Raw genomic sequence first — 71,509 nt, 5'->3', positions numbered from 1 at the left:
AAAAAGCCCTCCACACTAAGCAACTAAACTATATACTACAGAATGTGTGCCCATAAATTATGTGAGGTAATTTTTGTCTTGCGTGCATTTTAAGCAGAAGACCGCGCATACTATGCGTGGCGCTTTGCGTTGGTGCAGTATTGGTGCAATAAATTTAAAGCGCAAAGACGAAGCTCCCATTACGATGTATTTAGTGGATAAACAAAAAAAAAACACGCATTTGCGAGCATGGAATGTGCATTTATGGCACGCGATATCGAAGCACACATGAAAATACTGACAGTAGATGACAGGTGTACTTTTGGCTTGTGGCTCCTGGTTGACCAATCTTCTGGCTGACTACATAGGTATGTTCACTTGCATATTGGGATGCTTATCAACAGGGACTCCAGAAATGGGGGGGGGGGGGGGGGGGGCTCAAGCCCCCTCTGTTGTTAAAACGAAGGGACTCAGCCTCCCCCCAGGTCTTGGCACAATTATGCAAGTCTTGGTTCCAACCCTCCCCCCCCCCCCTCCCCAAAGAAAGACTCGCTGGAGTCATAGAGTTTCCTACTAATATATACTAGAGGGAAATCTGGCAACTCTGTCTAGGCAAGCCACACTTCTCTGAGCGTTCCGTTATGGTCCCTAGAATATGAGTATATTTCTAGGGACCATAGTTCCGTCATGTACCGGCATGGAGGAAGATTTGTACCGGTCAGGCCATGTTCCACTTGTCCTTGGCATGGCTCTTGAACCGGCTGAAAAGTTGGATTTGGCTTTGAAAAAGCAACAATGTTATTGTAAAATATTATTTAAATGTGGCGAATTAATATCAAAATAAAGTTCTGACTAGATTTATTTGTCAAGGAATATTTGAAAACTTTATGCAGTACAAAAAAGAAAAAAGAAATGTTAAAATAATTGTTCCTTTTGGCTTCAGGAGCAAAAAAAGTCGTGTCAAGTGGGTAAGGGATATCGCTCGTCGCTACTAGTGTTACAGTGAACTAGAATACTAGTGCCGCCACTGACTGTACTAGTGTGTACTACAAGACCGCTACGGCGGCGCTCATGGCGAAATGCGACCGCAGCGACAGTTTTACGTGTAGTGTAGAATAAAATTCTATGGCTGGAGTGGTCCAAAGCACGAGGCTCAACGACTGAGTCATTTTCCCCTTTTGCCTGAGCACACGTCCAATCTTCTAAGGCAAACCGTTATTTTATTCTCCATTCACTTTGGTTATTTTCTTATTATAACTTGCTCTGCCACATCAGTTGTCATTAGAGTTTTGAGTAAATGATTTCCTTCCAATAACTTTATTTACGATGTCAACTGCATCACTCATGAAGGCTCTTAAGTGCATTTTGTGTGGAACGCGAGGAGTGCTTACGGTCTTCACTAATGATACAAATAATAGCCTCAATTATTACATTATGTAGGATTTTTGGAGTCGATAAAAGGCTGTTACTTAAAATAAATGGGGTTTGATTGAAGATTCAGTTGTAAAAGCAGACTTCTTCAAACTTTCTGTTGGAAGTGACCGATCTTTGTGAATGACAACTCAGACGTTGAAAGAAAACGCAGCCTGGTTTCCAGAACGCAGCCTAGCTGGTTTCCTTAAAGGTGCCATGAAGACAAAATGAAAGTTTGGCTCATTAAAAACACTGTTTTGTCCCAATCACAATGACACTAATTTTATCATGCACTTCTCACAAATAATAGAGATTTTAAATAAACCATATGAAGCTGCGGTGACTCCCCAACCACTTTCCGGCTATTTTTCTGTGACGTCACAAATTCTTGAATCGCAATGATACTAGAATTTCATCATGAACTTCTCAAAAATACTCGAGATTGTAAAGTAACCATATGAAGCTGCGGTGACTCCCCAACCACTTTCCGGCTGTTTTTCTGTGACGTCACAGAATCTTGAATCGCAATGATACTAGAATTTCATCATGAACTTCTCAAAAATACTCGAGATTGTAAAGAAACCATATGAAGCTGCGGTGACTCCCCAACCACTTTCCGGCTATTTTTCTGTGACGTCACAGAATCTTGAATCGCAATGATACTAGAATTTCATCATGAACTTCTCAAAAATACTCGAGATTGTAAAGAAACCATATGAAGCTGCGGTGACTCCTCAACCACTTTCCGGCTATTTTTCTGTGACGTCACAGAATCTTGAATCGCAATGATACTAGAATTTCATCATGGAACTTCTCAAAAATACTCGAGATTGTAAAGAAACCATATGAAGCTGCGGTGACTCCCCAACCACTTTCCGGCTATTTTTCTGTGACGTCACAGAATCTTGAATCGCAATGATACTAAAATTTCATCATGAACTTCTCAAAAATACTCGAGATTGTAAAGAAACCATATGAAGCTGCGGTGACTCCCCAACCACTTTCCGGCTATTTTTCTGTGACGTCACAGAATCTTGAATCGCAATGATACTAGAATTTCATCATGAACTTCTCAAAAATACTCGAGATTGTAAAGAAACCATATGAAGCTGCGGTGACTCCTCAACCACTTTCCGGCTATTTTTCTGTGACGTCACAGAATCTTGAATCGCAATGATACTAGAATTTCATCATGGAACTTCTCAAAAATACTCGAGATTGTAAAGAAACCATATGAAGCTGCGGTGACTCCCCAACCACTTTCCGGCTATTTTTCTGTGACGTCACAAAATCTTGAATCGCAATGATACTAGAATTTCATCATGAACTTCTCAAAAATACTCGAGATTGTAAAGAAACCATATGAAGCTGCGGTGACTCCCCAACCACTTTCCGGCTATTTTTCTGTGACGTCACAGAATCTTGAATCGCAATGATACTAGAATTTCATCATGAACTTCTCAAAAATACTCGAGATTGTAAAGAAACCATATGAACCTGCGGTGACTTCCCACCCACTTTCTGCCGATTTTTCTATGACGTCACAGAATCTTATTTGTGCGAATGGTAGACGCTAGTGTCACTATATACCTTATTTAGTGACTCTAGTAGACGCCAACCAAAGCCACTACCAAGAAACGTGACTTGGCAGTTGTAGCGGGGCCACCAGTTATGTTTGATCACATCAGTTAAATGCGTATGTTCAGTTAAAACACTGATAACTATATTTATAGTGCTTGTCCACATTACATCCCTCCTGCTCATAATATGTGGTGCGAAACTTTAAGCTTTTTAAGATTTCGTACAGTTTTTTGGTTAAAAACATGTCTTCTGTGGCTGGAATGGAGCTGAGTGAGTTACCAAATTTCAGTTTGTCTCTTCATGGCCCCTTAAAGGGGCCGTGAAGAGACAAAATACAACTTTATTAGAGTCATCATCGTTATCATCATCATCGATTGCCCGAGTCCCCCACCTGCAAAACACTTCTGAAGCCGTTGTGTATTAAAACAATGAGTTAAAGGCCCAAATAAACCTGACCCAAAATTATTAGTTGTTACTGCTAAAACATCTTGATTTACAATCATTATTTATCTTATTCAGTCATTAAGCAAGAAATCAAACCCCCTTTCTTAAAGTACTGACATGAAAATTTCATGTTCCAATTTTATTGCCTTTATCGATGCCTAATGGTCTGGCGAACCCGAAACAGCACTTCAGCGTGCGATAATTAATTACATTGAACAGCCTGAAAATCGTGTTTCAAATTCCTGCGCTTTCATCCCGAAGGCGCATATGACAGAATCCCGGCATGACCTCACCGCTTTGTGCGGACGTCAAAACACTGGGGAGGCCGGTGGGGGCGTTGTTTCGACCGCGCCGCCGCCAGAGCTGAACAGCCGAGCTGCCTGAAGGTGCTAGGCCTACCATTGCGGTGGAAATTCGATGACCGCTTTCAATAAAACTCCTGATGGGCGACTTCTATTGCGATTCCAGGCTATGTTAACGCATCCTTTCCCGTGTGTGAAACTTTATTTTTGCCAACACTGCCTTTCTGGGCAGCGGTTATGCCAGTAGCTCAGGCTACGTGCACCCATTTGTGAATGTGCCAGCGCCCGCTCGCCACTCGCGGGGCCGCGCACATGAAGCGACGTCACAAGTTTTTGACGAGTGCTGTCGCGTCACTTCTTTTGGCTTTCACAGAATGATGTCACGCTGATGTCCATTTGCTGAGCGCCGCGCTCCGCGCGCTGCTCCGTCGGCGCGATGAATGAGATCCAATTAAAGTATGTTCTTCGCATCGCAGGCCGCTCATATTTCAGCCAGGGGATTCTGTTGAGTAAGGGAAGCGAACTGTGCAATAATAGTAACGCCAAAAATTGGTGTCAGTACTCCTTTAAGAGATAGACGGTTAAAATTCGAAGCTTTCTTCCATGCAACCTGAGTCAAAGTCAAAGTCCAAAGTGTAAAGTGCTTCAACCATGTCGGAATGGCGCAAACGGATAGATATTGGCTTCATAACGCGAGGGATCCAGGTTCGATTCTGACCACGGGAATCATGTTTTTCTTGAGGCGCTTGATGTGCCTTTGTGGAAACCTATGGTGTAAGTTGGCGTTTCTGCAGTGAGTTTTGGGTGTAACGATTTGGATTTTGGAATTTGACTTTACTTTGAAGACATTGGCTTTTACCCAGAGAAAGCTTCGCATTTCAACAATCTTTCACTTTGACCACGATCATCGTCATCGTCAGAAAAAGTTGGCTTTCCTACAGTGTTTTGGGGCAATGTCATAATTAGTGGGGCATAGCAAGCTTTGCTTTAAAAATGCATAACCACATTAGCTTGTTACCTCCGTGTACTAAATGCTTCCATTTATTCCTTCACTTAAAAGAAAGTGGACTAGACTCCTTCTGCTGCTTATACTCTTGAAAGCAGTGGCATTGAACCAATTTAACAACCCATAAACCAAGTTCAGTTGACATATTATACAGCGATGATTGTAAATATCTGAACAAAATGATCAGAAGGCCACGCAAAAATATATTACGAAAGCGGCGCTCTCTGGGTCTCCAAGCTAAAAACTATTAATTTGTGGCAGCTGTACTCCAGCAGGGAATAGTTTATACACCGCATACACACGGGTATGTCCCCACAACATTTACAACTGAAAATTCCATCGCTTGAGGAAAATTTGAAGATTATGGACACAGTTGATGTACATTTCCTTGGCAATAACTATGATTATTTACAGTTGCCGTCTTTGGCAACCTCTGCTTTGATGACAGCAATAGTTTTGAACTGACTATCCATGTGCCGACACTGATGATTGTTTTGTGACTGATTGACTGTGCGAGCGAGCTACAGCATGAACCTCCCAGCAATGCAGGATAAACAGCTGCACCGTAAAAAATTCAAGCCTGATTTCTCTTTCTAAGGAACTCGTAAGAAAGTAGAGTAAAATGGCAGCTGATGAGTGCATTCATACACATGCAAACAATCACGCTCCTCCTCCCCAATCTACTCTACTCACACGCAAAGACAGTGTCCCCCGTCAGAGCGAAGATGGTGATTCCACTCATTCTGTTAGATGGCACAACACTGCCTTTCGGGGGAGGTGTCAGGAATCTGCTCCTCAGGAGAGAAAGTGGTGGTGTGTCGCTTTGCTCCACTCTTTGCTGATCTGCCACTGTTGTCGCCTTATGCTACTCCTCGTCATTGTTGCTACGGGCACGTGTGCCTGTTTACTGTCTCACATGGGGACAATTATCCCAATGTTTGTTCTAATGCTCATGTTGGCAAGGGGCGGGCCATGCAGATGAGGCGTTGTGACCTACACGTGACCAATTTTTACGTGGGTCCAGGCATGGCAATATTCGGTGCTTAGAAAGAGCAGAGTTGAGCATACTAGTCTCATGGTATTCTTGCAGCATATTTCATAGGAGAAGGCAGCGGCCCAGTGGTACTTCTTGGTGGCACCCTTAACTCCCAGTGGAGCTTGTCACCTATTATCGTTCCCGAAACATGGCCTCTCTCAGATGGTCTCAGCTGCAACAAAGCGCAGTATTATCATGTTTCCATCTATGAATTGCCTAGTAACTTTAGCCAATTTTTCTTTCCCGCATTTCAAGCTCTTCATTAATGGCAACATTATTGTGACTTCCTTTCCACACCTCTTCATATTATCATCAAGAACCTTGTGAACAAAGTACAAACTTAGCAAACACCTCTTATAGAGCAAGTAAAGTGCCCCCCCTTTTACATACACACCAATTACTGTTCATGCCCACACCACTGCAGCTTTGTGCTATCATGTTTTAACATTTGTCTATACACACGCACTCTTAGCCTTGAAAAAATTGTCTGAATCCATGAGATTAAAATAGGACAAAAGGCTGGCTTACCCTTACTTTAGAATTTATTACACACAAACCTCGTTATAACATTACGGGATATAATGAAATAACGGGTATAATGAAGTAAATGAAATTCCCCTTGAAATCTCCATAGAGACCCATGCATTTGAAACCATGTTGTAACGAAGTAAAATTGACCTGTCAATGGATATAACGAACTAAATTAGTCTCCCCCCCCCCCCAAAAAAGCCCTACCACGGTACGTGAAGTATTCCGCTCGCTCACGGCCGAGCGAGCTTGCCTCCTCGCTCAGCCAGTGGGGCCGAGCGAGTGGGCTGGCGGGCTACGTGACGGCAGTGAGAAGCGGCGCCAGGTGGGTTCCATGAACCCCGATGCCGAAGCAGTCACTACAGAAGAGACAACCGACGAGTTGTCGCAGATGTCACTCAACAAACGATGACGCCATGATCTCCCATGCGCACACGTTCGACGTTCCAACGTCAGCACAGGCACTTGATGCGGTTGACCATCTACGTCGTTTCTTCGGCACCCATGGCTATGTCAAAAACAGCATCAACGCGGTGGCCACCGCTGAAGAGGAAGTTTTTCGTTTCCGATGTCCGAAACGAAGGAGCATCATGGACTTTTTTCCAGCTATGTCTAGCAGACAACAAAATAGGCAGTGTGCGTGTTCAGCAAGCAAAATATTTGTCTTCTCTTAAATTTCCGTCACATGCGTGGTCGCATAGCGGTACAGTGGGCCGCGAGGTGGTTTCCTTCTTTACACGCTTATGGTTTTGCACCCAACTGAGCATACATTGCCGTAAACTGTTATAATTGATATAACAAAATAATGGATATAATGAAATAATTACGGCTCCCTTTCAACTTCGCTACAACGAGGTTTGAGTGTATCATCTACACACCGTAACATGGTAATGAAACCAATTTTCAAGCTAGGGTGCGTCTTGCCACTCCTTCCACTTTAACTAGCATGGCACTAAAGTGGAGGTGTGAGGGAGTAGTTCAAGTTTTAATTGCTTCACAGGCCACATCAAATTATGTGTGGACCCAATGCAGCTCATGCATTCGATACCCCTAACGTTAACAAATGTCTTGATTGCAAACAAAGAAGCACCAACATCAGTGAGCCTAGCTAGGCAGGCAGGAGGTCCAGGTGCCAAGTCATGTTTTTGTTAAGAATGCCTCTGGGCTTGCATAGGGGATCCCTGTTTTGTAAATTACACAAGTTGTTGCATCATTCTTAAAAGCAGGCTTTCAGCATTCTAAATAGTACGCTTCTGTCAAATGGAAGATATGTGTGAGGTCGTCTCCAGTGCATGCATACAGAATTGTATGCAATGCTTGAGCCTATGCACAGCTGCTTGAGCTTTGATGGGATGGCCAGCTGGCTGCCAAGTGTGGGGATGCACATAGAGAAAGAGCTTTGACTTTTGTCTTACATTTTGGCCTCTGCACCAACTAGAGCATAATTGTCACTTCACACGTTACGGCTCAAGGAATGCTTGCAATATCATACTGGACCTTGCCAATTTTGAAAACAAAATGCATGGGCATCCTCCTGGCAATCTGACAGCACCGTAGGCCTGCCTATGGACTCTAGAGACTACACCCAGGCAGTTGTTGCTGATGCCACATTTCATGTCACATACAAAAAAAGAGCCAATAATGTGCAGTTCCTGAGTGTTAAACTCTGAAACTCAGAAAAAAAGTTAATGAAATTAGTAACCTGTGAAACTGATATAATGCAATTTCCTTTTCCAGCTTTGAAAATGCTTCACCGTGTTACAAGCAGGATATCGGGGTACCTAACACTGCTTGCTATATGCGGTAGGTACTACTGTTCTTGCCGACAAACTTTCTAATGTCAAATTTGCCTAGCACCTAAATAGGAAAATGGCATGCCTGTTGTGGCTTGCCTCGTTGCGGTTTTAGAAACCTATTGCCATCACTAATATGCTTTCCCAGGCTTTACGATCCTGCACGTGAGAAACAGCAGCAGGAGTGGGCCACAGTGGCTACTTCTGTATCATATAAGCAGCGGAGAGCATTTTCACCTGCAGATTCCCTTATTTTCAAGCCACACAAAGTGTACAGTTTATCTTTCATGATGAAATCACCTAGGTAGCACCATTATTAGATAAGGTATGAACTAAACTTTGTACACAACTCGAGCAAGGAAAGGAAGAGGGAAACTGCGTAACATGCAGATATTGGATAGCTAGATTTATGCTGTTCTGGCCAGAAGCATATTAGACCCTTATCAGCCAAAATTTACGCACAATTCCAAAAAATAAGTGAAAAGAGGTGAAGCAGAACAAAATATGGCTATTCATTTGATTTATGTGCGAATTGAGTGACCGCATAAATAAAAACATAACAGGATGTGATGATTATCGAGATTTATGCCATAATATGGTTGGGTGAAGTCCAGGCTAGAGTGAAATTAATTTTTGTAGGCACACCCCAAAGCAACCAAAAGCTAACTGCTCACTTTTATTAAACATTGATGGGGCTACTGTCCACACATGAATCGTTTCAGCAAAATAGAACCATCGATAGGGAACAGGAGCTAAAAGTAAGCACACTGATGCTGATGTGAAAACATGTATATTCCAGTTTGTAGATGTGTGGTTTATGCCGTGAAGCTTGCTTTAACCATAGACTGCTTGCTTGTGGGGCAGCGTTCTCCTGTGGTGCTAAAGGAAATTGCCATCAGGCACGTCAGAGACACATGCAGCATCTAAGCTGCAGCTACTGACTAACAAATGCAAACCGGGTGCTACGTAGAGCTAGTGGAACACATGTAAAAAGTATTTAGATGATGGCACTTTCCCTTTGTTAGGTTAGGTGGGAAGTTTTTGGGCTGGGATTGATTAATTTATTGTAGGGTTTAACGCGCCGACGCAACACAGGCGATGAGGCGCGCCGTAGTGGAGGGCTCCGGATTAATTTTGACCACCTGGGGATCTTTAACGTGCGCTGAAATCTCATGCACACGGGCGTTTTCGCTTTTCACCTCCATGAGAAAAGCGGCCGCCGCGGCCGGGAATCAAACCCGCGTCCTTAGGCACCTTTTCTAAAAGATTTAGCTTCCCGCATGATGAAAACATTTCAATAATAAACTATTTAGATTATTTGTTGTGCTCAGTAGACAAATACAATTGCATACTGTCACTGTTTGTATGGAAACACTGACTTAGGAGAGCTTAAAAACAAAATATCCACACGACTGGTAACGTGTGAAAAGTTTTTGAAAAATGCCTAACTGTGCACTTCGGCAGTGCTCACACGTAGGCAAACAAAGCGTGCGCTGCCGAATTAGTGAAGCAAATAGAGGGCGACATTTTCCACGAATGTGCTTCCTGATTTTCGACGGAAGATGTAGTCCTTTGAAACAAGGGTAAACTGCGCTAAAGGTTAATACGAATGGAAGAAGTTTCACAAAAGATCATATTATATGGTATATTCATTTTAGCATCAAGATCTGTGGCAGCACTCACCTTGCTATCTAGCAATCTGACAAAAGCCAGCTTTTGTCGAACTGAGCATCTTTCACTGCATTGCTTTTTTTTTTGTTGTTGTTTCTGTGCACAAATTTGTGGAGCTCTCAGGTGGTGGAAAGACGAACTGCACCAGCTCCCCCCACCTGCTTGCACCATGCATTTAGTTCTTACACCAATGCAGGGAGCCGCCGTAAGTTTAAAAAAAAATGTAAAGGCAATGTCTCTGTGGAAGGACTTGGTAAGAATACAGAATTTAATGACAAGTAAGCACACAAGCACACCTTACCAATGGTTGGGGGGGATCCCCCTCGCCAGTGGCCCGTGAAAGTAGCACTATCAAACATACAGTGAGTGCCGCGTCCTCCCCCACACATTCTCCTAGGAGTAGGCGATAGGGATGTTCCTTTCCCGAGGAAAGGCATCATGGTTCCACTCCTCATCCTGCTGAATAGCACATCATTGCTGCTCTGGGGAATGGCGTTGCTCAAGTGACAAAGATGAGTCTTCTTCTCTGCTACCTACTTGTTCACCAGCATCTCTCATATGGAGCATAACTGTGCTTCCACCCATCCTACCACTGCAGCTTCTGAGCAGGATTTTGATACCTCTCATCCTCCATCACATTAGTGAGGCAGAGGTGACTGTGATGATGGCGATGCATTGTGATGCGAAGCTTTTCCTGGGAGCCAGGCATGCATCATGTCCTAGTGTGAAATCTTCCCCCTCAAGAAGGTGCGCACTAGTGGCATGAGAGAGACTCACGACAGACTTGTGCAGAAGCACAACTCAACAGTTTTCTCAACAGTCTTCAGTGCCTTTTGGCCCTAGCCACTTCGTCAAAGGCCAGTATACAGTTAAACCTGGATGTAACGAAGTTGACGAAAGTGCGCAATTTTTCGTTACATGCAGGTTTCGAGTTAAGGCTAGCTGGAATGAAGCAGAAACGAAGCCAAAATGCTGGACATCAGTGAAGGTGAACCCACCCTTCATGGATTTATTTCACAGTGAAAAACTGCGTTAGTTGCGCCTGCTGTTTCACACCAGCTTAGGCACTACACGGCGCTCCAAAGCAGCAAGGTCACTTACCCCCACATTCACAAATGTAACTTAACAATCACTTTTGCGTTTCAACACTTTTCTGTGCCTCAACGCGTTTCAAGAGCCAAAAGTGTGCTGAAAGAGCACCTCTTTGTGAACTTGATGCTCTTTACCGCGCTCAAAATTGTTACTCTATCAAGCGGCGGCATTCTTCTTTCTCGCCGGCGGAGATGCCATTTAAATCTGTGAGCTTGTCTTCAGAAGACACAAATTTTCATTTTCTGGCAGCAGAACTCATCACCAACGAACCTATCTATACCACTGATAGCAGTGGAGACGCACGACAACTCGCTGAAACCGAAACCACACTCACATTTTGATGCCAGGCGAAAAAAAGAAACGTGAAGTGTAGTTACTCTTGCTACCTGATGTGGTGTCACGCTGCGCAAACAAAACCAGAAGTGGCTGCTACGTTAGCCACGGGATGGCACTAGCAGCTATGTCCATCATCATCATGACGAATTGCGTTTTTAGGGTATTCTAGATGCTTCGTTGCTGCCGGCTCCTTACAGTACTGCTAGTATTCACTAAATTAGTTAATTTCTCCGACCAATCTTTCAGTAAAGATGCACAAAACAATAGCTGATCGGCTTGATGACTTCGTTACATCAAGGTTACCCGCCGCAACGTTTCATTACATAGAGGTCACACACACATGAGCATCAGTGGGGGTGGAAATGGGGAATTGAAAAACTTCGTTAAATCCAGGAATTCGTTACGCAGAGGTTCGTTACATCCGGGTTCAACTGTAGTAGCATAGCCTTAGCCAAAGGCTATACTATACCAAGCAGGATAATGTTCTGCTGCAGTGGCTTTACGATGAACATATGGACAAATGTTCTGCTAAAGCAAGGCATACATGACAAACTAATAAAACAATCCACTGCTGTAATCGATTTGCAGGCTGACAAAATGCTGGCTTTATTACAGTGCAAAGACAAAAAAATGAGCACTGCCATTGATCCGGACATTAAAAAATTGGCTATGAAATGGAATTTCTATGTAAAATTTGAGCACTAGTGAGCAAGCACTCTGGACGAAAAAAACAACAAAAAAAAACTGGTTTCTCTGAAAGCATAGCAACGCTGCGTATTTGCACTTGACAGACATTCCATTTTTTGGTGCCTGATTGCACTTTTCCGCATTGCCATTCTCCATACCCATCACAGAAAGCAGAAGTGTTCATAAAAAGTTCCCGAGACTACAAACTCGCCAGTCGTCAATAGGGAGCATGCACGTGTGCACGCTTCTTCATGTGCATGCTTCTTCCTTTCACATGCGCATGCACAACTGAGCATGCATATGTGAAGAAAAAAGGTCAGAAGGCTTTCATTAATCATTGTGCATGTCTAAATACCAGCACCAAATTTCTGTATCCACCAAGTTACCATTTAACCTTACTTAAAATAAGCTAACCTCAAACGCACTCCACAGCCAGCGCACTTGAGTGATACAGTTTGGAATCCACTGCTCACTAACTTAATGCATACACACGTCACGGCATTGTAACCATCAGTGTCACCTAGTCTTCACGTAAGTGCCACACTAAAATTATGGGCAAAATAGGGATTCCGGTAAAAGGCAGTGGTGAGGAACCCCTTGAGGGACAACACTGTATTATCCAGCAGGACGAGATGCAAAATCGTGATGCCTTGTCTCCAGGAAGACAACTGTGTGTCATCCGCCTCCCATGTCAGTGAGAAGTGGATTCAGGAGGAATACATACACAGTTGCAAGTGTACAAAGGTGCAAACTTTTCAGGAAAATGTGTGCACAGAAAACCCAGACAAGAGGGAAGACAAATGCAGCACTGTTTGCCTCCCTCCTTATCTTTCGTTTTCTGTGCGCTGATTTTTTCAAAAATTAATACGCACCACCTTGCCATCGTACGTATACTCAGCATTTTTTTTTACGTATACATTATAGAATTTTTTTGCTTGAAAATAATTTGACACTGCAATAAAAGCAATTCCAAACAGTGCTTTCTTTTTGCAAGTTTGTGCTAGCTATGTGCAAAGAAATAAGCAATTTTCTGCCACCCAGCCTTTTGTCGCTTTTCTTTCAATGCTTCTGCAGGATGAAAGCTTGTCGAGCAGGAGCTCACCAGTTTTTTATAAGTACAGGCAAATTTTCATGCAAGAATTGTTTACAGACCTTTGGATGAGTTCAAAATGAGGTGGGGCTCTGCAAGACGAGCATGCGCAAGCTCAATTCAGATGAAAACGCAGATGTTAGGTGAAGCAGATGTGCTGGCAACAAAGGAAACAAAACATTGAGACTCTTCCTTGCATCCCTCACCTGCAAGGGAATCGTCTCGAAATAGCTCCCTCGGCCGCAGACCCCTTCGGCCGCACTTCACAGGTTTTTCTGCATGCACTTGTAGCTGCCTAGCAGCAGCTGTCTCACCGATGCCAGTTGCTTCCTTTCACGATGAGCATAATCTAGCTGGTGTCCTTAAACCTCGTGTGAAGAGGCTGATTCACAAATAAACACCAAGGCTGCCTCAAGCAAGCAAGACTGGCCACAAGTATATCGGGACTTGTTTGTGTGCACTGGTTTTGCACACACTATCAGTAGCACACAACCTATAAACTAGCCACTGGTCTCTCCAATGCTGGCTCGGGATATTGCGCCTGTTGCGGGATGTTGCGCCAGCAAGACTGCCTCTGCACAAGAGGAGTAGCCCCTGCGAGATTTGCTTTACTGCCATTCAAAAAACTCATAAACGTACCTTTTTACACAGAAGCTGTTAGTGGCATTTCAACCGGAATCGTTCATGACCGTCGTATATGCAGACAGGAAGAAACTTAACTTCTTTTCAACCTGCTCAGTCCTCAAGAGAGGAGAAATGACAGTAGGATGTGAAGCTCTTAATGAATTGTACCTTGACCAGGACCTGTCATGTGTGTCACCCAGGCAGACAGAAAACCACCTCCTCAATCTGCAGCAAAGAAGAAAAATAAAGTCACTTCCATTCAATCCAGCCCTCACTGATGTGCCTCCGGAAGAGAGGGGGAATGGCGGTAGTGAGGAGCAGGATGACGTCACTGCCTTCTATGGTTTGCCCATTGAAATGTTGCGATTCTGTGATCAAATGATGGTCAGCCTCGCAAAACTGTAATTTTATCAAAGTAATTTTCTTTATATTAATAGAAATGTGTCACACCACCCCATTCTTGCTCTATGCGAATGTTACAATGGTATGCAACTCACAAATTCTACCAGCTGCTATTTGGTACTGAACAGGGCTCAATTGCTGTACCGAGAAAGTTTTCTGGGGAACTGGGTTCCACTGAAATATTACCCTCGTTACTCTTTTGCCCTAGTATAGCCCTAACACAGCACAATATTCCAAAGGCTTGTTGCTGCTGCAAACATGCACAGAAAAGTCACAGTGAAAAAGCTTTCTCTGGTAAGCTTTTTGTTTAGGCCCATGAAAAAGTTTATGAGCCTCGTTTTCATCCTGTAATCGTTATCTTCCACAAGCTGCGGTCTACGAATGGGTGTGCTCTGAACTGCTTACTATTAGTAGGGACTGGATTTTTGTCATCTTTTCTTTTTTTTTTTTTTTTCAAAATATTGATATTTGCCAGCGGCTATTTTTTACAGAGCCCTCTATTTCGTTTTCGGAACTTTTATAGCTTGAACAATGAACCTTTTTCCAGTAGCACTCTGCACATGCGCTACTCTCGCTCCCAGCGACCGACCCACTACTATTGGGGGGCAAAATGTAAACAAAACAATGCCATATTGGATTAGCCAGTTGCGAATGCCGAGCCAGCTAAGTGCTGCTCCGATTTCTGAGCTCTGAAAGGGGCCGAGAAGTAGGCACTACGGCTGCCATAAAAAATTTCTCTGCCACCAAAACCATGCATGGCACCTGGGACAGCTTCCTCAACTGTGCAAGGCAGGTGGAAAAAAAGGGGGTGTTTTTTACAAACCCCCCCCCCAAGTGTGGTTCGGGCGGCTGCCACTAGGGCGCTAAACTACTGGAAAAAGGTCCATTGCTCACCCGTGTCTTCATTGGGCAGAAACCAGCCCACATGACCATAACTTTTGTCACAGAAGTAGTCAAGCAAATTATCGACAGTTTGTTTGTATAGTAACTTACGATACATGGACATGCGCATAGAGGTGCTCATTTGAGAGCTGGTGGTGGACCCTTGTATATCTCATTCACATGAGAAGAAAAAGTTGAAATTTAGGGGGTTATGCCTGGACTGTGAGCTGTCATAGTGAAGGACAACTGGGCTCTAAGGCAGTGGTGTATTCACTGCCTCAGAGCCGTTTTATCTTTTCTTTTTTCTCTTTGAGATGACATGTACAAAATGTACGGATTACTTCCTAAAATTATATATATATACACATTATATATATGATTATGTATATAAATGTGTATACATAATCTCTTTAGGGCAAAAATGCAGCTGGTAACAATAAGTGATAGCTTTTGAGCCTCTTGAGCTTGCCACGCATCATTCCAGTGTACATTTTGTATTGTATACATAGTTTTGTTAGACAGTTTCCACTCAGAAGCCCTCTGATGCTTTAAAAGGGCCATGAAGACAATATGCAAGTTTGGTTGATTCCTGAAAGGGATCAACCAAACGTCCTTAAAGGGGCCATGCAGACAAAACACAAGTTCGGTTCATTCGAAAGATTGCCTCCTTAGAATCATACTGAACCACTGTTAATGCATACTTCACTAAAATAGGCTATATAATTAGGAAAAAAGAGAATGGCCATGCGACCCACTAGCTCATTTCCCTCACTAGAACCTATGACGTATTATGGGCATCTGTGCAATTGGCTGAGGCCAGCAAAAGCAAACCCAAGTTAGGCAGGGCTTATAAACTTGCAGAACGAGCTATTTGCATAAGCAACATTGGCTCACGCGAGCATACCCAATGTTTCACGAAACGATTACTATAAACTACAACAATAAGCCAGGTGCAAATCCTGTCAAAAACAAAGCGAGTGCGAACAGTGGGCCTGAGCGGTATTGTGGCGTTATCTAGTGAATGGACAGTAAACAAAGCAACGAAAGACATTCTGTCATCCACTGCAGCCCCAGTCAACGCACTTATCATTTGTTACAAATGATAAGTGCGTTGGATATGTCATCGCTGATGCCACGAGACACGCGATTTAGCAGGAAAATTGAAATTTTGGCTTAAATTGTGTATTTTCTCAGTGAATAAAGCATCATTTGCTGTGAGACAAGCGCTGGGGGCACTATAAAACAAGACATCTTTAGAATAAAACAAACTGGTATTTTGTCCTCATGGCCTCTTTAATAAAGGAGCAAGGGGGGGGGGGGGCAACGTAGCATATTCTTTCCAGTTAAAACAAGCCACAGTCCTACGCAGCTACAGGCTTGATGGTTTTGTTCGTTTGGAAAAAAATTTTAAGAAGCCTTCAATTTACACCTTCCATCTGTGCAATTTGTCTTTTGCAGCAACTCAGCTAACATGTGCCTGTAGCCACAGTAAAAAGAGTAGTGCCATTACTGCTGCCGTTTTCCGAAGTATACAGCTCATGCAAAGCAATTATTAGCTTTTGTAGCACACAGCTGCACAACAATGTTGCGTTAATGTTGTGAAGCTTAATTCACTGGTGTGCAATTCGCACCACATAAAAAAAAGAGGAAGCACTACTTGCCCATATGAAGTGAACTTAACAAAAATAGGCAGTGAAATACGTCAGTCTGCTCACAATTGAGCAGCTCCACATGCAGTATCCACAACAAAGGAGACAAACAAACTATCGGAAGAAAGTGCTTCCGCAATCACTGCTAGTGTTGCTGGATTGTTTGCCATGCATGCTCACTGGTCGCTCCCTACCCGTAGCTCATGAACCACCTTGTTCTATGGCTAACGGTGCCACCATGTACAAGTGTCTGATTCACATGACTGAAAAAGTGCTACTTCACACGAAGATAAATGAAGAGACACAGGATGAAGCGCTTCGACCTGTGTCTCTTCATTCGCCTTCGTGTTTACGTATACCAACAAGCCCAACTGGCAGTGCTTCTAAGTGATTCACATGTACTTGCGAAATTCAACCCTTTTCATATTCTCATGGAAACGCATTAATGGAAATTTGGTGGTTTTATTAATAAAAAAAAAAGCCCTTTTCAAGACTTCATTTTTCTTCCCGCATGTGGCTGATGACATTAGTGGAGTTCACTGAGGAGCTTGGAGATATGGAGTGTGCAAAATGAGCCTACGGTGAACAGCACACCTCTGGTAAGTTTGGAAAGCCTGAAAGTAGAAATGGTGAGGAGACGGGGGATGGTTGCGAAATAAAGCGAAGTAGTTGCCAGCCTGAATCAAGGCTTCTAATGCAACACATCCTCCTTATATGGAACTCACTAGGGATAACAAGAAAATCTGTTATCAGTGGGATTTCAGTAAGAGCAGAGGGGCCTCCACAGAGAAACATTACTATTGGAAGCTCTCTAAAGCACCTGAACGGACATCGAAGGACACTAACTTTCTTAATTAGCAACGTGTCAGCATTTTTTCACTCGGGAGTAAAAAAAAATGTGGGTGGGGTTGTAAACCCATTCTTGTCTGACTGACTGTTTCAGTTGCTTGATTTCATCGTTACTATTAAGCTATTTTCATCATTGCTGCACTCCAGTTTGGAAAAAAGCGTATAATAGCTAAAGTATCGGCTACATGTGCAAATGCTTGCACAGTGATGACCAGTACCATCGGAACCCAATTGTGACGTGACCCAAAGTCGTAGCAAAATAATTTCACTTCACCAGTGCTCTTTTGTCTTGCCTTGTCTATGCTAAACAATATAATGGGAAGGGCCCCTACCTGTGCTTCTCCTTACAGGCCAGCAATATTGTTCCCGTCTGCCGTTTGTGAAGTATACCAGCACTGTATTTGGAACAACCTTGTTTAGACACAAGCAATGTGTCTAGAACTATCACCTTTTGAGTCAGGAAAGTAATTTGAATAATTCTGCTACTAGATAAAGCCCCCAGCAGCAAATATTCTGGCATCAGCGAAGCAATGCCCCAACCTGTGCAATTGTCACGGCATTAGCGCTGGACACAACCATGCGCTAATTCTTTTTCCACCAGTGTGTGCATGTCACCTTGGAGCTAATATGCGGGCTCCAAGGGATGTTGGTTGAGTCACTGCAGAAGAACTGCGCATAGTCATGCATCACCAATTACTTGGGTTTGCAATCACCATAAATATTCCGGAACTTATCATGCATGTTAACCAGTCCAGCACTGTACGTAAGCACTCCATTTAACAAGCTTCCTTTAAATGGAACAAATTTTTAGTCCCCTTGAGTTTGAATCAACGATCCGACCTTGATGAATCAGCAAGTGGAGGTTTGACTGTATCTACCTTAATAAACAGCAGTTTGAAATAAAGCTGGTGGGTTTGTTCCTCCGACATGGCAAGCTTTTGAGCTGAAGGAAGGTTGTACACTGTCTTCACTGTTCCTTTACAGGGTGTGTGTGCCTGGTTTCAATGACACTACAGTCTCCATGCACAAAAGAAAAAAAAAAAATCCCCTTGCCTGGGGAGTGCCAAGATGGCAGAAGGAAGACGTATTCCCCATTGGCACCTTCCTTCCCAGATTAGTTCCCTACATTTGTTGTTACTACACCTTTTAGTAGTTTGGCTTGTGTTAGCCAAGAGGCAAATTAACTGCATGTACATTATGCTCTTGATATGTACAAGATTCTACACAGACTCCCCTTAGACTTGTATTGTTAGCTTTCAAATGTGAGGCACCAGCCATCTTTTACCCAGACATGCTTTGTGACCATGTTTTTGCTTGTCGCACTACAATAATGGTGCTGTGGATACGCCAAAGCAAGTGCATGGTGTGAGCACTCGCCATGGCCATGCAGAGGCTAAAGTGTGCTGCGCTACTAAGCTTAAGGTGGCAGGTTCAGTTCCAACCAAGAAAGCTGTATTTCCAATTAAAGCAAAGCACACAAAAAAAAAATGTCTGTACGATGCTTTGGAACATGTTAAAGAAGCTTCAATGGCCTAACTTAATCCGGAACACTGTAGTCGGCTAACACGCGTCACAGCACAGCACTGGTGTAAAGTCGCAAGAAGCCTCAATATCGGCCACAATGTAAGAAGGATTTCTTGCACAGCAGCTTGTACAAAAGAGCCTTCTTAGCAATACACCAGTGAAGACAAGGTTGAAAATGGGGTTTTATGCCCTTAAGCTACACATGATCTATGAGGCACACCACACGAAGGGCCATGGATTTAGACACCTGGAAATTATGTACCATGTGCTTGAATCTCGACGTACATGCACTTATTTTCTACTTCCATCAGAAAGACAGGTGCTGTGGCCAAGAATCAAACCCGTCGCCCAAAAGAGCGAGCGACACCTCGGCCACCGCAGCAGATACGAAGAACTTTCTACTGCTTTACTCAGTGTCTAATGCATAACATAGTTTGGGAAGAGAAAACTTGTAATTGCAATTAATGCTTTTATTTTTGCCAGGCTTAACAGTTTAATGTATTTTTTTTTTTTTTCAGGTGGGGAGCAACCTTATCAAGAATGATACCTCAACAAATTCTATACTACAAATAAATGTGACAAACAATTTGGTGTTTAAATTGCAACGTCTATATTCACTGTTGTCTAATGGCATTCCAACTTGTCATTCTACAAATGTGACAATATAATTCACACTTCCACAGTGCACCAATGTTTCGTCCTATGCACTAACATTTGAAAATGTGCTTTGCCAGCTTGTTCAACGCGAATAAAAAAAAATGGTGCCTAAGTGGGGCAACTTAAGTGAATTCACACAGCTCTGAACCGATGGGCAGCTAATGCAACCATTGGAAGCAACAGATTAAATTCGCACTTTCCTCCGAATGACAGTAGCTTGTGCCTATGTACACATCCATAGGAATGTCGGCAAATCGGCCGCTACGGATGGAACAATGAATGCGAGGAGGATAAACTACTTATTACACCATGTCCTGCAGATCCTGGCTCAGGCCGTGGCTGCGAAATTGCACCGAGGCATCTCCAGGCTTGTTGCCATACTACACCCGCTGTTCAAACCGCATTGCGCCTCCTAAGATACGCTAACCAATGATGAGGCCGCAGCCGAAACGGCTCTGGTTCTTGGCATGGTTGAGCATGCCGCTCAGGGCGAATGTGAACGGCAGCGGCTGCAGCTTCTTCTCAAGGACGGCGCCGACGGTCCAGTTGCTGTCGACCATGCCGCGAAAGACGAGGTTCGCCTTGGGGAGGTCCACTTGGTAGCCGATGGAGGCGACGCTTTCACCCGCCCGGAAGTTCGTTTCTACCTCGACGCCCACCTGCGTTGTGTCGCTGCCGCGGTGGTAGTAGCAACAGTGGGCCCCAGCCATGCCCAGGGTGCCGCTGACTATGTAGTTCGGCCCCGTGTACCGTCCCGCCATGGAGAGGACGGCGATCTCCCCGCCGGGCACTTGGGGTCCGTACTGGTACGCTAACTCGGCGCCCAAAGCCACGTTAGGAACCACGTTCTGCAAGTAGTGGGCCACGACGACTCCAGAGCTGTTGAGAATGTCGATGTTACCTAGCGTGGCAGAAGCCGTGTACGAAGGACCTTTGTAGTCTGCCGTCAGCTGGGTGGCAACGTACCGGCTCTCTTGCACTTGTGCCGCTATCTTGGCGCGAACGCGAGGGGTGAACTGGTGAATGATGTTGGCGTTGAGGTTGCCGCTCGGGTCGATGTCGCCAAGAAGAACGGGATAAGACTCTGCTGGACTGAACTGCTGCGTGCCGACATACGTAGCTCCGAATCTATATCCCGACGGCGTTACAGAGCTCATGTTGAGGGTATGGCTGATCTGGAAGTGGTTGCTCAGGCCCTTGTTCACCATTAGTCGACCACCCTCAAAGTTGGCAGGAAATATGTCTTTGCATCTTTTATGTAGATCTTCTAACGTACCGGGATTTTGTGCCTCGGTATCATCTTGAAGTGCCTGGTGGCGCTGGTCCGGTGGTTCTGGTACCGACGGCGGAGCAGGGGCCATAGCCGGCGGCGGAGATAACGGGCTAGAAGAAGCTAAGACGTTGCCCATACTTCGCTCTGGTGTTTACAGTTACGGCCGACAGTATCTCTCGTCGCGAACAATAAGCATTAACGTTTTAGTTAACAATCTATGGAAGCACGTGTTTGCGCTGCAGTGAAATGCCTACCCATAGACGGCAACGACTCCGGCTTCGGCTCACCGCATCCAGTACCGTCGGCGGCTGTCCCTATCCGCACGCCTCGCGCGGATAATTTTTAAAACAGTCCGCACGCCTCGCGCGGATAACTTTTAAAACTGTCCGCACGCCTCGCGCCCGAATGCAGCCGATGCAGCCCTGTTCTGTGATGCAGCCGATGTAGCGCCGTGTGCCGAGTTTCTTTTTCCGGGTGTCATTATGGACGCACCAGTTTCTTCCGCTCTCAACTTGGATGCTATCCGCGTGTTACGTTGTCGTGGCTGGTTACTTTAGTGTTCGCTATAGTACGATGATTTCCTTACTTAAACCAAGTGCAGCGTCGGTCCTCAGCCAGCCAGCTCACGGGTGAAGCCGGCGTGCTAAGCCCTCGTCGGAGAAACGGCGACCACGACGACACCGACCCATCTCCTGAAGAATCGAGGACGAAGTTTGCCATCGCTAGTTCTGCACTTCCTATCCTACAAGCCACGATGCAACAATGTGCCAGAGATCACCACACGAACAAATGCCGTGCTGTGATATGACGAATACTGTGAGGTGAAGATGATTGTGTGCATCGGGGCCTAGAGCTCGACGTACTACCACATTCGTCTTGTGATTGCGGTGACAGCATAGCACATGGTAAATGCGCGAATGAGGTGGGGCCGAGTGCAGGGTGTGTTCTCTGCGCTATCGCCCTTCATGTCGGCGCATTCGGCGGCTGAGTGCGATGCTTGCACGGGCAGCGATTGTTGCAGGCAGCCGTTGCAAGCAATGCGCGGTTGCACTAGTCAGCTACGGTCGCCTTGGCGTTTGTTTAGCGCCCGAGGTTCTTTCATTCAACGTAGCTGCTACCCGCGTAACATTGAAGGGAAAAAACGCAATTATCGCACGGAACTGATAACCTGAGCATGCGTGTGGTATATTCTGTGCAGACTTTGAGTGCTTAGTATTGTTCTGCTGGTGCTTGCTTGCTACTGCGCGTATTAGTTTTCAGGCTAGAGGAACAGGCACAGTGCCAAAACGATACTGAATCAAGTGTTCATTTGTTTTGAAAACAACACAAGGGTACGTATAATAACGCTCACAGCACAAAATAAAATCTAACGCTGTTTGCTGTCCTTTAATCTGCCCGTTTTTTTTTTTATTGTGAGCATTATGGTTTACCCACTAGCTGACCCCCTCATGTCCTAGCTGTGCTAGATGTGATGAGGCATCAAAGACCCTTCGAAAACACTGCGTATGAAAAATCAGTCGACTTCTTGCCTATAAAAATTTAGTTCAAAATTACAAGCGCTCCATTTTAAAGCACTCGCTTTCGTGGAAACTGCTGTTGTGTGAAACGAGTCTGATGCATTTAAACAACACACATCATTGCCACATTCTTTCTAGGTAGTGGCACATTGTATGCACTGCTATTATGAGCGCGTTAAATCATTATAAATGTGGTATTCATGCCTAGAGAGAGAGAGAGAGAGAAATCTGTACTATATAGGCAGTCATAGTCTAGATTGCCTGGCCGTCTCCTAATCTTCATCAGAAGACGGCCAGTCTGCAAATCTACCAGAGTTCCTCACTAACCCGAATGCCATGACCACCAGAAGTTCTTGCATAGACTTCACGTCCACACCATGATCCGCGCTCAGCCAGTCTTCCCAGGAAGCGTGTTGCGGCAGGTATAGTGGATGCACCCCCAACAGAGGGGTAGTACTGGTGGGGTGTGAAGGGCAGTTGGTTGTCGGGCAAGTGGGGCAGGAGGATTCCATTTATATAGTGGACACGAGGCTGGGCAAGAAGGGAAGGGGTTTGTGCATTTCGGACCGTAGATGCAGCTTCACGGGACAGGGTGAGGTGGGGGACCGGGAAACACTGCCTACTGGCACTAGCACATGTGCAATATGTGGGCTTGGATATACAAAGCTTCTCAGCAAAACTGTACATGATATACAAAGCTTCTCAGCAAAACTGTACACAACTCAGGGTCTGCTATAATGCCAAAAAGGGCACTGGCAAGCATTTCATCACACGAGTTCTGGGTGTGTCACGTCTTTCCTTTGTCATTGTTCCAGCCATGCTGTTTTTTCCTGTTGTGCAGAACCAACACACGGCCACTGTTCTTTATTTTATCACATGATGCGATATGTGTTGACCCCTAGCCAAAAATTCTGTGTGCGTGCATCATGTGTCGTTCAAAATTTTTCTGTTCAATATACTATATATGGTAATAGAGGAGCTAGAGCCAAAAGCAAACACTTCAACAGCTGATAATTCCAACCTGTGCCACCAGATTGTTTGTATTATGAGTGCATGAGACGGCGCACATATTAAAAGAGTAGTTACTTATAATGTTCAGTTCTTGCTACGAGACTGAACTGGGCAAACCTTTTTAGACCATAGGTAGTGCAGGTGTTTCAAGATATGTACTCGCTCATGTTGTGCTGTTTATCAATTTCTTTTTCTTGGGTTGATGTTCTGCCTTTTTTTGCACCGTTTTGCCTTTTGAATACGTGCGAAGCTTGAAATTGTTTTATGAAACAGTAAAGTTCCAACTTCTGAAAGATTACATACACAAGAAGCTATTTGCATAGTTGCTCAAATTGGAAATTTCATGTCAGTAGTCTTTTAAATCGCCTTTATTCTTCACAGGGGCAACGAAGATGAGAACAGGGCTGCTTTCGACATAGGTGCCTTTGTAACACCACTCTTCACTCAGCACAAAGAAAAAAGTAAACAAAATTGCGTTTCAGGTTGCTATAAAAGGACCATTACCTTGTTCATAATTTTTTAATGAAAAGGGAAATAGGTGACGTCAGTGCCAGAGGAAGGTGCCCGGAAATTTTCATTCAAGTCAAGGGCAGGTAGAATGCAGTAGCTTCTGGTGGTATTATGCAAAGGGAGGGGTAGTAATGTGGAGTCATAAGCGTGATTGTTAAACACATTATTGTTGCATTTTATTGAGTGCCGGAATCACCACAGTTGAAACACCTTACATGATACAATTTTAATGTTGAGGCAGTGCTGTTGCCTAACTCACCGTGCTTGTGATGTCAGCTTGTGAAATGAGAGCAGCCTTAGTAAAACTTTACTGAAAGAAATGCTGAAGATAAACTAATCTGAAATCCACTTTTACTCGCTAGTAACTTTTTTCCGAAAGAAATTGAGCACAATAAAGCTTTTGCCCAAACAGCATCATATTGTTTTCATTTTTTTTTTCTGGATCACGCTCCTCACCCTTTCACCCGCAGACGATAACTCTGGGTGGTTGATGTTAGCCTCAACTGTAGCTTATGGTCTAGTTTTTAGGTGAAACTGTGCAGACATTTAGAGAGTGCGTTTTGGATGGAATCGGTGCAACAGAAACGAAGAGAGGGCAAGAAACATAAGGACGGTCGCTGGTCTAACAACTCATGCTACACTTGTTGGATTTATCACGTAGCCACAGCTTTAGCCATGAAAAACATCATGGCTTCTGAGTGCACGACAAACTATCCCACTGCACTACAACTAACCTGAAGTTGATATTGGAAAGTGTTCGGTATTTTTCAGCAGGCTATTTAACCGAAAATGGTACCCTGGAGCCAATGTGCAGCGAGTTCATACATAGTTTCACTAAGCCTGCCTGTGCAGAAGGAGCTAACATGAGGCCAAATGTGAAGAATATGCAAGATTTTTCAAGTGACAAAGATTAAGTTGACTTAATTCCTCAACCATATACTGGGTCTTTACAGTGACATTTCACCCGTTGTCCACGGGTAGTCACAAGATTCTCCACACCACAGGAATACATGTGAGCAAGAAATGCCAGATTGCCTCTCGGGGAGTTCGTAGAGAGTCCAGGACTGATAATTGAAAACCCCTACCGTTGTTGCATAATGACTTCTGCTGAGCACTATTTGGCTAGCAAGTTTTTTCTAAAAGGAAGACCTAAATGGGATTGAGAAGAAAAGGTAGGAAAGGCGGTAAAGGAAAGGACAGTGAAGAGTAATGGAACGGTGACGGGTCAACAACCAATAGACTATCTCCACTGCACACACTGCCAAGAATGGCCTTGGTCCCACAGTGGATGATCAGCACCCTCCTCGGCAATGGGCCGGCCGGTCAAGACTGCGTTTGTGTGAGAGGAGCTTCCTCCTCCTGGAAACAGCGCAAGGCAGGGAGGGAGCAGGACATCAGAGGGCAGAGATTTTTGAGATAAAGAAAACAACAGAACCTGACGGCGGTAACTTGGCAAGGATTCACATAAGGTGAAGGGAAAATGTGGTCGGCAAAGTGGTTACAAACATTCAGGCTGTGCTCTTGCAACCACTGTATAGAGATCTTGAACAGCGACCATGGATACGCTGACAAACTCAAAGCATCACCAAGCTACTTCAGGTGCTTCACTGTGTTGATTGAACTAGCATACACGTTATCTTGCGTCGTACAATGCTTACAGCATTGACAGCACAACATACGTTTAAGAGTACGAGTACAGGTGACGACGTCTGGGTGGGTGAGGTTGCGGGGGTGGTTCCCCCTCCTCTCAGTGGAATGGCTACTTCTGTGTGCAACACAAAGTGGGCCTGAGAAATAGTAGCAATGGCTGTACACCACCACGAGGGAAGGTGTTACGGTCAGAGGAGGCTCGCTGTGAAAATGAGGATAGAGGACCAAGTCCACTAGCAACCGGAGGAACTTCGCTTTTTTTTTTTTCTCTCATTTACAAAGTTTACGCCGTCACCGCAATCACAAGTCGAATGTGGTAGTACGTCGAGCACTACACCCCGATGCACACAATCATCTTCACCTCACAGTATTCGCCATATCGCAGCACAGCATTTGTTCGTGTAGTGATCTCTGGCACATTGTTGGAACGTGGCTTGTAGGATAGGAAGCGGAGAACTAGCGATGGCAAACTTCGTCCTCGATTCTTCAGGAGATGGGTCGGTGTCGTCGTGGTCGCCGTTTCTCCGACGAGGGCTTAGCACGCCGGCTTCACCCGTGAGCTGGCTGGCTCAGGACAGCACACAACGCGAAGCCGAGCGTTAGCAGACCGACGCTGCACTTGGTTTAAGTAAGGAAATCATCGTACTATTGGCGGTGAGATGTTTGAGTGGCGCCTCCTGGCTCTGACGTCAGCTTAGGGACTCGCGCCGCTGTCGTCTGCTACACTTGGGCCGCTGCTACACTGGCACCGCTGTGGTGCGCTTGTAAGGGATCGCCCGCTTCGATCTTTTAGGGCATGAAAAAGCGTATTTCCAGTACCGTAATTACCCGATTCTAACGCGCCCTTGATTCTAACGCGCACCCGATTTTCCAGGCAAGAAACCGAAAAAACTTGCACCTCCGATTGCAACGCGCAAGAAACTTTGTGAACAAGAAAAACGAATGCGAGAGAAACGGGCGATTTATTTCCCGAAGTAATCTCACTCATCTCACACCTCGCCGCTCTCCGAGAGCTCCTTGTCGCCTTCCGTTGACCGCAACCTCTCGTCATCGGTGCCGTCAAGCGCGTTCGCGATTCCACACTTCTGAACGAACGTACAACCATGTTCGGTGGGATCGTGGCCCACGCCTCGCACGCCCATCCCGCGAGCTCCTCCAGAGGCTTACGCTTCAGCCAACCACTCGTGAATGCGTGGGAGCCGCTCGTAAGCCGTGGAAGCGGCGCATCTTCATTGCCGCTGCAGCTATTGCTGTTATCAAGCGCGCAAGTGGAATAATTTGACGATTTATGTGAACGCCGATAGAAAAGCCTAGGCGCCTAGATCCGAAAAAGTGTTGCTAAAAGATTTGGCGCCATCTTGAGATGGCGATGGCGATTGGTGGAACAAAACTTCAGCTGTTTCGCCAGTTTCGGTTTCGTATCCGTTTCTAACGCGCATGCGATTTTTCGGCCTATTTTTCCAGAAAAAAGGTGCGCGTTAGAATCGGGTAATTACGGTAATTCAGTTACAGTTAAACCTCGATGTAACGAACTTCAATGTAACGAAACCCTCGATGTAACGAACCACGGAATTTTTCGTAACTTCAAGAGTATGCACACCATGTATTTTCACCCTCTGTGTAACGAAGTCCCGTTTGCCGGAATTTCAATGTAACGAAGTTTCATGGAGAACTAGGCAGGAAATTTAAGTTGTAGAAGTAGATTTTGGGAGACGCAAGCGCCGAAATGGGGTCTCAATAAAACGCGAACGGCAACACGGGCCGCCCGATGCCGCGGATGCAGCGAGCCACGGGTCTGTGAGCGAGCCCCTTGCCTACAAACTGCGTGGAGTGCATACACGGCTGGCGCACTGTTTCTGTCGGAGCTTAATCGTCTACGCGGGCATCAGCGTGAACCGCATGGAGCGTTTTCTTCCCGCAAAAACTCAAAACGCTCCCCGCAAGTCACAGGCGCGCTGACGCAGCCGCGGAGACCACCCGCGCTATGTGGGCAGCTCCAGCGACCGCTTCCAACCGCTCGCTGAAACGCCACTCGAGGGGCAAATGGGAGAGGCAAGCGAGAAAAAAAAAGGATAACGTTGGCGAAATTTTCACAGTAAAACGTCATGCGCGCCGCTTACGAAAGCGCCCATCAAACATCCTCCGCGGTGGTAAGCCTAATCGCCTCTTGCGGGGCCGCCGCCGCCGCATGCCGCCGTTTCGCCCTTCGTTTAAGTTCGCTCATGCTTGTTGGGTTTCATCGTTCCAGCAAGCATTTGTGAACCTTTAAGAGCCTTGTGCGCGCGTTTTTTTTTTTTTCACACCCGCGTCCGCGATTGCGCGCCGGCGGCGGCTTCTGCGCCAAAAAGTGACTCGCGCTGCACGCGGCAGTGGGAGGAGCCTGACCAGTTTCGCCAATGGGGAGGCTCGCACCCTATGGCGGGAGCTTCGAAGCGCTCGGGCATGCCGAAGATATTTGATGGGCGCTTTCGTAAGCGGCGCGTATGACGCTTTACAGCGAAAATTTCGCCCACGTTATACGCTTTTTTTTCTCGCATGCCCCTCTCGTTTGGCCCTCGAGTTGCGTTTCAGCGAGCGGAACTGGTCGCAGGAGCTACTCACTTCGCGCGGGTTGCCTCCGCGGCTGCGTCAGAGCGCCTGTGGCTTGCGGGGCGCGCTTTTGCGGAGAGGAAACGCTCCATGCGGTTCACTCTGATGCCCGCGTAGATGATTAAGCTCCAATAGAAACAGAAAGAGTGCGCCAGCCGTGTATGCGCGCCACGTTTTCTTTTGCAGGAAATGCTTCGCGGGATGAACACTTCATTAAAACCGCGAATTTCAATGTAGCGAAATTTCAATGTAACGAAGTAAATTACGAATTTTACCGACTTCGTTACATCGAGGTTTAACTGTATTGACAAATCTTAATAACTGCAAGCTGTATACCGCACAAGTTTGCAACGAACGAGAAGAGAGAGACCAACTTTCTTCAGAGCATCGGTCAGATGATCGTGTGTAACTCATCTTTTCTAGCTTATTTGCGAGGTTCAGGGCTCAGAGCTCCTCGATAGGTATGCAAAATGCGTAGGCCCCCCTAAAGTATTCTCGAAATGTTCTTATGAAGACTCAACAGTGTAATGCTACGCACCAAGCGGCGCGTCCATACATGCGCATCGCAAATCAGGAAACAAAGCGGTTGTCTTCTATTTCTTTCGTTGTTGTTGACTTGTATCAGGTGAATGTTTTTTCTATGCCCAACGAATTAATTTTGCTGCACCGTCACACATATCTTATTAGGAGGTTTGTGGATGTTTGAGAGGCGCACATAGTTTGTGTGGATATTTTCTTCAGGCTGTAAGGCGTACACTAACTTCTTTAGAAATTGGCTTTCGATATGGCTGCATACAACGTGCATATTCGCAGCGTGCGTTTATTCACGTGCAAATGCAATGAGAAGGTTTGTGCTACGTCACCGCGAAACGGCGCAGACGACGTTGTCCAGAGTACTCGAAGGCGACTTTTCCGCCCCGAATTTCCATCGTAACTAATGAACTGAATCTCAACCCGAACAGTTAAGACAAGATTACAGCGTTGATTGCTTGATATACTCTCTAAGAAACGCAAGAAATTGTGTATGTGCTGATTTTCAGTATTATGAAGAATCATAACCGATGAATATCTCCAAGCAGCTATTTATTGTTTTCCAACCCCTTCAGGCGTAAAGAACAAATCCTAGCCTACTGGGGGTGATGTTCCACGAACTGAAGAAAATTACTCTTACTCTCTGTCCTGGACCGAGGATACCGCCCACTAACCAGCTCGATTTTACTGCAAAAGTTTTCTCCTCCTCCCCCTCCTCCTCGTACTCTTGAGTGCAGTGTTACTATAATGCATATCTGAATATTGGGAAGGCATGGCTGTCTGAAATATGTACCGAAATGTCCGTCAAGGTCTGAAGAAACACATTGTTGTTGTATTTTTACTGTAATTGTTACCCGTTCTGATCAAAAAGCATCCATACTGGTTAGAAGCCTGCACCAGCACGTGCCTATACACACCGTAGGTTATTTGGAACTCAACCTACATTTTTGCGCCCCATAGTGCATGTCGGCACACTTTCATGCTATGACAACGTAAAGTGATGTGATACAATACTTTCGAGCGTTCGGCAAGGTTGCAAAAAACAGTTTTACCTTACATACGATCGATTACCAGGAATCGTAGTGCCTTCTGCCAAAGCCGAGAGCCCCGAAGGCCTGAAGTTAGTTTTGGCCTTGCATTTCGCTGTTGTCGGTTTTTAGACTCTGGATGTTTCCTTTGTTCGAAAGATTTGTGAATACAGAAGCTGACGCCTATAGCTCAGGCTCTCCGCACAAGACCGGCTTCGCAGGAATGTGGCCCCGCCATCAATGTTTCTTCCGAAGCAGTGTCGAAAACTGTACTGTAAATCACGCCTTGAGCTAGTGTATGCGATTGTAAGTCTTTCATTGTAATAAAAAGTTGCGCATACGAAAGATCTGGTGCGGACAAACATCAAAAGTCGACCGAGCCCAAAGAAACAGCAGGTAGAGCGAGCCCGAGTGAAGCAGACGACAAATGCGAGAATCCCTAAGCTGACGTCACAAAGACGCCCTTTGCAGCGCCGCCCGTGGTCGCGCTCACCGCCAATAGCGAACACTAAAGTAACCAGCCACGAAAACGTAACACGCGGATAGCATCCAAGTTGAGAGCGGAAGAAACTGGTGCGTCCATAATGACACCCGGAAAAAGAAACTCGGCACACGGCGCTGCATCGGCTGCATTGGCTGCATTCGGGCTCGAGGCGTGCGGACAGTTTTAAAAGTTATCCGCGCGAGGCGTGCGGACAGTTTTAAAAATTATCCGCGCGAGGCGTGCGGACTGTTTTAAAAATTATCCGCGCGAGGCGTGCGGATAGGGGCAGCCACCGTCGGCCGCCGTCGGCTAATTGCAAAAGTGGCGTGCTCTAGCGGAACGCGAAAACGGGAGTTGTGTAAGAAAAATAAACGCAAGAAACAAATAAAACACAAGTTTTGTTATTTTAGCACACTCACATGTCTACAAAAATTTAAAGCCATCTTTTTTAAATGAAACTGTTAGTCGTGATATGGTCGCGAGGGGTTCGCAGACGGTGGAAAGGACAACGTTTGTTTGTGTTCGACTGACCACTGCTGTGCCGCTATCAACGGTGCACTTCCCGCCATCCTCCCTATTCTGTACTTCCCGCCTCTCCGGACGTCTACGCGCAGAGAGACTTGAGCGCCGCTTCGTCCGCTCTCCATCGGTTCACATGTTTCTCGGCGGCGCCAGGAATATGGCGGATAGTGCTAGTGAAAGCGATAGCAGCTCAGTGGACGGGGCAATGGTTGCCCCGTCGCCGCTATCCCGGGAACAGATTCAGAAGCGTGTTGAGTCGCTGCAGCAGGAGAATCGAGTGCTCAAAATGGAGCTGGAGACGTACAGACTTCGGGTGAAGACTCTACAGGAGGAGAACCGTGCGCTGCGGCAAGTCAGCGTCAACATTGTGAGGCCTAACCTTGTGACATTTTACTAATACCTGCAGACAATTCTATTTGCCCAATTAATGTAACAGTTTCGTGGAGCCAGCATCACAGTGAACAGCGTTCGCATTATCCCCGTGGAATTAAACTGATTCGATTAGCCGAAAGCCATTTCATCAAACCTCATGTTTTAAAACCTGGTGTTCGTCGTTCTGAGGCGCCGGTAAGCGCCTGTGCTGTGGCCGCACAGAATATGATGGTTCATGCCATGCCCAGTTTCGGTATTTATTGGCATATTCGAATCTGAATAGTTGTCTTTGCGTTTTGGTTGTATTTGCAGCAAGCGAAAGCTGAGCAAGAGGAAGAATTCATCAGCAACACACTGCTGAAAAAGATTCAAGCGTTGAAGAAAGAAAAGGAGACACTCGCCCTTAACTACGAACAAGAGGAAGAATGCCTGACCAATGACCTTTCGCGCAAGCTCAACCAGGTTTGTACCTTAACGGTATTTTTTTTTAATGTACGCATAAACGGTATTAGAACAAGCGCCTTTGCTCGCCCTGTTGCTGCATTGTAATAATATGCGAGTTTCGTTTTCTTTGGCAATGTATTTGCCAAAGTCCATTTTTATCCTGACAACTAAGTCCACGAAAGCTTTTCAGGGGTTTCTTGTAGCCTGTGCATTCTGAACCAGCTTGCAAGGGCCTGGCTCTGATGCTGCTGTAATGTAGATGCAGCACTTCGAACCTCGTGTGCCTCTGCACATCCAACTTTCGGGTGGCAAGAAACTGTCATGCGATTGCTAGCATTGTGGCAAACTGAAGTGTATGTGTGTGTAGTGAGCTAGGCACATAACGGATGAACGAGAACTGCACTGACAACTGGTTTAGCAGATGCCGTCACATTGTAGAAAACATAGTGACCTAGCCCAGCATGTATGAAGGTTGTGGCATGGACAGTTTAAATGTACAGGATGGTGTGGCGATAATTTGAACACATTAAACTTTTCTTGAACGAACTGCCTCTCTGTTCACGCTCAAACTTCCCACGAGGGTCGCATTTTGTGGTCGATTTTGTTTGACACTGGGAACAACGACGGTACTTACCTGTTTATTCTGGAAATAAGTAAAAACTGTTTTCGCCTATGGGAAAATGGTGGTCGATTTGGACGTGCGAGCCAGCGCTAGTTGATTTTGAAACGACGGCGCCCCTTGGGGTATTCAGAGCGAAATGCACGTTTGGGATTCACGGTAAGCAGAAACAAAATGGTGTAGAAGACGATCACAAAATCTGAAAGCGGGTTTTGTGATCGTCTGCTAGCTCATTTGGCTCCTTCGTAGATGCATTTTCTGATCGTCTGCTGCACCATTTGGCTCCTTCCTACCGTGAATCCCAAACGTGCGTTTCGCTCTGAATACCCCAGGTGGCGCCATCGTTCCAAGATCAGTTTGCGCTGGCTCGTACGTCCAAGTCTGCCGCCATTTTCCCATAGGCGAAACCCGTTTTTATTTATTTTCAGAATAAGCAGGTAAGTACCGTCGTTGTTCCCAGTGTCAAACAAAATAGACCACAAAATGCGACCTTCGTGTGAAGTTTGAGCGCGAACAAAGCGGCGGTTCATCAGAAAAAAATTTTAAAGTGTTCCAATTATCGCCACACCACCCCACCCCGTAGGTGAAAAGCAAAAACACCAATGTTTTCGAAATTTTGATGGTGGGCCTGTGTTGGTCTAAATCAATTGCACTTCACCATGACACCTCACTGGCCAGGTGCAGCTTTGCGTGTGGATGCAATTTGAACAGGGGATGAACACAGTAACACAGCTTCAAACTTTCAAGTCAACTTCATATGTAGGGGTTTCATACAAACTTCACTGTTCAATTTCCAAAGAAAACAAACGTTCTTCTCCGCTGATTCCTTTGCATAGGCGTGGTTGAACCATGATATAATACACCCACAAATGTACATTCTGAGGCCAACCTTCATCAAGATTCTTGAAGAAGGTCTGCTTCCGAAGACATGCTTACTCATGTGTATCAAGACAGGCTGTCCCAACTATCATGCACCAAGATTTTAAAGGAGCCATGAAGAGAAAATACAAGTTCGTTTAATTTGAAAGAACTAGGATTCAGTATCTCACTCAGCTCCATTAGAGCCACAAAAGATGTTTTTTTAACGAAAAAAAAGCAGTATTTAAAAATTTTCAGATTTTGCACCACGGTGACGTGTTATGAGCAAGAATGACGTCATATGGGCCAACAATAAAATATAATTTTCAGTGCGTTAACTGCACGTTAGCATTCAAGTGATGCGGTCAAATGGAACTAGAGGCCCCATTACAGACGTCCAGTCATGTGTCGTCGCGACAGGTCAGTTAGGCGGCCGCCAATCGCACAAACAAGGTTCCGTGACGTCATAGAAAAGTTGCGGGAAATTGTCTAGGGGGTCGCCACGGCTTCACACGTTTTCTTTAATATCTCCATTATTTGTTTGAAGATTGCGATGATATTGGTATCATTGTTATAGGGACTAAGCAGTCTTTCTAATAAACCCAACTTGTATTTTGTCTTCATGGCTCCTTTAACATGGAGCAATGGCGTTACTCAAAGAAAACCTAGTGCGCAGTGGAGTAGTCGGCAGTAATGTGTCAGTGAGGCGCTTGTAGGTACCCACAAGGGACATCTAACTGCGGTATTTTCAGTGACGTACTAATTGCGTACTCATTTATTTCGACTGCCAGAGAAACCCCGAAAAATACCACATGGCGGCGCTCCCACCCATATCATAAACCAGCACCTTCAAATAAGCTGATTGAAAGCAACTGCTTTGCCTGCCACACGCCCGAAGAGACGGCGCATTACCTTGATAATGGCATTGAAGGAGCGGCAAGCGCAAGTTTCGCGGTGCACGTGTGGCAGGTAAGGCGCAAACCCTGTCGCAATTTCTTCTTTGTTCTCCATTTTATTCTGGCTAACTTGGAGGGAGCCTGTTCGAAGGTGCTGCTTTTTTATGTGGGCGGAGCGCTGTCATGTGGTATTTTTCATATTTCGCAGGGCTTCTTTATCAGTCAGAATAAATGAACGCCCAATTAGTACGTTGCTGAAAATACTGCAGTTACGTGTCCCTCATGGGTACCTAGAAGTTCCTAATTGACACTTCAGTGATCGGGATAGTACTTCTCGAGTTGAATAATTAATTGCAATTACCTAACAAAATCTCATTAACGATAAAATCACTGGCTGGGACTCCACAGAACTGAAAACATTATGCACTAGATTTTCTTTGACTAACACCATTGCTCGTTTTTAATTGGTGCATGGTAGGTGGGACACCCTGTATAAACATGTGTATGTATATATTGCACGCTTTTTTAAAGGAAAGGTGATGAAGTTTTAGAATTAAAAGAAAAGTTCACCAGTAGCAAGTACACATTGAATAGTTCCCGTGTACGAAATATTTTCGCAATACCTGCAATAGAAGCGGCGCAATACGCACACAAAACTGGCCCGATGCTCCGCCCCCATCTTGACGCACGATGCCGGGATGGAGAAACTAGCGTCGCTAAATAAGCTACGCTTAAGAGTACCGCCACTTCATGCACCCTGAAGTGTCTGGCCCCCCCCCCCCCCCTTTTTTTTTTTTTTTCCTGGCTTGCAGTGTTGCCATCTCTCCCAACGAAACTGCCGCTGGTTGTGACAGGCAGGGTGCGACCGGCCGCTCTAGCGTCCGCACAGCAGAGAGAGAGAGAGAGAAAAGAGACACCCAGAAACAAAGTGGCTGTGCCAAATGTAAACAAATATCACATGGTGCCGACTGACAAAAGAAAAACCTGGTGGCACGTAACTATGAGAGACGAGTGCCGATACTCTAAAAGCCTTTACTTAGTGATGCTAGGAGAAACCGGCTGGGAAGCGTCATCGCTGGACTTCCAGCAGGAGCGGCCGCCTGTGCCATGCCCCCTTCACCGTGTTTCTTTTAGAGGCTCGCCACAAAAACAGTGTCACTGGATTTTTTTTTTTTTTAACACTTGTTTGTACAATTTTTGTGTTGAGAAAAGTATGCACGAACACAAAACCAGACATCTGTTACCATGCCATGTTACTAAGCAGGATAATACCATAAGCGACAGCGAACCTGTCGCGGTGGCTCAGTGGCTAAGGCGTTGCACTGCTGAGCACGAGGTTGCGGGTTCGATTCCCGGCCGCGGCGGCCGCTTTTCTGATGGAGGCGAAAAGCAAAAACGCCCGTGTGTACGAGATTTCGGCGCACGTTAAAGATCCCCAGGTGGTCAAAATTAATCCGGAGCCCTCCACTACGGCGCGCCTCATCGCCTGCGTTGCGTCGGCGCCTTAAAACCCGCAATCAATCAACCATAAGCGACAGCGAGGCGGCCATGCTTGATGGCAGAGATTATACTGCCCTATGTTAGATGCTTTGTAAAACGCTCAATGCATATATCAGATGCCAGATATAGGAAGGATGGTAAAAACTGCTGTACTCTGTTTCGCTTGGCATGTTTCGTTCTTTATCCAGAAAAGAAAAGTCACATTAGTTCAGGAAATGCCTATTTCTTTAAACGCATCTATTTTCTTTCGCTTGTCGTTGCACATGTTGTGGGAGATCCTTGCGGTTAAGTACCATTATGCTAATTTACAAATTAACAAGTTTGGTTCCGTTATTGCTCTGTGAAATTTGTATTTGGTGCTGCTGATATGCAGTTACCCTACTGTGAACTAATTACCCATGGTGCCTTCATCGCGTTCAACTATTTGTGGGGCCGCTCACAATTTTCCCATATCCGCATCTTATTTATGCAATTAGAGCTTCAGCTACAGGTCGAAAGATAACGCCACCCACTCTTTTGCCGGTGGCTTTTGTTTTCATGCGCAGGTAATAATAGTGGCGTAGTGGTGGTTTTAAGTACAAACTGTCTATTCTGAGCTTTGGTATTGTTTCTGTGGAGAAAAGTTTGGTGGCACAGCAATACAGGAGGCCTTTGTGTTACTGAATCATTTTTGTTTTGTGAACAGCAAAAGTGTGCTCGCTCTTGTTATAACACGTCCCACCATATTTTTGCAACCAGGGTTTGAATTTTGTGTCAGGAGATGACAGTGAATTGCCAGTGTAAGTTCCGACAGCTACAGCATAATAAACTGACAGGGAACGTCTGCAGGCATTTGCCACAAAGCTCAGTTTTCAACTCTTGAGTGGATTTCTTGGCCTTGCATGTTTGTCAAGATATTGTGTGTTGGCTGCTAATGCTAAGTCAGTTATTGTCAAGGTTTCCCATTGCGTAGGGAAGATTTAAAATCTGTAGAGCCAATGAGTCAATTTTAATTGTCTGAGGTTCGTCTAAATTTACTTTTGTAATTGATGTGGATGGGGTTTTTTTATTCATAATAGTTGTCTGTGGTTCATCATTCTGAAACAAAAGCTATAGAATGGCTTTGACATTTAGCTGTGCATGAAAAGACATACGTATACTTCCTATCAGAGGTGGAGCCGAATTGTTTGCCAAGCATAAAGAAGGCTATTTCGTGAACAAATTTTTTGTCTGCTTCAAGAACCTCATTTTGATGCTTCTGTGGGTTGTTTTCATATGCTGAAGGCCATTGTACCGTTCCAAATTGGCTGCTACGAACTCCCATTTTGCTACTGCAAAGTGACTCCAGCCAGTCTCATCAGTGGTAATGTGATCCGTGATCTTCGGGATTTACTTTAACCCAGCAGCCAGCTGAGCATATGAACACGCTCTAAGACGTGAGGCCATTCTGCAAAATCGTTCCTTTCTCGGACACGCTTGCTTGTCTCAGGACGGCGTGTCCTCCTTGAGAGGCGGGCTGCGTACCGTGCGTCTCTGCTTTTCGGGGGCGTTATGCTTGAATGCGGGCCGAAGGTTGTGTATGTTACTAAAAGCTCGTGGAAGGGTTGCAAGCTGGGACTTTCTTGGATGGAACCAGCGCAAACTTAACTCTTTCGCTACTGCGCCTATTCAAAATCGTTCAATTTGATCGATACTTTGGGAGCGTCTTTTCATGGCGTTCCAGGCGTTGTTAGAACAAATAAAGCTGTTTGGAGTTAGATCAGAAAGTGGCCTTTCAAAATCAGTTTTGTTTTCATTTTTGCAACGAAAACGTGATTTTTGACATGCATTTGAATCACCTGGATATGGAAAAGGGGTGTGGTCATCGCGCGTCACTGCTACCAACGAAGAATGCGTGCCACTCGTAATTACTCTGCACCAGTGTTGCGGAGTTGCCATTCCGGTATTGGAATCACCGGATTCATTCCACCTTTTCGAGTTGCCGGAATGGAATGAGTACAATGCTTGTAGGAATAGAATGGGAATGGGATTAAGTGTCTTCCCTGGAATGGGAATGGAATGGTGATTATTAGACGACGGCGTGACCATCGCTGGCGCCTTCCCGCCACTTAGTCTGTGGCAATGATTGCGTCGGTATATCTCAAAGGGAGCACCAGCGACGAAAACGAGAACGCATACCCTGCATTTTGAGTAATCAAATCCGCGCAGCCTGCGGCAGCACAAGTTAAAGTGAACTTCGAGCTGCGCAAGTGCGTCTGGCCTGTGGCGACATTAGGTTGGCTCTTGCTTTGGCAGGCTTTTTGAGGCATAGCTTTCTGTGTACAAACTGTTCGTGGCACCGATGGCTACCGGCGTCTCAGTGGCTGGCGCTGTGTGCCCAGGCCAGTAGGTGGGGAATAGCATCTAGAAGCAGGGGGTGGAGAATATATATATACGAACGGCGCGGTGTTTGTCGCCGCGAGCTGATACTGCGAAATCTTGGAGCTACCAATATTAAGCGTTCGCACATAAAACATGAAACGAGTCTGCTTGGCGTTCTCCTCCCACCCTCCTTGACCGACGCGCAATGAATAGCTTCGTAGCTTGTAAGCCGACCTGGTAGGCATCTCCCAGGAATACGGCGCCAACCTGTGCGCCCTATGTCCGTGTGTTGAGTGGTGCCCCGGGGCCCCAGCAAACCAAAACCAAGGCAGCAAAAAGAAAATTGTGGCTGAGGGCCCTGTGTGCCCGGCACCCGCCATAGGTGTAACAAGCGACCTTCGGATGTGTAACTGAGCTTCCTACCTCCACGCTCTGCTACGGTGGGCAGCTGTGATATACGATTACATTAGATATTAAATACCACAATTCAGTAGACACAGCTGCCACAGGGCATTTTTTTTTTTTTTTTAATGTTAGCGCCCTTGTTTGCGAGTGTTTTGACAGCTCGCAGCAGTGCGACACCGTGCTTTGCTTTGACCTGAAAGTGCGGCCCTCTAATTCAGTTACGCCAACCTGGTTCGTGGTCTGGTTGCTGTGTTTCTTTGCACGTGGCCTTAGCGCCTGGATACATACGTACCTGATTACTGAAGCCGTAGTCATCGGCTTGACAGCTGGAGCATCGCCACTATTCACGTACGAAGGCCTCATTTCAAAATTTTGACCAGGTCCTCGTGCATATTGGTTGCGCGTTCATGAAAACAAACTGCCTGACCCTACTTTATTTTGCCTCGGCTCCCGTCACGACATGCTTCTGTCACCTTAAATGAGAGGGCCATCAATAATGTCCTGCATTGAAGGGATCGGGCTGAGGTAGTGCCAGGGCAATAAACAAGCGAAATGGAGTTTAACGTGGAAGTGGGGCGAATTCCCTACGGTGAATGCAAAACTGTTAACGGTGTTCCGTGACGCTGGCCCGTCTCTCGCGTTGGTACAATAGCATTAGTACTCAATGCTGTAAATTTATTTGAATTCATTTAAAGGGACCCTGCAACACTCTTCGTGCACTGCAAGTAAACCTGCGCGACGTTTAGATTAGACTTCCAGGAACACCCGAGCCAAATATTACACGTGCACGTGAAGCGGTAAGCACGCAAATCGCCGTGAAAGACGCTGAAAAACCAACCGCTCTCTTTTCAATTCTCCTCATTATGCACCCCTGGCATGGCCTCTGCGACGTCAATCGGGCCATGGCTGTCCTGGCTGTCCTATTGGCTGTCGCCGGTCAACTTCGCGGCTAAATTCTGGCATTTTCTATGACGATCAGCCGTCGTCGGCGCTGTGTATGAACCTCTTCTATGTCTGAACCTGTCCGCATGCTTTTGGTGTTTCTTTTGTTTTCAGTGCGCGCGGAGTTTGAGTGACAAACTTAATATTCCACTTTCAACGAGCCCACTCGACAACAAACGTTTATTGCTCCAAAAACGCCCCACCAGCCTGAGCGCTTGCTTACGAGCAGGCCACCATGCCTGCTTTTTTGTGGCACCAGACCGGAAATAGACCCGTCTACGTTGCAGGGAAAAGGACGAAACTCCCCGGCCTGTGACATATCGAAGGCCGCCGAACAGAACGCCGCGCGCCGCCCCCCTCTCCAGGAGAGAGCGCGCAGCTTTTGTCGTGTTGTCCGCGGTTGAGTTGAGAGGGAACATTTATGCTTTTTCATCGCGCGTAGTTTCGGTGACAGTGAACGGATTTTCATAATTCTTGCGGGAGGAGATTGCTGGGGCAATAGACATTACCCCAAAATACATTCCTAGTAGTCGATGGCAAGTGTTGCAGGATCCCTTTAAGTAAGCATTCAGAATGCGTGTACATGTGAGAAAGCTCCGCACGACGTGCCTGTGAGTTATCCACAGCATACTAATTACGCTGGTATGACGGTACGCAAAGCAGATTGCAAGATAGAACGTGACAGACTGTGCAACGAAAAAGGAAAAAAGTCTGCATCAAAATAATTGCTGCTTCATCTCGTGGCAAAACATTAAATCATGCTAACATGCAAATACCATAATAGGTAGTGGGATCCCGCTACTTATTATGCAAAAAGGGGGAGTGGAACACCGCCCCTTTTTAAAGCGAGAGCTTTCTGACCAGCACCGATGGAGACGGGCATGCTTTGATTGATTGTAGGGTTTGATGCGCCGACGCAACGCAGGCGATGAGGCACGCCGTAGTGGAGGGCTCCGGATTAATTTTGACCACCTGGGGATCTTGAACGTGCGCCGAAATCTCGTACACACAGGCATTTTTGCTTTTCGCCTCCATCAGAAAAGCGGCCGCCGCGGCCGGGAATCGAACCCGCGGCCTCATGCTCAGCAGCGCAACGCCTTAGCCACTGAGCCACCGCGGCGGGTAAGATGGGCATGCTTAGCCAGAAGCATACGACCATAGCTGTTTGCTTCTATGGACCCATTGTTAAAAAAGTACCATTGCAATATGCTGCCTACAATCGCCTATTTTAAAGCTGTTTTCTTTCTTTTTTACGTTAGTGGTCAATGTTCGTGCTATGCCATGCTTTTAGGGGAAGCCAGACCACCTAACGTGATGACAGGTGCTGAAATTCCCTTATACTGCTCTGCAGAAAGATTTAGTGGCTACGGGGAAAAAGAAAACACCATGCATAACCGTTTACGGTTATCGTCAGGTCCCGTACCACACTGTTTAAGGATGTCAAGTGCAGTTGATCAGATCACATGCATTCCCCATGTTATCTGTTTTCCCGATGGTATGGTTTTGTGTATAAACACGTGTTTTCTAAGAAACCTTCAGTTTCAAGTTTAGTGCTGTGCGACCTCCCCTCTTCTTTTGTCCCTGTGTTTTTTGTGCTGTTTTTTCATCATGAATCTGAATCTGCACCAACTAGCCCAACTTGCCATCTTACTTCCGTTTACGGCAGTCAGGTCGTGTGAGCACTCACTTTGTTTACAATCCCCAATCCACTTCCCTGGCATTGGGGTTAAGATGGTGTAAAGTATCTGTGTTGTACAGTGGGTTGCTTGTCTTGCAGCTTCGCCAGGAGAAGGTTCAGCTGGAGCAGAGCCTGGAGCAAGAACAGGAGGCTCTTGTGAACAAGCTGATGCGCAAGATCGAGCGTCTCGAAGCGCAGACACTGGCCAAACAGGCCAACCTGGAACAGCTGCGCCGTGAAAAGGTGAGCTCTTGTTTCTCTCCATCTGAGCAATGACTACGAGAACTTGAAAACACGAAGTGCGATGCCTAGCAGCATGCAGTGACGAAATTGCTCTGCCAAAAGTTTAACCCTGCTACATTTCAAGTAGTTAGCGTTGAACCTGCACCAAATCGTGCTTGTTGTTATTCATACAACTGTAACTTGTACACTGAGCTTGTAGTTCTGTGGGGACCAGGGTTCTTACGGCGACCTATCTCGCACTCGAGACGGCCGCAAGGCTAGCGCCACTGAACTCCGCCACGGACCGCCGACCGGCATAGCGGCAGAGAACAGCAAGGAACACACAAGACAACGAAACGGCCAAACTCGCGTTTATTGACGCTCCAATAACATGGTTCGACTCCTCGCTCGTCCTGATCCAGCCGTCCGGCGAAGAGCAGGAGAAAGGCGCAAGAGAGGCAGACAAAGGAAGGCCAATCCGGAGCTCCGGTACTCACGTCTGCGGTGTCCGACTGCGGCAACCCAAAAGCCCCTTCCTTCGTCCCGCACAGACTGGCCCACGGGGCCCCCCCGACAAACTGGTCACGTGAAGTGGTCCGCTGCAACACACCTGCGCCGCGGCTGGGAGAGGGTGCGGCCGCCGGAGAAGAGAGGGAATCCCCCTTTCTCGCCTCGACGGCAGGCGGCGAGGAGTGGGGAAAGCGCCAGGACTCCGGGTTTCCCACATCCCTCCCCCCTTAGACCGAAGCCCCTCGACCTCGAGAGACTCTGGCCAACGATGATCTAACCGTTTGTTGCACTGCCTCACCCAATCCTCGGGGTCCAAACAGTCCAACCCAGCACATGCGCAACTGCGTCACAGTCCACGTTGCACCGCACGTCGCCGCCACATAGTTAGCCACAATCCGCCGGTTGACCCGATTTTGTCAGTCTGCACACAAGGCTGGCTGCGTGCACTGTCGGCCGGCCCATGGTCTGCAGGCCCCGCTGGTGAAGTAGGCTGGGCCGTTTGAGGACAGGGCCCAAGCAGCAGGCTGCTACCAGGCGGTCACTTCCCTGAGCGGTTCGCCTCGTGCCGACGGTGCGTTTGCTTGCCGCACCGCCGGCGACTTCCGCTGCTTACGGGTCAGCAGTGATGACCCCTGGCGAGTGGACCCGGGCTGGAGGCCGCGTTCATACTGCTGCCTCCCAGGTGGCTAGTTGGCCAAGCGTCGACGATGGCTTTCGCTCGGCGGGCACCTCTGCCAGCGTTGGGGCAGGGCGCGATCAGCTGACAGCGAGAGCGCCCCGGTGCACAGCTCGCTCACTGTACGGGTGGCAGGGTGCTGTTTTGGCGTAAACAGCTGGGTTCTCGTTCCCCTTGGGTAGCTGCTGGCCCGGCTTGCTCGCAGCAGGCCTGGCGTGGTGGCGTCGTGGTTGGAGGGTCACTCGATCGGACCCTGGGCGTCCAAGCTTGAACCCTCAGGAGATGGTAACCCACCCCGTCACTTCTCTCGCCGATTGCGGGTGTTTTAGCAGTGCGCCAGGAGACTTCCCTCCGCGCCTCCCTCGAGCTCGTGTTCTCGCGCGCTTGAGGTTGGAGTGTCGGCGGTATCTTTCCTCTGAAAGTACTGCTTCAGCTCGCCTACGTGAACGGGGCCGCTGATTCGACCCGACCTTAGGTCTCTCAGCTTGTAGTTTAGCCGCGAGATCCTCTCGGCGACCACGAACGGTCCAACCCACCTGGGTGCGAGACTGTCCGCGAATCCCCGCGCTGGCGCCGCTCAGCACGTGGTTCCGGTTCAAGACAGTGTCGCCCACCTGGTACGCCACGTCTCGATGAGCTCGGTCATAAGCCGCCTTCTGGTCGGCTCTGGCCTTACCACGACTGCGGTTCACCTCCTTGATGGCTTCCGCCAACCGCTCGCGCAAGCTCCGCGCGTAAGGTGATAATGCGACACTGTGTGGTGCATTTGGCAAAATATCCATCCCCGTCGTACTTTGTCCAGACCCTGCACATCAATGTAGAACTCGGTTGTCAGATAGGAAGCCCGTTTTAAAAACAGCACGAAGTCAAAAACGAACCTACCTGGCAGCACCTCTTGATGAAGGCACGCCCATTTGAATGGGCGTGCCTTCATCAGAACTCAAATATAACGAGCTCCCGGTCTTGCAGGAGCTCTTCTGCCACCTGCTCTTTGCTGCGAGCTTTGAGGACAAGGTTCCTTGGCCACTATGCGGCTACAGATTGGCTCAGCCAGCTTGTCGCCCACCAGCTTGAGAGCATGACAGGAGAAAAAAAAAAAGAATACTTTCTCGCAACGTCGCATGCAGTGCTGCATTTTATTTTTGCTTTAGTATTGTTTTGGTGGAGTCATCACTGCTGCTGGGGTAACAAAAATCAGCAGCAGCGGCTGCCGAAGTCCCGGCTACAGCTGTCTGCTTTTGCGAAGCGCGCCGTGAAGCGGATGCCATTTTCACGCAACTTGCCACTGTCGTGGGTTTAAATTTCGCTCTCAGCTCCGTCTCCGCACGCGAAAAGCCAACAAAACATAATAAAATCAAAACAGTTGTCAATAAACACGCCAGGTGGCATTAGTTGTCTGCCAGGCGCCGTTTTGGCTTTTGCAGAACATTGGAAATCATCGGAACTCCGTGTCCGATCACCTATGGCGCCATAACGAAAGAGTTAGGACCGACATGTTGTGCAAGCAGATGATAATGTATGTAAACAAGGATGAGTTGCAAACCGATGACCAGCTTTCCATGAATAAAATGTTTAATTTTTTAGAACTTGTCAATATTCTTTACTGTCATGGTTACTGACTCATTTCCAAACAAATGACATACCGTATTTACTCGCGTAATCTTCGCACCCCTAATGTGAGCCAGCAAAACTTGGATTTTTTGGTTCCTCGCATAATCCTCGCACCCCCAACTGCTCGCGAAACCCGCATGGTGCACGCGCTCTCCAACACGCGCCCTCCCCCGCCGCCTCTCCGTTCGGTGGAGAGCGCTGTGTATTCAAGGCCATCCAGGCGCCCTAACAACCTGCATGGCTACTCCCTAACAGGCGCCCTAACACGCTACTCACTGTCCTTGAGCCGGTTGCGCGTGCGCGCAACTAGACGGCGTTCGCGCAGCCTACTGTCGTGTCGTCGTGTCGCCGTTGTGGTCCCGTCGTTGAGCAGCAGCAGTGAGTCACTCGCGTCAGTGGTGGATAGCTCGCTGCCATTATGAGAACTTTTTGATTGCTTTGTTTTATGCTTGGTGCCGATCTGTTTGTTTTGTGCTTGGTGCCGTTTCGCCATGGGGAAGAACGCCAGCTACACTGCCGCTTTCAAATTGAAAGCGATAGAGTACGCGATCGAACACGGCAACCGCGCCGCAGGCAGGCACTTCGGCGTGCCTGGCGGCAATTTCATGATCGCTGATCAACGGGAGACTGTTTACGATAAGATAAAAAGAAATAGCTGCTGTTGGCAACACTGAGCTTACATATACAAAAAACGACCGCTACATTTAGCGGGATTGGCAGAAGGCAAATTGGCAACACTGTGCACCGGATTTTTTTTTCCCCGCATAATTCTCGCACCCCTAACTTCACATTGACTTTTCCGAAAAAAAAGTGCGAGGATTATGCGAGTAAATACGTTATTTCGGAGAGCATTTTCTAGATAGCTCTGATGTCCCTCCCCCCCCTCGCCCCCGATTACTAGCTTGAAATAAACACCAATGTTAACACGGTAGATTTAGGAAGCTTGTGATACCATCTAAAATAAACTGAGTTTGTTACTTGGTACGTCTGCAGATTTAACCTGAAACAACCTGAATTTCCACATGGTCTAAACCCCCCTCCCGATTTTTCCCAATTATCAGTTCAAAAAATGACACCCAATTTTTACCCCCCTCCCCGCGATTTAAAAAAAAATGAAAACGAACAACTCTACCCCCTCGAGCTTCATCTTGCCGCATGCAAGAGGAAGCTCGTATACGATGCCGTCCACAGGCGACACAAATAGCTAGTGGTGCTTCTGGCAAATGTTTGTCTGCCTGTCCTTTGCTTTTGTCCACGTGTCTTTTCTTGCGCAGTTGAAACCAAGTTGACAAGCCTGAAGAGCTTGAGCAGAAAATGTGCATCATACATTTTTATAAAAGCAGACTAAAGTGAGAGGCATTGTGGCTCAAGTCAAGAAAACATGGAGTTAGGCAGGTCTGCGTGTAATGTGAAGAATATACAGCCGGATGTCGCATTGCCGTGCGAGGCAGTGTGCTGTGTGGAGTGGTCAAATACCAAGGTAGAGGAGGGCGGATTTGGCTGGGGCAGGATGGAGCTGGGTGGAAGTGCCTGTTGTCGAAGCAGGTGGCTCAGTGGGTGTACCTGAGCGACTCCTGTGGCCTTCAGGTGGAGCTCGAGTGCACCCTGGAGCAGGAGCAGGAGGCCCTGGTAAACCGGCTGTGGAAGCGCATGGACAAGTTGGAGGCGGAGAAGCGTATGCTGCAGGAGCGGCTGGAGCAGCCGCCGTCAGCGCCCCCGTCGCCGCGGGAGCCCGGCCGGGAGACGGCCACCCCCGCAGCCCTCGGGGCACACGTGGCCCGGCTGCGATCGGAGCTGGCGCGCCTGCGGGCGCAACTGCACGATACGCAGCAGGAGCACCACGAGAAGGTGGCCCAGTTTGCGCAGGAGGAGCGGCAGATCCGCGAGGAGAATGTGCGCCTGCAGCGCAAGCTCCAGCTCGAGATGGACCGCCGTGAGGCCCTCTGCCGACACCTCTCCGAGTCGGAGTCGAGTCTCGAAATGGACGAGGAGAGGTAACACTTCCCGCTAACCACTAAGCAAGGCAGGGTCCATGTCTTTTCCTTTGCTACACATCGATTGGCCAACTGGACGAGAAATTGGGAGCAGTTCTGAGCTTGGATGCTGCCTTTTATCGTCTCATTGGGGCCTGCAACGCTTCCATTTATACCAGAGTTAAAAGCCAACTGCACTAAATATTTACACCCTCTCCCTCCCCCCACTCTCTGTATTGCTTTCCCTCCCTATTTATTTAATCAAGAGACTTGAAGGTGCAAGCTATCACACCTCAAATATTTGCTTGCGTGGCGCAAGTCTCAACATAAATCGGTTACTTTGATACTGAACTTGCGAAAATTACGGCCAGTATGACCAAGTGAAACTGATCATTCTGTTGAAACCGAAAACACCCTTGTGTATGATATTTCGGCGCTTGTTAAAGATCCCCAGGTGGTCAAAATTAATCCGCAGCCCTCCACTATGGCGCACCTCATCATTTGAGTAGCGTCGGCGCATTAAACCCCATAATCAATGGTTGTGTTGAGTGCCTGACCGGCTGGCCAGTCGGCCACTCCGGTGTAAGCATGCGCACAATCTCTGCGTGCATGTGTGAAGCTCTGCCAGTTTTCTCGGCTTGTTTTCCCAACCCAGCCTGTCTACAGGGTTTTCACAGGTCCTTGAAAACTCTTCAGTTTAGAAATGTCATTTTCAAGGCCTTGAAAGTCCTGCAATGGACTTTTTTCCAGTAGCACTCTGAGCATGCGCTACTCTCGCTCCCAGCGACCAATCCACCATTATTGGGGGGCAAAATGCAAACAAAACGACGCCATATTGGATTAGCCAGTTGCAAATGCCGAGCCAGCTAAGTTCTCCATCCTCTAAGGCCTGAAAGCGGCCGACAGGTAGGCGTTATGGTCGCCATCGAAAAATTTCTCTGCCACCAAAATCGTGCGTGGCGCCTGGGACGGCTTTCTCAACTGCACAGGGCAGGTGGAAAGAAGGGGTTGTGTTCTCTATATTCCCTCAAGTGTGGTTCGGGCGGCCGCCGCAAGAGGGCTACGCTACTGGAAAAAGGTTCATTTCCTAGCGGTCCTTGAAAACCCTTGATTTTCACACGGATGATCAGTGGCTCTGTCTGTTCACAAGAATTTAGTGTTTGTCATGGATTTTGAGGGGAGATGCGGTTAGAAAAATTGATTTTTCGGAAATTTTCGTTTTTCTGTTTTCACTTGTTTTATCGCGATTAGTTCGTCTACCATCTATAAAATAAAAATCAAAGCCTAATTCAAACTGGAAATTAGATTAAACGGCGTTTAAAGAGCCCATGGTGGCAGTTAAAAGACCGAAAGTACGCTATATTCAAGCGTCGCGCGCCCGAGACATCGCGTCCGCACGCCATCGCAGACAGCGGGAGGAGATAGGCCGAGCCGTGTTCTCCCAATGACCTTGGTTGCCCGGGCTGCTGCGTAGCAGAAAATAATAAAGAAAAGGATGTTTTTGCTGCGATGTTTTGCTGCATGTTTGTCACGTGGTACGAATCGGGGATCGCCATTGGCTGCTCCGCATTGGCATGTGGTGAAGCCTACTTGCTGGCTCCATGTCACTTCGAACTGCCCAGCTAAGAAACAGTTGTTGTGCGTTATAACCTGCGTTATGATGACTGGGAAAGTGGCTAACAGAGCTATTCATCGGCCCTCGAAGTACCACTTTGTGCACAAATTTAAGGGACGCCGGCGCAAATCGACGCCAAAGACTCGCCGAACGGCAAGTGCACCCGTGGTCGCGAGGTCTAGCAACGGCGACGCCGACAACTTGTGCGACTTCGACGCTGCGTTGGAGTACGTGAGTGCCTCCGAAAAGAAGATTGGACTCTTTCAGAATGAAGAAAGAGCGCGCGAAGGGGATTCGTGCGTTTGCTGACATTACAGCACTGAACTTGCTAGTGAGCGGTGCAGTTTGCCCGGCGTGTTGGCGATCGGAAGTTCAAGTTCACAACTGGCTGAGAAGCGTAAAGGACTCGCATCGTATCTAGAGCTCCGATGTGAAAACACTGCTTGCTCAGAAAGTGTTCTTTCCGCATTGTACATGTCACAGCTAGTTGCGTCGGACGAGTCTTTCACGATAAATGTGAAAGCTGTTGTGGCAGCACGCTCTGTGGGAATGGGCTATGACCAGCTGGTCCACTTTTCTGCGATAGCTGGGCTGCCGAAGCCCATGCATCATAAGTCATTTGCTGCTATCAGTCGGAAGGTGCACGCCATGCATGAGTGCAGTCTCAAAAAATGAGTGCAGTCTCAGCAATGAGTGCAGTCTCAAAAAATCTTGAGACGTCTAAGCAGCGCATGAGAAGTGAAGTCGGTAAAGACAACGTTGCCGTGATGTACGATGGTACGTGGCAGAAACGGGGCCACAAGAGCCACAATGGTATCGGCATGGTTGTGGACTTTGCTTGGACTAGTCCTGTCAAACTCTGTCTAGCCTGCAGTCAGCACATGGTCCTTCCGGATGAGGAAGAGGAAGTTTGGCAAGCTTTCCATGCCGCTGTGTGCGAAAAAAACGTTGACTGCTCAGTGCATGCAATGGAAGCAGAAGCAGCATTGCGGATATGGCAGAGGAGCCAGGAACATGCTACGCCATTGCTCTTCGGATTGTTCCTCGGTGATGGCGACTCGAAAGCCTACAATGCAGTTGTAGATGCCGATGTGTACGATGGCGCTGTTCAGAGACAGAAGGAAGATTGCGCCAATCGTGTGGCAGAGCACCTTGGCACCAACATTCGCAAGGTGAAGGACCCGCTGCCTAGAGGTGAAAAACTGAAGGATCCTGTGACCCAGAAGTTGCAAACCTATTACCAAGTTGCCATCACAAGCAACTGGGGCAGCGTTCAAGGCATGCACCAGGCCATCTGGGCTTCCTATTTTCGCTCTTGTTCGTCCGATGGTGCGAGCAGTCACAAGTACTGCCCAGCTGGCGCAACATCCTGGTGCAAGCACAGGCGTGCCGAAGGCTTGGGTGAACCGGCACCTGCCCACACACCACTGCTCACCAAGGCACAGGGGAAGGCAGTCCTGCCTGTTTACAAGAGGCTGACTAACGAGGAGCTGCTCACGCTGTGTTCAGGGCTGTGTTTTTCAAACTGATAATCAAGGAGAATTTTTTTAATCATTTTGGAACTCGTGTTTTTTTTTTTTTTTTTTAGGGTTAATGTAGAGGTGTACGAAGTATTACACTCAGATTATTTTATCCGAAGCTATCAAGAACTTCTTCATTTTAACGCATTTAAATTGGCGTTTGTTTTGAGGGTTTTCTGGCAAATACCCTCAAAAATTTGGCGTTAGTGGCGTTTGTCTTGAACTGGATCGGTAATCATGACTGTAAAGAGCATTGATAACCTCCAAGAAATGAAATATTTTATTCACGAAAGGCGGGTAATGGATTTTTACACATCCATTATCATCTGCATGCGCAGCATGTCTGTCTCCATTCGAGACCTGTCCGATCATTGAACGCATCTGGGAGAAAGTTTTGTCGAGATCATAGCTGCCATTAGCCAGGCGCAACAATGTCAGTGCACCATTTCCTGGCGCTGGTAACGAGCGATAGAGTTGGCCAATACGCAATGAGTCCGACGGCTGAGTTTGTGGAGCTTGCTTCTACCAAGTGTTGGTTGAAAACAGCGGACCGTGAGTGCACGGTTGTGCAGATTGCTACTTCGAAAAGGTCCTTTTGGGGGAGCACCCCCCCCCCCCCCCCCCCTCTCTCTCTCTCTCTCTCTCTCTCTCTCTCTCTCTCTCTCTCTCTCTCTCTCTCTCTCTCTCTCTCTCTCTCTCTCTCTCTCTCTCTCTCTCTCTCTCTCTCTCTCTCTCTCTCTCTCTCTCTCTCTCTCTCTCTCTCTCTCTCTCTCTCTCTCTCTCTCTCTCTCTCTCTCTCTCTCTCTCTCTCTCTCTCTCTCTCTCTCTCTCTCTCTCTCTCTCTCTCGTGTGTTTGTGTAGGCTTCTCTGTGTTGGAAAAATAAAATGTGTGCACCAAGGTTACAGGGTGAGACAGCTGTGCATATTGCGCAGTTTCGATACAAATTTCTTTCCTGCGCCAGGCTGCTCCAAAAGCTTTAAAATTGCTAAAATTGCGCCTAGCTGCTCCAAAACAGTCTGAGAGCCAAGGATTTTAACGCTCTCGTCAGTTCCAGTGGGGGAAAATGCTTACTGACGGCATAAAAGATTTCCCATCGAAAATCAGCGCAAAGTCCTGTAGAAAAAAAGTTAATGAAAAAACGGCAATTTTAGGAGCGCCGTTTCTCGGGATCGACATCACTGGGCGGTGCCACATCTTGGTGTGGTGAAGATTGGAAAACATGGCCGCTGGGCGAAGCAGTTACTTGTGGTTCAGGCAGAGTGCTGTTCGCTGATTTCTACCGTGTTTTTGGTTATGGGGTGGCTGGGTTTACATTTAGTCATTCGATCTGTTCTGGAAGTTGTGCGACTCGAAAGGCGGGAGTTCATCAAAAAACAATGTGGTGCCCGCGAATGCGCCGTGTTTCGGACTTGAGTGTGAGGCGCGGTGCGTGCTTGTAGTGAAATTTCGAACCCACTGTGGTGTTATAAAACGCTGAGTTATTGCTGCCTTTGACAGCGAGCTTGCGAGCGACTGGAATGGGACGATCGACACTGCAGAAGTGGCGGCGCAGGCTACATCGCCACAAAATGTTCAAGCAGTGTCCGATAGCGGGACGGGCTATTATTGCACGCTAGGAATAATGGGTTATCTATCTGACGTGAAATTTAATGCCAAGAGGGAGGTGGCTAAACATACCAACGTTACTCAAATTACGATCATAGTGAACGTGCACCTTGGGGATTGAAATGGGAGGGCTGGTGGGGTGCGACGACTGTCACCTCGCTTTGCGCAACTTTTGCCGTGACAAGTCTACACTTGTGTGTAAAGCCCAGCCTAGGATTACAAAAAATAATAATTTCGGCATTCACATAATAAAAATGCCTTACAATTGCTTAGTTTTTCAATTCAATATTCTCAACGGCTTTCCACGCTATCTATGCATAGAGCTAAGAATTTAAAAATGGTTTGTGAAAGGGTAGTGCAGTTCGTACCTTGTGATACTCTGGTAGGCAAAGCTTTATTGAAAGGCTATTTCAGTGTTATGTTCGTTCAAAACCGATTTGCAAAGTACACTCTTTCCCCTCCCTTCCCCCCCTCCCCTTGCGAGTTGCCAAAATTTTGATTTTTTTAGGCTCCTAAGGTGAATAAATGTCGTTCTGCTCCAAAATTTGATTCAGCTGTCTCGCCCTGAAGTTAGGAAATAAACCAAAAGTCATTTCACTGTTTACAGCTTTCTGCCATTAACGATGGACCAACAACTAAGAATAGTCTGTCCTCTTGTCCACATGAAATAACATCACTTCAAACCCGTGCCCCAAATTTATATTGCTGGCATCATTGTGAAACATTTGTGAAGGCATTTTTTAGCTTCGACATTCGTAGTTTCAACAGCCGCTAAGGTCAACGCTGGCCACTATTACACTAAACTGCAATGCAACCTACTTACTTGCATTTGCACGTGAAAATAAAGAAATACTATATAAAACAACAATCGAACTTAAACGCTGACAGGAGGCGTGCTTATATTTTGGCATGCAATGTTTTCAGCTGCATTCTCCAGTATAATGTTTGGTTTTACTTTGATAGTGCTCTACCAGTCCATGCTGAAGACAAGGCCAATCTAGTCTAGATGGAAGTGGCTTTCATTTGTTTGGTTAATAACCTGCTCTGTGCTATCGTGTATAGTGATGTTACAAGAAATACTCTGTAGAATACAATCTTCCTACGAGGTTTGCACTGGTCTGAGCAGGCTATTTGTAAAACTGCTGAACACGTGTAGACAGGGAGCTACCGACCTGTGCTCGCATGCAAAGGCAACAGCGCATGAAAGTGTTTGGCTGGGAAACATTTGAGATGGATGAAATGTGGGTAATTGGATCTGTCTTCTCTTTTCAGGCACTTTAATGAAATGTCGGCACATGGGATGCGCCCAAGGACTGTGTCCAGCCCAATTCCTTACAACCCATCGCCGAATTCTTCGAGGCCTCTGAGCCCAGGTTCTGTGACTTTTCTTCTTCTTTTTTTTCTTCTTCTTTCTTACTTTCAGGGTCTGGACAATGTGCACCGTGCAGTATCATGTTATCATTTTCAAGATAGCCTGCTGCTCATGTAAAATTAGCGCTGCAGAGCGACGCTTGCTGCTTCTCAAGAGCTTTATATATATATATATATATATATATATATATATATATATATATATATATATTGCAGGAAAATATTTCTTGGACACCGGCAAGTCGTAGCAAAAAAAGAAAGACACACGTCGAAAAAAGAAAAGGTTTAACGTTTCGGCCGAGGGACCGGCCTTCGTCAGAATAACAGCAGCGGCTGTAGTCACACAGCATATAAAGGTGATCGTGATATATATATATATATATATATATATATATATATATAGCTGCAGTAATAAGGATTTTGTGTGACAACACAAACAAATGCACGTGGATGCATATTTTAGAGAGAGACTGACTCTAGAGTGGCTTCGCGGAATAGCACAACCGTCAGGTTGGTGGGCCTGCAAAAATTACTTGGTGTACAGCGTTGATGTATACATTGAATCTTAGGAACGTAGAAACATTTCGTATATCTTAGAATTCCTAAAATAATTTTTAGGCTCAGTAAAATCGCCTATTTGTGTTTTGCGTATACTTTTTTGCGTTTTTATTATTATTATTATTATTATTATTATTATTCACTGACCAATAAACTCTCAATAACTACACCTTTCACAAAACTGGTGTTATGCATTTAAAAGAGAAATATAAAGCTGCAATTTTATGCGTAGCAATGCTAAATGTGTCCAGTAGCTCAAGTGAAAAAAAAGTTTTCTGGAAGTACTCAAAATCGGCCATTTTTCCGTGGTCGCGAAAGAGTTAAGGGCGGAAGTGGGTATCGGAGCAAACCTTTTTGTTTTTTGACGTGGAGTAATGAAGATCGCTAGGCACATTGGAAAACACTCCAAATGGTGAAATTTAAAATTTCATGATGATACCTTGAGTAGTTTTTGTGTTAAAAAGGTTCACGTGCTTCCCGCTCGTGGAAAGTCTAGCAAGGTATTGACACATGGTAGGAAGTCCTGGGTACTTTTCAATTGTAGTCAAAAAAACACTACACTACATTCTTAGAATTTATTTTTACGCCCGTCATTATTTTTAACGAACATTATTTTCATCCATACCCAGTAGTGCCCAACTGATTCGGTCGTAAATATCACATAAAATAACTAGGCCCTAAAATGAAACACTGGTAGTGCCATACCCTGCAGAATTCAAGGATTGAAATAAAACGGACAGGGTCAAAATCCGCCCAGTAGTTGCCATGGTATCCTTTCCACAAGCAACGAAGAACGCATAAAATGCACAGCTCTTAAGTTTACGAAGACTTAAAAAAACTGCACCCTAGACCTAGACCAAGGACAACCTCACAGACCTTTGCCCTGTGAATTGGTGCATCTGGGATGCTTCCTGGCTCATTGGAGGTTTTTATGTGCAGGCCTATAGTTGGCAGAAGCACCAGTTTTACCTAGTGTACCAAGAAGTTTACTTGGGCTACTAGGGTAATGTTACTTGATGTATGCCTAGTGCATAGCTGTCTCCAAAATGAAGAGTGAGTCATATTTTTTTATATATAAATGTGCCAACAGACTTTCAGCTGAATTCTGGGTGTCATAACCTTGCTGAAGCTATAGCTTAATACATGGGGCTGTTCAGTGTCAAAAGGTTATACCGGGGCATCAGAAGCATAACAAGAGCTGTTTGAAAGCAGAATGTATACTTGTTTTACACAATTACAACATTAATTATTATTAGCATACCATGCTCTTCTCCTTCAGGCAAAACAATCATGCTTACAGCTTTACCAAAATAGACAATATAATGTGCACTTAAAAATATCAAATTGTAAAACGCTGCAACCTTAAGGGAGATGCTCTTCGAAACTTTTTAACACGAAAGTGTTTTATTCCGGGATACACCAAGATTTCACTGGCATCATATCCGTCACGGAAATGATGCCAGTACACCTTTGCCGAAACGACCCGCCAGCAGGACGTCGCTCGCCGGGCACACCTTCAAGACAGCCGCCGACCCCCAAATCATGCTCAGCTGCAGATTTCACTGCACATTTCACTTTTGTGTTTTACCGATTCCTATGACAGAGCAACCAACCACCATTTTTATTATTATTTGCACTACAGGTTTGAAAATTAAGACAGTAATAGATTTTTCCTGCTGATTTCAAATATGCCATTAGTAATAGTTAATAATTTAATAATAGGCTGAAATAGTTCTTGAGTTATGTCATACATAACAGCAAATTGTAAAATTTTTGTGGAAACTTTTACATGTAGCAAATGTTCCCGAAAGGCACCTTGCTGTAGCTTATTTAACCCTTTGGATATCACAGAGTGCAGTTATCTATGAAAAACTGCATGCAAGAATTGGATATACGCAAAAAAATAAATTCGGAAGTCTAGTCGCCGCCGCCCCCCCCCCCCCCCCTTTTTTTTTTTTTTTTTTAATTACTCAGGCAGTGGTGGAACTGCTGCGCCAAGAGGGTCATCCTGCTCCATGCTGCTCCAAAAGCATGTTAATTTGAATAATTGCTCTATGTTTGCGCCAATACAGTCGCAGGGTAATGGAAGTTTCTACCGGGAACGAAAACAAAACTGAATGTCGTACTGCCATTTTGCGTGAGATAGCACCTCAACGTTTAATTTTTCTGTTTCCTGTTAGCCCTGACACGCGCACATGTTATGCAGTATATTATCTCTGAGTGCATATGACCACAGATTTGACTGACAGACTGTTGACACCTTTGGTCGTGCCGGCGGAGGGGAGATTGGGAGATACGATTACGCTGGGAGGTCGCGTGCATTGCCACCTCCACTTCTATTTGTGGCCTCCGTCGCCATAATGCCATTTTGGGGAGCATGGCTCCTGTTTAAAGCACTTCGAAAGAACACACCCAATGAAGGCAACAAAGTGCTGTTGTGGCCGGCGGGTTTTCGCTTGCAGTGCGCTACTCCAGATGCCGACATTCATGAGCGCCGTGGCGCCTAATGGCCGCCTTGACCGCGGGAACCTGGCCTCTCCTACGTGTTTGCGTTCTCACGTTTGGGAACAGGATCAAAATGTTTTAATTTCGGTGATGCAGCCTTTGGCTCCACGATTGGATGATTCGAGAGGTCCAGCAGACTAATCGAATTTGCTGCGCGGCATACAATGGGCACGAGGCATTGTACTCCTGCGCAAGGTAGTCAGCAGCAGACTTGGCTGAAATTTTTCAAGACATCGAAAACCAGCGAGCCTTCGTGCAAGGCCAACTGCACTCAAAATTTGAACCTACCTAGCGCCGCGGTGGCTCAGTGGCTAAGGCATTGCGCTGCTGAGCACAAGGTCACGGGTTCGATTCCCAGCCACGGCGGCCACTTTTCTGATGGAGGCTAAAAGCGAAAACACCCGTGTATACGAGATTTCGGCGCACATTAAAGATCCCCAGGTGGTCAAAATTAATCCGGAGCCCTCCCCTACGGTGCGCCTCATCACCTGCGTTGCGTCGGCGCGTTAAATCCTACAATCAATCAATCAAAATTTGAACCTCTTGAAAATGTTATTCCGTATAGTCCGCCTGAAAAGACTGCGAGATACAAGATCCGACAGCTGAAATACGAGTATCCCAGATGCAAACAACCATCAAATATCAGAGATTTTGTAAGGGAAATTGAGAATAGCGCGGCCATTATGGCCAGGCTAAAGGCACATTCCCACTGGCGATTCGCCTCGTCGCGCGACGAAAAGCTACGAGCCGGCCGTCGCTTTGCGACGGCGGAGCAGATCGCTCTCGGTCCGAATTCCCTCGTCGCGCGACGGCCCCGCAAAACCGGTAAGCCAATCATGGCCGCGGAGTAGGCTGACGTAGCCGGAAACGAAACGTTTCTTTACATCCGGTATGCAAACGCTGCGGGCGGGCGGGCGAGGACCGCCGCCACCGCCGCTGGCTCACTCGGCCAGGCGCTTGGCCTGCTATCGCTGTACCCGCCGGGTCGGGCCGGCAAGCAACTTCCCGTGTGCATCGGTTCTTTGGTCAGTGGCTTCAGCGTACGCGTGCACTAATCAACGAATAGCGTGGAACTCATCAGTGTGGAGAAGCGTGTATGGATTGTAAAAGCAAGTAATCATCGTATAGAGCTAGGTGGACAGCGAGATGGTAGGTTGACTTGCAGCCTCTTCGTTCTATCGGCGACTGGTAAACACGCGTAGAGTTCGGAGGCGTCAGAGTTTTGTGCCTGTGAAAAGAAGCGACATTTGTGGGCCGTGATGCGGCTGTTGTGGCGTGAAAGCAAGCGTGTGCATTTCTTCGTGCAATAATATGTTGAAAAGAGCCTTCTTGAGTTTATTTTCTGCTCCTCCCGCAACCCGCAAATGCTTTCGGCATTGCTCCAGGTTAGTAGCATGTGTTTTACTTCGATTTCTACCTGCTTTTGTCGCGTAACATTTTCTTTCACTGCGAATGGTTGACGCACCAACGAGGTCGTACAAGTCGGGAAACAGCTGCGCTGAACGCAGTCTCATCATCGCTCCTCGCAAGTGCGAACACCACCTCAAGGCCTCATCGTGCGATGCGCGCCGTCGCGCGACGAGGCGAATCGCCAGTGGGAATGTGCCTTAAAGGGGCTGGCCCAGCCAGTGAGCAAGCGGCCGGCTGGCCGGAGCAAACCTGTGTGCAGCGCTTAGCCCTCGCCGCATCCCTTGGAGAAACGCGCTGAGCGGAGCTTGACCGGTTCTCCTGGCTGGCCGTAGGAAAAAGCACAGGGCCGGCCACAATGTCACTTGCGCTTCTTGGCTGTTTGCGCAATCTGCCGGTAGGTGCAGCGTCGCGTGCGACGGAGCTATTTTGAATGTCTCTAATTAACAACGCATTTCACAGTCATGTCCCAGTTGGTTTGGTGGTGTGCATTGCAAGTTCACAGCAAATTTGGCCGATGTGAAATTTGAGTGCAGTTGACCTTTAAAGCATGTCAAACTTTACAGTCTTGGGCGTAACTAAGGCTGTATCGCTAAGGTTGGACACCTAGGGCGTAACCCAGTTAGTCGATCATCAAGGCAACAAGCTTTTCTCTCCACCTAGAAATAGTGTGCTGAAGGACCTCAGCTGCTTGAACCCAAGCATTTCAGTGTAGAAGGTTCTGCTGCATCCATTGGGAACTTGGCTAAGGAGCTTCTGCAAGTAATTGAACCTCACCAGGTGCAGTCTTTAATGGATGAATTCAGCCTTGTAACGACAGAAAACATTGACATTAGCCCCTCTTATTGGCTGTACGAGTTCTAGCAGATCTCTGGGCTAAAGCTAAGTGATGGGGCCCTAAAGTACCCATTACTGGGAGCACTTGTAAAAACGCAGTTAAGCGTCTCGCATGGCAACACAGATGTAGAGAGAGGCTTCAGTGAAAATAGGCATATGCTATTGTCGTTCTCAGAAGATTTGGCCTTAATGCAGCAGTAGTGCCCCTGAATGGAGAGTTAATCAGAGCTGTGAAGGGCTCTCAAATAAACGTGTTCAACAACAACAATGGAAACGTCAGATGCAGTGACTTGAAGGCCAAGCATTGTAAGAACCACGAAACAAGAAACCAAAGCCAGGTCATTCCAGTGCTACAAGCAAGGCTGGCAAACAGCAAGAATTGCAGGCCGAAATCGATTCAGCGAAGGGGATGTTGAGCAATTCTGATCTCATCTCAAAAAGCGTGATCAAAAAGTGCTTTGCAGATGTGCAAAGTGCGGAGTCTTCTAAAGGAGGGCCAGAGGAAGCTTTTTCAATCCTGCATTCTTTGCAGAAAAAGAAGTTCCAAACTTATGTAGATAGTTAGGCTTATGTTTTGCTTGTGCAATGTTTGTTTTTCTGCTTGAAATAAATTTTTGGGAAAATCAGCTAAAAGCTTTTTTTTTTTTTTTTTTTTGTGCTTTTATGGTCAGTGTGGTTCTCTCTTCTTTTTTCACACTCTAATTGCATGTTGAGGAATTGCAAGGCTCTGAGTAGTAGTCCTTGCAAGACAATGCAAGTGGTCCAAAACAACCTGCTCCAAAAGCTGGAAAGTGTGTTCCGAATATTCGTTTTCGCTGCTCCAAGCGCTACTCCAAGTTGCCAATTGTCTGCTCCGCCACTGCCGAGGAACATACCCTAATGCTTTCAGATTTTCTTTTTTGAAATATCGCAATTTCAAGTAAATAACTGCACTCTGCATATCTTCAAGTATATGTGTGCCAAATTTCGTTTTCGTTAGTCAATTTTAAGATTCCGAGAATCTTCCCACAAAGCGTGAAAGTTATCATAAATTTGAAAATGAGAAAATCAAGTTTGAAAGTTTGAGACTTTAGTATTCAGCGAAATGCAATTTTCACCACACAAAACTTCGTCACAGTGAAGGGAACCTTTTGTGCAAAGCGTAGCAAGTCGTTGGAACCCTCCAGCGCTGTAGTTAGGCCGATCACTGCACGAATTGCGCATCGGAGTTGATATCACATGCACGATTGCAGTGATCTGCGGTGGTGTTAGGCCTAGCGGCCATGAGAGCATCGAGGACGGTAGCCGTCCAGGTCGTTTTCTGATGCACGTTTTGTTGTCTTCCTCTGTACTTGCATACAATTTTATACTTCGAGTTGTTGAAATCACGCTTTTTTCGGGCTGGACATACCGGGAAAATTCGGAGAAAGCTTCGTTAAATGATCTATCAGTACTACTTGCGGACACGCACGGCCATTGAATCGGACTGCCATCAGGCGCCGTCCAATGGCAGCCGTGCGCTCCTTGGCGGGCAATTCAAAACGCTGAACATAAAAAATTTTTAGATGCGACTGCATCTCATTCACTCGCCTTGTCCCTCCATACGGCGTTGTCCGTCCGCACCCCTCCCCCTACACTGTAAAAAAAATAAATAGCGGCGCCCGGTTTCGATCCCACGACCCTGTGGGCGGAACGCGAGGTACATGGTGCTCTTCCCACTGCGCCACAAAACCGAGACAGAATCATATGCTACGAACGCGCCTTATATCCTTGACTCATTCAACCTACGTCAAGAAGCTACTGATACAACGCATGATGGGGCAATGATTAACACTTGCAATAAAAGAAAAGAAGCTCCCACTTACAGCAACAATGATGGAGTAAAGGTCGTTGCGACAGCGAAGCCCCAAGCATACCACTTAGAGAGATTGACCAAGATTGGCCAATAAAACATAATAATATTCATAAAACATAATAATCATACGCGTTCCCGACACGTTCCACGCGATTTCAGAATCTGTCCAACGGAAACACCAAGTAAACCCCACGATGCGTCGCATCTACACAGGGTTCCCCTCGCGAGGAGGTGGGCGCCAAATTTTTCTTGTTTTCCTTTTATTTTCTGTGAAAAAATGAGACTACGACCAGTGGAAAATGGAGCCAGTGGCGGCATGCTCTCGCATAGGATAGACGCTAGAAGGGCAGACTTTTCGCAACATTTGGCTATTTCTCTCGCCACCTCTGTCCACTTAACATTTTTAATTAATTTCTCATGCGAATTGTGACCTGGTCTTTTCAGAAATAAAATATTATAGTCCAAGAATGGAAAGGCAACACATAACAAAAAAGTGATTTTAAAAAAGCATTGCAATTTTTCGACCGGCGTCTCCCCTTAAGGCGTCCTTTACAATTAATTTAAGACTAAAAATATTATTTTGTTATCCCAGACTTCGTTCTATGAACTAGTTAAGAGCCACGGCAAAAGTTTCTCGAAGCAAGCTGGGCGACGGTTCATTGCGAACCCCCCTTTACAATGCCCTGTGCGTGCATTCACAACAATCGTAGTTTAGGTAACCTTGCTATGTTTAGCCACTTCGCTTTTACCATTAAATTTCACTTCACGTACATCGATTATTACTTGCGTGCAATACCAACCAATCCTGCTATCGGCCGCTGCCCAAACACGTCGCGGCAATGCAGTGCGCGCTGCAACTACTGGAAAGGCTATCATTCCATTCCCAAAGCTCGCGAGCTCGCTGTGAAACACGGCAATAACTCACTGTTTTATAATATCGCAATGAGTGCAAAAGTTAACTTCAAGAACCCCGATTATACACGCACGCACCGCATTTCCTACTCAATGACGAACCACAGCGATGTCGTGGGCACGTTTTAGATGTGTCTTCCGAGCCGCGCACTTCCCTATCTGGCACACGATCTCGAGCATTATTGCCGTGATAGCAATAGTGTCGCTGTTCGGTACCACAACAGATGAAACGAGTAAGCTGTAACCAGCTCAACCGGGAAACCTTGAAAACATCGGCAGAGCACAGTGCAGGTAAAATGCGCTGACACCCGACTGCCGGGGTTTTTTGTTATGGTGTCGCTTAATCAAGAGAGCCGTTTCAGTGAATGCGGCCAGATAGCCAATTGCGTGTTAGAATCTCTTGGTTGCTTCAGTTCACTCTTTCTTTTTCTGCCATTTGTGCGTGTGCGAGTGATTTGATTGTTTGGTATAATGCGCCAACGCAACGCAGGTGATGAGGCACGCCATAGTGGAGGGCACCGGATTAATTTTTATCACGTAGGGATCTTTAACATGCGCCGAAATCTCGTACACACTGGCGTTTTTGCTTTTCGCCTCCATTAGAAAAGCGGCCGCCGCGGGCGAGAATCAAACCCGCATCATAACGCCTTAGCCACTGAGCCACCGCAGCAGGTGCGTCTGAGTGAGTGGCGACAAAAGGAGTGGCCGGAAAACGGAAGTAGTCTGTCTATCTAACCAGACCAAGATGGCGGCACCCAGTGGCACCGTTCCGAAGATACAGCACTCCGAAAAGTCCCGTGTTTTCGTCATTTTGCCGAATATTTTGTCACGTCAGCTGACATAAATATTTTTCTTTGGCACTTCGCAATTTGTTTTGGCGGGGAAACTTTGGAAACACATAGAATATAAAACGTGCAATCTGAAAATGCGACTTTGTGACTTTGGAGAAGACGATTTCTTGGTCACTATTCGCAATTTGATCCCCGCGTCCCTCCTAAACGTGCCACCTTATTGCATTTCATAATTTAAGTGTCACACACCTCTAAAGTATAAATGCTTGACATGTGTTATCCGCAGGAGTGGTTCGATGACTAAGCCGCTGGCAAGGATGCGTGTTCAATCATCGCCCCCAAACAGCCGCTTTTCTGATGTAGACAACAAACTGCATCCATTGATTCGAAGCGCGGGATGGACACCACTTCTTTTGTGGTCAGACCTTTGCTTGGTGTTCTGTGCATACCGTGCAAACTGAAGCTGCTAGGCTGCATCGAAACAGCCTAACCAAACGCTTTCTTGGGGCAAGGGGGGATTTTGTACCCCCTTGCTAGGGCTGCTGCTCAACCCCTGTTGCAGTTCCCCAAGAAGGGGGCCACTAAGCCCGGATCTGTCTCTCGCAGGGATTCCGGCTAGCGGCGGTCCCGGTGTGGGCATCCTGGCCCGTGAGGCACTCAGCCCGTCCCTAAACCGCTGCCAGGCCTGTGGCCAGCCCCTCTTCCATCCCACGGGCCCGTCGGTGCCCCCGGCTACCTTCCTGCTGCCTTCGCCATCCCCGCCCACTGTGAGCATGCTGCCTCCTCACCCGGCTGTAAGTACCCCGCCTGTGGTCCGCCTGTGGCCCAGCACTGATGGTGTGTCTCGCATTGCAGAGCTTCCCTTCGTCGAACCAAGCCCGCGTGCGCACCTCGTCGCAGGAGCGCTTCTCCAAGGTGCCACCCCCCCCTTCGATAGCCCCGGCCGTGTCGCCCATTGCCCCAGCCACTGTGAACCCGGCGCCCCCTACCATGCCCGCGTCCCCCATGATGGACTGACTGGCGGCTTGTCAGGCAGTCAGCCACCCTGGAATGCTGGCATATCTCCCCTTTTCTGGACATTGCGTTGAACGTTCTGTCGAAACGGCTGCTGTTTGGTATGCGGTGCCCCTTAAGGGCACATGACTGGAGCTGGAGGAATAGGTCTGCACTCCCCATGGCTGCGGCCAGGGTGCGGTGGGCCCTCTTGGTGGCCATGGCGTGCTCATTCACTGTCCCTGCCTGGCCAAGTTCGCGCCCCCAACAAATTTGTTGCAAGCAAAGGCCTTGTTTTAGAATGTCCTCGAGCAGGTTGTGGACCCACAATTTTATATAACAGGGCTCTAACTTTTATTGTCCCCTTTCGGCGCTATAGATGGGCAGGAAAGGTGACACGCAGTTTTTTACTTTCACTGTGTCCTTTTGGCACGTTGGTGTTCCGAGCCAGGGTGGGCTCCTCCTCTCTTCAGTCTCACCGCTGCATACCTCATTTTTGTTGTGCTAGCGTAGGGGCGCTGACACTCCTGCCTTTTCCTCCTTTGTTCCTTTGCCGTCCATATGTCTTTAACACTGGCCCTGTCCTTTTCTTTTTTTTTTTTTTTTTTGCATTTTTTTTTTTTTTTTTTTTTTTTTTTTTGCATTTTTCCTGACATCTTGACTGTGAGGTTGCCTGCTGGAACAGCGTCGCCACGCAGCAGCTCACCAGACTTGGTGCTGGGGGTTGGGGGGGATCAGAAAATGTTTGCTTTGTTTATTGAGTGGGAAGACTTCATTGCAGGACCTTTTGATTTGCCCTTTCAACAAACGGGGGGGAGGGAGGGGGGGGGGGGGGGGGGGGGGGGGGGGATGAAGCCCCGTTACTTGTTGTGCTTGTTCGGGCAGCTTGCATTGGCATTATTACTGACAGTCTGTCATGTCAGTGCAGCACAATTGGCAAGGCATTCTGTTTCCAAAACAGGCCAGTTATTTGTGCCTGCAACTAATGCTGTTAGCATGTCTGTGCCATCAAGTGAGCTTATGGTTACTAAAAGGAAGTGGCATGTATGGGTGGATACATGGAATGCAAAGCAAGCACTGACTCCCAAGCAGTTCTAGTCACTTCACATAGGTTTATTTGTCTCTGAAATTAGGTTACAACACTTGTATGAAAGCTGCTCAAAAATAAAGTTTCACTGTTGTCTCGAACTAGGCAATAAAGGAGCCCAGTAATAATTTGGATATTGTCTGTGAAAGTTTAGCATAGCAGCTTGTGCATTGGTAACCTGGCTGCAACACTGCGGGGTGTTGTGACCCTAGCGAGTTTTTGTTGTCCAGACAACTCTCACATTTGCAATCAAATGGTATCTGTTGATTGCATTTCATGGTTTGAAATAAAAACTGCGAGTGCGCGAAGCTAGTTACTTTTCAGTGGAAAAACCCAGGGTTTGCTTGTGGCTGTTGCTGGATCAGCCTTTTGCCATTCTGTGTGTCAGAGCCGATCCAGGGATGGCTTCGCCCACACACAAGAACTAATTCTTGTTGCATTGCCAAGAAATAGGTTTCGTGCAGTCGACTTTTTTTTTTTTAACCACTATGCCCAATTGGTAGGCAAAAGCTCTTAAGAATAAAATATTTAAAACGCAACCTTAGTGTTTCTGCACCCCACAGTCATTAAAACAGCTGTGGTTTTTGCCACAACAGAATTTCAGGCAAGTGTGCGCAATCTTTTGGTGCGACAATCTGTTCTACTAGAAATGCAGTTTGGCAACTGTTTGTACATACTTTGAGTCTAATTTTGTCAGTCTTTCCTGGTTTGTTTAGAGTTTGTATCTTTGTACGAAAGTGTTCTGAATGCTCGAAACATTGAAAAATGTTCAGTTCTTTGCTGCTGCTGCTGCTGTACAACTGCGGTAGTCTGCCTCATACGCAATGAAGGTACGAGAGTGTTATGCAGAAGGATGTGTACACTCGATTCCTTGAAGCAGTGTATAGTTATCTGCTGCTGTTCAACAATTGGAGTAGTCGGCCTGTGCTGTAAATTCTTGTCAGCATAGGCCTCGAAGGTACGAGAGTGTTATGCAAGAGGATGTGTGCACTCGATTCCTTGAAACAGTGTATAGTTCTCTGCTGCTGTTCAACTATTGCAGTGGTAAGTTTGTATTGTTGGCAACTAGGCCCTACTAGTGGCCAACAGTGTTTTTAAGCCAAAGTGTGCAGAGCTTTCCGAGACCGGAGTACTCGATGACATGAGCTAAGAAAACTTGTTTCACGGTCAGTGTAAAAGCCACTTGGCAAGCTTCCACTGATGTTGTATGGTGCGGGCTGACTGATGTTGTGTGTCAACAGACCCCTGTTTCCAGTCTGTCCACACCGTGGTTCTTGCGCTATCTGTTCTGTGAGCATATTTTGGCACTGTTGACTCGTGTAAGTTCTGGGTCTTCTGTGCTTTGAGGCTTCCAATACAGAAGGGCACGGAGCTGCTTTTTAATGTTGTGGCGTCTGTGCGCGAGGGCTTCAGTATCCAAAGTCACCGTGCGAGTGGCAGTATGCCGAAGGTCCCAAGCAAATCTGCACTTTGTTCGTGTTCTCCTCCCTGTGTTCTGCTTTTTGTTGCTGAAAGATATTGCTGTAGCTTTTGACTGTGATATCAGTTGAGTGTGCCCACTTTCTGTGGGCTGGAAGAGTTGTATGGGTGCTCTGAAATGAAAAAAGGTAAAAAAAAAAGCAGCCAAACTGATCAATTATTGGCACTGGTTTAGCACATTTGCGCATGTGCGTCTGTGTGTGTGTATGCAAATTTGTGCGTTTATAGGTTGTAACAGGTGTTCGTTGTCAGTTTTCTAACTATCTTTGCACACAGGACTTAAGGTTTGTTTATTGGTGTGGTTCTGGATGCATTTCATGATAATAAACACGAAATGTTGTGCCTTTCAGTTTCGAAGCACTTCCTGTAGCAGTTCTTGCTGCACATCTTAACTAAGGACATGCCCTGAAAGTTCACAGCCTGTGGTAAAAGAAATTTCGGGCTCCTGCTTGCTTCTATGCATAATGGTTATTCAGTGCTGGAAGATTTGCACAATGTTTTATCCCTTCATTTTTTAAATGCATTCATAAAGGCTCGAGCAGCTGCTGTCAGTTTGCATCATTAGTGATTGCACTACATGGGAAAAATCCCTCTTATGGGCTTCTGGAAACGTTTTTTATGCAAAAACTGTTTGACTCGAAATACAGAAGGCGCATAAAAATAACGCTATGCAAATCTGTTTTTAGTAATACAGTGAAAGCTCGTTAATTCAAGCTGTGCGATTTGGTCTGGCCAAGTCTCCATATAAGTCTACGTATAAAGAAGCCCATGAATTCGAACACAAGCAGGTTCTGCCACGGATAATTTAAACTACACGCCACCGCGTCGTCGCCTGGCGCCTGGCACACAGCCGCACAAACGCACCCTGTGCCTACCGACGAGAACTAGGTCAGTGAGGACGCGAGTACACTGGTCTGTGGTATGCTGAAGGAATCGGAAGTGCAGAACCTGTCATTGCCAATGACAACAAGGGGTACTAGGACGGGGCCTAGTGCGGCTGTCTGCTGAAAAGTCGCGGCTGGACCAAAGGCCGCCCTCTTTCCACTGACTGTGCTGACTCGCCTATAGAAAGAATGAGCAAGCTGCAACCACAGGCTTTTTCGAGCGTCCAATGGCAGTGTGCTGTTAATGTGCACTTTCATTAATACAAACTGTGATGTTGCCTCCTTGCTGTTTGAATTAACGATTTTTTACTGTACAGTTATTAGAGATTAAGGGGTCTGAATGCAAAATAAAAATAGTGAAACTTTTAGACACTTAATCTTTTGAAAAATATGGTAATGTCAAAAAGTTTTGAACATTTTGGCATAAGGTGTATTTGTGTGTGTTAGCAATATCCTTCAGGGAAATTGAAGTCCTAGATTAAGCAGTTTTTCAGCTACAACAAATTATCTGCAGCTGTTCCACGCACAGAATTTTTTTTTTTCATTGAAGTGCAGCTTTTGTATAATACTAGAATGAGTAGTTTTGTGGGCAAAAGCTCTTGGGTGGGAAGACTTTTTTTAACTGAAAAAAGGCATGAATTTAGCACTAAAATTGCGTGATATAGGCAGCAGTTGCAATAGTGATCATTGTTAACTGCACATTAGCGTTGAAGTGGTGAGATCAAACTGATGTAGAGGCCCCACTACAATCGCCCAGTCATTTTTTTGGAGGTGGCTTCGGTCAGTGGCCGCCAATTGTACAAACATTATTATATGATGTCATGGAGGAGTCGTCAGAAAGTGGCTGGGGAATCTCCACTGCTTCATATGCGTTCCTTAATATCTCCACTATTTGTTTGAAGTTACGATAAAATTGGTATCATTGTTATCGGGACAAAGCTGTTTTTAATGAACCAAACATTGCCTGCATGGTCATCCCAATCCAATACCATCCCTTGCATTAGAGCAGTGGGTGTATAGGCTGACCAGCTCCCAGGTCGAGGATCAGGACTCTAGGAGTACCTGATCTGCCGGGCTAGGGCTACTCGATCTTCTTTCTCTTCCCCTCTTCCCTTGAGAAAAAAATCACCCTTTATGGTACTGTTGTGCTAGTCTCACTTATTTTGCTCGGATGCCTGTCTGCTTTTTTCCCTCCAACGTTACAACCCAAGCAACCACCGGACGTCCGTCCGCCGTACGTCCATTCAGGCTCTAGCGGACGTCCGTATGACGTCTGTTTTAAGGCCGATAGAGGTACCATGTACGTCCGCTGAACGTTCAGTTTTAACACTTTCGTATGTCCAGTCGGACGTCCGAAATTGGCTGTATTTTGGATGTTCAGTAAAAATTTCCAGAATCACATAACGACATGCTAATGTTCTTACAACGAATGGTACAGTACACCGCAAAGGCTAACGCACTACCGGGCAGACAGCATACATGAACTCTGTGAACTTGCTTCACATGTTTCGTTAGCGGTTCTCAATTCTTATATATCCTTCCCCAAAGAGGTCATCGTTGGAGTTGAAGTGCTTCAACAAATTTTTAAAAATTAGGCTTAATATTAAAAATATGCAGATGAAACTTGCAACCTACAAGCCAGGGTGTTGATGTACAAAATGTTTTTAACGTTTTTGCTTTTATATCCAATTTACGCCATTATTTGATGCTTCATAGTAACTTTTTACGTCCGTTGGCGGATGTCATTCGGATTTGTACATCCGTTTCTGGATGTCCTCTGTACGTCCAAAAATGTACGTCTAGTGGCCATCCAAACTGGGCCTTAGATGTTCGGCTGTATTTCGGACATCCCACGGGCGTCCATGGTTGCTTGGGAACTGGCTCTTACTAACATTCACTTTGCCATTAAGCTTAAAGTCTAGGGCTTCCTCCACCCTCACTAATGTCCAGTCAAATACCTTTACACTCCTGCGCAGTCATAAGTGTGCACACTGGGGGTGCAGTGGCAAGGCGGCCATTGCCCCCCTCCTCCCCCTGGATTACTAGGGAACAGAGCAAAACTTACTTGACTTTTTTAAAAAATATAAAAATAGTTTGAGTTATGTGACTTACAGCTCCTGTGTTTACATTTTACGATGAGAAGACTACGGTAGGACTTACTATACGCCTCGAGCGCGGCCTGTAGGGGCGCCACTGAAATCCCCCTAGCGGCCCGTTTCGAAAGCAGGCGCGGGAGTCTCTGGCCCGCTCCCCCCTGTCGCCGTTGCTTTTGGGGCTCGTTCAAGACAGCGATTTACCATTTGTTCGCGTTCGAAATACCGAATAACGTGGAGCAGGCACTCTGTTTGCAAGCCTGGTGTGTTCACGAGAGTATAAACGTTTATGACGCGATCTTAGAAAGATCTCCGGGCGTGTGTCACAGGCCGGCGTCCCAAAGCCAGCATTTGCATGCAGCTGATTGCAATTCCGCTGCCCTGAAATTTGGTGGCAGTGTCTCCGTAAGCAGTGTTTCCTCCGATGGTCATGTTGCGGCCATACACACTATGATGTAAATCGATTTTGTGCACTATAAAATCCAGCGGAGCACTCATACCTGACAGCACGCAAGTTACGCCTGCCAATATCACAGTATCACATATTAGATATTGGTCAGAACCCTGAACAAGCCAATGCGGCATAAATTTCGCAAACATTGTACCAAAGTACGATGCATAATGCAAAATTACACTCCGGAGTCAGCACACGGCGACAAATTTAATGCTGGGTCGTCTTGTCCCGAGGTGAGCGCTCGCTATAAGATTCATCTCTTACATTTATCCTCCACGAGAAGCGCGAAGATGGGCTTATAGAGTAATCCGCGTCCGCGACCAAACCCTTCTTCGAAACATCGTCGTATGACACAGGGAGACTGCAGAATCTAGCATAAACCGAAATCAGATACCCTTATCAGATACGACACTCTTCCAACGAGCCCGTGTGTACGAGATTTCGGCGCACCTTAAGGATCTCCAGGTGGTCAAAATTAATCCGGAGCCCTCCACTACGGCGTGCCTCATCGTCTCCGTTGCGTCGGCGCGTTAAACCCTGCAATCAATCAATCAACTCCTTCAACGACACCTCGTATTTCTTGTGAACTGCTTACCCTGTATTCTTCAAAAAAAATGCGTCCGCCGAATGATCAGCCGTTCGTTGAAGGCAAAAAACAAACGAAAAGTGAACACGCAGCTTGTGTGTGTGATTAATAAAACGTTCATTTGTTGATTTCGCTCCGCATTTGTAAACAACGACAGTTGAGCGTCCTCCTCCTCCTCCTCCCCCCCCCCCCCCCCCCCGCCCCATGTCTAGCGAAATATCAGTGCATTTCGCATCTAGTTGGTCTGGTGAATACTACCTCGCTCAAACAAACGTCTTTAGCATTTCAGAAGCTGGACTCGGTTTTTTTTATTCCCGTACGACTATTCTATTTATTCCTGACTTGCAGACCATTCATTTTCCCGTGGTTTCATTAACATATATCTTGGTTCATGCATAAGGCATGAGTGGACACATATCTGACAATGCACAGCCTTTGAGTGTACTTAACATTTTCGCGTGGTTTATATTCCCATAAAAGGCACGAGTTTTTGTACGCTATTGGGTTATCACATCCCCGAAACATATTTTTCTACGACGTACATATTCGAAGCAAAGCCGCGTGTGTTGTCTGCGCTGCAAAACGAACCAACCTAGCTCTTACAGTGCCAATATCAAGTCTAAACGAGGTGACAATAAATAGAATTCACTTGTGCTGACGTGTTCGAAGGTGACAGCGGTGATATGCTGCTGCCGTCGTCGACGCTCGCAAGAGCGGCCAAGAAGCGCGCAGAACCGCCTCACCGGGTACCTCTTACTGGCGTTCGAGCGCTCTACCAAGACGCAGCTGTTTTTTTTAAGCGCCCTAAACGTGCAGTTAGCTTACAGACGTCACCTTAACAAGTTGTTTAGTGCGCGGAAAGGCAAAGAGAAGCGAAAGAGAACCAAAACACTGCATGACCGCCTATCAGTCGCGCAGCGCTAATCCCGCAAACGCCGCGGAGAAGCGGCGGCAGGCGGCGCAGCGATCGCGAATCTCGAGGCGAATATCTGATCCACTGTTGCAAAGCAAAAGTGCGTAAGGCCTGAGCATATTTCTAAGCTTGGTATTTGATGGAAACTTCACCTTTCACCCACATACTGTAACACACTTTATTTTCGCCTGCACTGCATTTTCGAGAATTTTGCGATTTGAAAAAATCGAAGATTTTACATTTTAATTGTAAAACTACGCTCTCCTGTCACAGGCGGTTACCGAGTTGAGCGTCCACGGTGTCTCTGGAGGGCACCATGTTCATTCGTGTTCCTTGGTGGTGTCGGGCACCCAGCGGTAAAGTAGGCACAAGCGAATTCCCGGCCTATAGAGCGCTCGGCTCTTGTTCGAGACGACAACACATCCCAGGCAATGCAACATGCTTGGGGCGTCCTCAAATGGTACAAACGTCCTCACTGACGTTCTCAGGATGTCGTCAGTATGTTCCCTACCAAATGTACTCAAAAGGTTCTTTGAATGACATACTCAGTACGTCCTCAAAATAGCAGCCATAAAGTTGTTTCAGTAGCAGCCATAAAGTTGTTTCAGAGGTGTCCGACCGTGTCCTCCGGGAGGGAGATCGTAACCTTTTGTGGTCTCTCTAAAATAAGTCAGAGCATTTTACAATTTCCGTTTGTTAATTATAGCATTTTTTCAGGCCAGGAACCCAGTCTGGCGAAGGCATTGAATCTGATACTCCATAGTAAACTTCAAAATTTATGTTGTGAAACTAAATCCGTTTTCTCGGAATCGCGAAGCCAAGAAATTGGATCATCGCATGGGGATCATAGAGAGAGCTGCGAAAAACGTTTTTTTTGTACATACTCTAGTTGTAGTCAAGCCAAGCCACGCCAAGCCAACTGCTTCACTTTCAAAATGGCCGCGTATGGTTCGACACATAGTTCGACAAGTTGCGATCGCCATGCTATATGCTATGAGGTTTTTTGGGGGGCGGGGGGGAGGGGAGATGGATGAATCGCAAAAAACATGTTGAGCACGATGGGAGATAATATCACACTTGTATGGAGCTAGTAACTTGTATCGAGTGGAGTTCTTTCAATAAGTGTGTATGTCGCTTTGTCTTGTGATGTCTGGCGCCTGACTTTGGCGAAGATGTACAACCAGGCTGTACAACCAGGCTGTCTCGACAACAATGAAGAGGTCGATTCGCCTTTCCATAAAACGTTTTACTGTACTTGCCGTAGTAGTGTGAGTTAACAGCATGTTTGTTGTTGACATCAGGACATGCATGAGTGGCGTGTAGAATAATTCGTCTACAATAATGTTAGTAAAGCCTATACATCTTAAAATGAAGGAACAATGAGGGCTGAACCCGTAAAGAGTGGTCCTTAGGCAATCCTCGGGTGCCCACTCAGTATGTTCTGAGGACATCCTGAAGCCAGTAATAGGATCACTTGAGTATCTTTTGGGGACCTTAAAGGGGCACTGACACAAAATTTTGAAGGCGAGATAACGTCGGAGATAGATTGGTGGGAACACATATACATCATCTGCAAAATATCAGCGGCGAATACAGCCTAGAACATATTTAAAATCAATTTTGAAGTGTGCGAAACGCAACCGAGCAGCCAGCAGAGGACCACGCGCAATTGTAAATAAACAACATCCAAACACGTCACGAGTTTGTGTTTGCCGCTTCCGCACTACCGCGTTTTACGCGGGCTCGCCCGGCTCGCCGCTCCAATCGGAGAGCCGGAGGGCGGAGCTTCTGCTCTCGAGAACGAACGACCCGATCGTTGGCGGCGGAGGCGCCGTGATTTCGTCAGCTAATCGGGCAGCTGGCCACGACCAAAGTTCTACAGCGATTCCAGGCACTCTATTTCTATTACTGTTTATTACCATTGGATGCGAAAACGCGCCGGAGGCACGAAAAGCTCACTGAACTAGCCGCACGGTCGCTGTGCAGGCGGCGGCCACGGCCGCGAAGTGGCCCAGGCCGGCGCAGGTAGCTCGAGTGATAGCTTGTTACCGCTGCACGAAATTGTCCCCAAGTCCCGACAATGGTGGCTTACATGAGAAAGGAGTTAATGATGCGATGGCGGTTTGCATTAAAAATTGTCATCTGCACCGCTTACGAGAGCGGCACTCGAATATCCGCCGCAGTGCTGAGCCGAACACATCTGTAGGCGGACCTGTAGGCAGACCGGCCGGCTGCTCCCAGCGCGCGTCTTGCCACCCACCGTCTCGAGCGTCGCGCGTCGTTCTTTAGCCGCGGTAGCATTTGCACTCGCAGCGCCTGCGTCACATCAACGGTCGCTTTATAATTAAGCGCCTCACG

At 46.8% G+C, this 71,509-nt stretch overlaps 3 protein-coding genes across 6 annotated transcripts in view; 2 read left to right on the top strand and 1 right to left on the bottom strand.

Annotated features, from left to right (window-relative positions):
• Positions 1–17,159, top strand: part of LOC144154055 (uncharacterized) — a 37,764-nt gene extending 20,605 nt beyond the window's left edge. For all 4 annotated transcript variants that reach the window (XM_077685817.1, XM_077685820.1, XM_077685818.1 and 1 more), the window contains 2 exons: positions 8,027–8,092; positions 17,046–17,159. The gene's annotated coding sequence lies outside the window, so the exon portion shown is untranslated. The remainder of the gene's footprint in view (positions 1–8,026; positions 8,093–17,045) is intronic.
• A 1,635-nt stretch (positions 17,160–18,794) lies between these two features.
• LOC144154007 (mitochondrial import receptor subunit TOM40 homolog 1-like) lies at positions 18,795–21,111 on the bottom strand. The gene has a single exon (XM_077685814.1). It carries the CDS (start codon positions 20,952–20,954, stop codon positions 19,968–19,970), a length of 987 nt encoding a protein of 328 aa, XP_077541940.1. The 5' UTR covers positions 20,955–21,111; the 3' UTR covers positions 18,795–19,967.
• A 9,525-nt stretch (positions 21,112–30,636) lies between these two features.
• Positions 30,637–64,570, top strand: LOC144154000 (coiled-coil domain-containing protein 6-like). Its single transcript, XM_077685808.1, has 7 exons — positions 30,637–31,027; positions 31,345–31,494; positions 40,814–40,957; positions 45,321–45,727; positions 51,720–51,820; positions 61,269–61,456; positions 61,518–64,570. Exons 1-7 carry the CDS (start codon positions 30,794–30,796, stop codon positions 61,677–61,679), a joined length of 1,386 nt encoding a protein of 461 aa, XP_077541934.1. The 5' UTR covers positions 30,637–30,793; the 3' UTR covers positions 61,680–64,570.
• Positions 64,571–71,509: the final 6,939 nt, after the last annotated feature.

Source organism: Haemaphysalis longicornis, unplaced genomic scaffold (assembly GCF_048455015.1).
Source record: "Haemaphysalis longicornis isolate Haplotype H1 unplaced genomic scaffold, Haemaphysalis longicornis Haplotype H1 scaffold_1, whole genome shotgun sequence".
Lineage (NCBI taxonomy): Eukaryota > Metazoa > Arthropoda > Arachnida > Ixodida > Ixodidae > Haemaphysalis > Haemaphysalis longicornis.
The sequence above is the reverse complement of the archived record's forward strand: the minus strand, read 5'-3'. Positions and strand labels throughout refer to the sequence as shown.

Bases quoted from the DNA above. Each gene is read 5' to 3' on its own strand.
- LOC144154000 (XM_077685808.1), top strand. From the start codon at position 30,794: ATGTTTCTCGGCGGCGCCAGGAATATGGCGGATAGTGCTAGTGAAAGC. The intron at 40,958-45,320 runs GTGAGCTCTTGT...TGTGGCCTTCAG, and splicing joins AACAGCTGCGCCGTGAAAAG to GTGGAGCTCGAGTGCACCCT. The intron at 51,821-61,268 runs GTTCTGTGACTT...TGTCTCTCGCAG, and splicing joins TTCGAGGCCTCTGAGCCCAG to GGATTCCGGCTAGCGGCGGT.
- LOC144154007 (XM_077685814.1), bottom strand. From the start codon at position 20,954: ATGGGCAACGTCTTAGCTTCTTCTAGCCCGTTATCTCCGCCGCCGGCT.